Here is a 69,250-nt window from a genome sequence, read left to right as displayed (position 1 = left end):
TCCCTGGGGCAGATACCCCCGCCTCACTGCTCTGCCAGGCCAGGCTTTGGGACCGCGTGGCTGAGTGCTGGGTCTTGGCTGTGCCAAGAGGCCAGTGTGCTCTGAGGCCACTTGGGAACACTGAGGCACAGGGATGGTGACAACCCAGGTGCTTGGCAGCTTTAATCTGCGGACCCCCTGCCACACCACTTTGTCCCATCCATTCCTCACTCAGCCACTTCTGCAGACCTAGAAAGGTCCTCCTTGCCCGTCCTTTCATCTGTCCCCCCCCAATAGGTGCTCTGGGCGTCATTGCAGAGACATCACCCATCCCTGCTGTCCCTGCCCCGTGCCATCGTCACCCCCTGCTTTGGGGAAGGGTTAATCAGCAGCCAGCGAGACAAGGTAATAAATGGCTGTTATCTCGTTAATGAGCTGACATTAATTAGAGCCCAAGGTCCTGGGAGGAGCAGCTGATTTATCCAGTCACCCTGGGAGCAGGTTAGGAGCTGACTCCATGGAAAGCCTATTAGAGGGGAGGAGATGAGGCTGTGCTGGGGGGTCACAGTGTGCTGCACCCACAGCCCAGCCCTGGTTCCCTTCCCTCTGAGTGAGCAGCTCCAGCCCCACAGGATCAAAGCAAAGGATCCTGGAGCTGACAGGATACTTCCCACCTTCCTGAATGATGCCAGGCTGTTAGATACAAAGCCTTCCTCCTAGAAGCCAAATCCTGGGGGACAGCTACCAAGCTGCTGGGGACCCTGAGCTGCCCATGCTAGGGCTCCCACTGCTGCAGGATTGATTAAAAGCTATTATCCCCTTGGTTAACATGCCTAGGCCACCCACAGGTGACTTCTGGTCTGTTCATTTTGTCACAAATCACTGCGGGGATGGCGGTTTGTTTACATTCCCCATCGGCCTCCTGCAGCTTCCCAGAGCCCAGAGATAGGGGCAGTAGTTGATGGCTGGGGCTCCCATGAAACCAAGGGCAACCCAGTCAACCACACAACTCCGCCAGCAGGGCTTGGTGGTCTATGGCTAACCAAAACAGCAGGTTAGGTGCAAATTGAGACACAGTCTTGTCTGTGCCTGGTGTCTGGGATAGACTTGATCCTGGGAAAGTGGGAGTGTGGTCTTCACTGGCAGTTCTTTATCAGGTTGTGGATTTTCCTCGGCTCCCTTGGCTTTGATCTTGCAGAGGGGTGTTATGTTCCTGCCCAAGGTGATGGCAAGGAAATGGCAGGGCTGTAAAACTGAACTACGCTCCTAGATGCTCCCCTGGCCCCCGTGGCTTGCTTCTGAGAGCTACATCACTGCTGATAGATGGTTGGATGTGAGCTGCTCTATGCAACGTTGTGGGTTCCTACAGATTTTAATGCTCATGAGCACCAGAGCTGGGTGTCCATATGGATGTTTGCTCTTCTAATTTTTGTTTTGCTGCTTGGCCTCTATCAGGAGAAAGTTGCATGGAGATGATCTTCTGAACTGGGGCCATTTCCTCTGGCAGTGCTCCTCTGCAGCTCCCTACACACAGAGCGTGAGGTCAAGATGTTTGTGGCTGAGATCCTGGGGTCTGTAACCTGAGCTTTGTGCTCAGGCTGCCACGGCTCCTGTGTGAAGACCCTCCTGCACAGGGAGGGCACGAGGCAGAGGTAAAGGGCCAAGCCACAGCCTTCGTTCTCTTATTGCAATCCTCAGATCTAGTTAGCAACCAGGTGAGCTGTCACCAGAGGAGCTGATGAATGGGGAAGCGAGTTCCCTCCTTCCTGATGCGGGAAATGAAGCTAATCAGAGCTCGGACACCTTAATCCAGCTCTGATCTGATTAATGCCCCTAAAGACTGTGAACTCATCAGCACCCCAGCATCTATCACTGCCTGCATCCCGCCCCTTCTGCTGGGCTCTCCTGGCTCTGCTCTCCTCCCCGTGTGCTGGGTGTCCTCCTGGGAATGTATGTTGTGTAGCTGTTCCCATATAGGGATTTGGGTATGGAGTGATCTTGTGCAACAGAAGGAGGAAGTTGTCCCATCCGTCATGGGACCTTTGGACCTTGGTGGTGTGGGTGCAGGGAGCTCAGTGGGCTCCATTCCAGGCAGGAGGGGCTCAAGAAGAGAAACCCTTGGGGCTGCTGATCAGAGGAGGGTGGGGGAAGTCCCTTGTGCCCCTGTCTTCCTGCTCTATGGAGCCTTAGACACAGGATGCAGAGGTGCAGGCCCATCTCTTGCTCTAAAATCTCAGGAGATTCAGCAGAAAAAAAGGTGAAGGGGAAAGAAACACAGAGATGGGAGCTCCCTTTAGCTGTTAGAATATTTAAGTTGGGCTATAGCAGCCGCCTCTTCTATCTTCCAATGGACCCTTGGCTGGACACAAGCTTGTCCTACTGTATGGGTTTGATGCAAAGGGTGGGACCCAGGGATAGACAGGCACAGATCTGCTCACAGATGTTCTGCCTCTCCCCAAAGGCCAGAGCCAGTGGGTCTGGGCCAGCTCTGCTCCTGCTCACCCACCTGTCCAAGAGCATCCAAGGTTTTCTTCTCCGCTTGTCTCTGGTGCCTTCGTCCGGAGAAGACCAAACTGGGCAAATAAATAAAAATCTGCCCATGGGCGCCTGCTCCATGGGCTTCTTGGGCAGAGAGATGATGCTGGTCGGTGGCCTCTGTGTGCAGCCAGCTCGGGTCCGCTGATGTCCTTGTGTCAAAGAGGTGTAAAGAGGAACGGCACGATGTGTGAAGGGCAGGATCGGGCCCCGGGGTGTGCCGAGGGGCTGCGGAAGCCGGGGGAGGGAGGCCGGGCCGACGGTGGGGGCCGGCGGGGAGCCAATAAGGAGCTGGGGCAGGTGGAGGGGGGGGTTAAAACCCCCCCGTCGGCGGCGGGCAAGCGAGTGCCCGGGAGGAGGAGCGGAGAGGAGGGCTGCCCCTGAGGGCAGCCCCGCGGAGCGCGGCGCGGCGGGACCCCGCGAGTGAATGCCCGCCGGTGCCGGGGTGGTCCGGGGCTGCCCGGCCGGGCGCTGCCCTGGCAGCAGAGCGGCGGGAGGAGGCACGCTGTGTTTCCCCGGGGGGGGCCGGCCGGGCCATGCACAAATCCATGGAGAAGTCCCAAAACTTCCGCATCGAGGCGCTCCTGGCTGAGGAGCCGCCGCGGAGCGCCTCTCCTCCGGGGCTCAGCCCCGCAGGCAGCCCCGGCCCCGCCGGCCGCACCGACACCCCGTCACCTCGAGCTCCCCAGGCTGCCGCTCCCCTCGGCCCAGCCGGCTTCGTCCCCAAACCCGGCTTGCTGCACCTCCCCGGCCCCGGGCTGGGCACCCTGCCGGCCCTCTACCCGCCTGCCGTGTACCCGCTGCCGGCCCTGGGGGGCCAGCACCCCGCTTTCGCCTACACCGCCTTCCCACAGCTGCCGCCGCCCGGCGCCGATCACCTGAAGGCGGCAGTGACCGGTTCCTTCCCGCTGGAGCAGTGGATCCGAGCCGGGATGCTGGTGCCGAGGCTCTCCGACTTCCACGGTGAGTGAGCCGGGAGTGGGGAGAGATCCTCCCGTCGGGCGGGACGGGGCCGGGGGCTGAGGTTCCTCGGAGACACACCAGCGTGGATCGGGAGCACCAGTCCTAGCCCCGGGGCCGTGCCGATCCCGATGCCCGCAGAGCGCGGCAGTTCTTAGGGGAGCTTCGGACGGGGGCTTCCGGGCCGCCGTCCGACAGCCGCAGGCTCGTTGGGCTCCGCCGCTGCGAGATGGAAACGAAAAGACGAAAGCGGGGAGACCAGCCTGCACCGCGAAACGAATAAATGCCACCCGGAGTGGTTGGGAACGAAGCCCCGCTTCCTGGTGCGGTAGTGGTAGGGAGGGATGAGCGGCTGGAAGCGGCCAGAGCGGGCATGGGCAGCACTGGAAGCCGCTGCGTGCTCTGTCCCTCGGCAGAGCGGGGTTCTGTCACTGGCACCACAGCGGGGTCATCCGGTGCTGCCCTGCGCTGGGTGAGTGGGGGCCCGGGCACCCAGATGGCGCAAGGGGACACTTGGCGGTGGGCTGCCAACAGAAAGGCCAGGAGGTTGTCAGGTTCTTAAAAGCCTGGGAGCCGTTTACAGACAGGGAAAAAAGAATGAGAAAAGAAAAGAAAAAAGAAAAAAAAAAAAAAAGTATGGCCAGATAAGTCTGTTAATTAATAAGCTGGCTGGGTGAATAATAGCACAAAAGTGGAGAAATATAATGAATCGACCCATTCTTTGCTGCTTCCTCAAGTTACATCAGGTTGAAGGGAAAAAGACTGTGCCCTTCCTGCAGTGGTTCTCCCTTGCCCCAGGTTCTGCCCCAGGTTCTGTCCCAGGTTCTGCCTCATCCCCAGGCTGTGGGATGGGGCAGACTCTGAAGTGGTCGTGACACTGAGGAGAGCAAAGCTGTGCCTTTGGATCTATGGGCTGCATCCCCTAGGAGTGTCAGTGACAGAAGGAAAAATAATCTGTCATTGCTGGGTGAAGCACCTTCACCTTCCTGCACCTTCCTGCTCCTCTGCAGAGTCCAAATCGGTGCATCTCAGCATCCACATAGTTTCATGTATGGCTGTGTTTCACCAGAGTAGGTTCCCACACTGTCCCTGCACTCTGAGCTCAGCTTCTGCCTGGGATAAAGTGGGCAATTTCCACCCTGAGTGCTTTCAGGGTTTCTTCTGAATTCCTTCCAAGCAGCCCCTCTGTCAGAGCATGGAGACCAAGGCTGGATGCAGATTAGGAGCTGAAGCCTCCTGGTAGGAGAGGGATGAAGCACTGAGTCTGCAGCCAGTCTACATGCCTGTGCCTCCTTCAACATTGCTCCTGACTTGGGACCTGTGCTCATCTTGGGGTTCTGGGTATCCTGCCCCCTTGGTTCCTGTGTCCTGTTCTTTCTGCCATATAGGCACTGTGGCCAGAACCTGGCCCTCATTCTCTACTAGCTCATTCATCTTCTCCTTGTCCCATTCCATTGGAATCATTTAAGATCTCAAGGTTTTTTCCAGCTCTTAAGGGCTTGCTGCAAGTTTCAAAAGGTCTCTTTCCAGCATGCCTTCTCCTGTTCCTGGGTCCTGCCCAAGCACTCAGCCCATGGATGGACAGATGTACTGCCTGGCTGATGCTTCCAGAGGCTGAGCACAGATTTCCATGCTGCTGCTTGTGGCCATGTGTATCTCTCTGGGTAGAAGTGGGCAGACACCTGGGAGAGACCCATCTGGAAGCCTCCTTGGGCTTGTTTTGGGTTACTTCAAGGGAGCTCACTTTGTCCTGTGTTCTTAGGAGATTCCAGGCCTGAACCATGAATGGTTTCCTCCTTTGTCTGCACATGGAGGTGTTGTGCAGGCATGATGTGGTTTGGTCCCTGGAGAAGGAGCAGGACAGTCCCTAAGCTGGAGCAGCTGTGGGATGCATTGCATGTGCTTGCTCCGCTCTCATCTGCATGTGTTGTGGGGTTGGGGTGCAAGGCACTGGGTAGGTGGCTTGAGGCAGTGGGTCCCTGCATGTGGCTACTCAGAGAAGCACTCCTGCCGTTGTATCTGTGGTGCCTTCCCTACCAGCCGCTGCTGCAGGGGCCTCTACTACTGCAATGCAGAGTGAGATGCTGGTGGAAAGCTCTGCATGCAGGAGCAAGAAGGTGTTGGATCCTCTGCTGCCAGCCTGGGTCCCTGTCCCCAGGGCTCAGACCCCCTGTGGCTTCCTGTCCATCCCCCCAAACTGCACAGAGGGAGCGTTAGGTGCCGGTGTGCTGCATGCATCAATGGGAGCTGTGGGTTATTTGCCCTAGCTTGCAGAGTAGTGGGAGCAGAGAGCAGACAGCTGCTCTGGCAGAGATTTGTAGGAGCAGAGTGCAGTGATGCACAGCTACAGGATGGGAGATGCAGGAAGAGCATAGGGCTGCCTGCTGGGACTGGTGCTTGGGTGTGTGCTTGGGGACAGACTGCATAATGGGGCTGTGGGACTGCTCCACTCAAGGCTCTTGTGTCAGCAATGGGGAAACGGGGAGCAGCAGGTTTGGGATGTGCCCTTATGCTGTCCCACAGAAAGCAGGCAGAGCTGCTGGCAGTGGCTGTGATACTGGTGGGACCACCTGTCCTCCCAGCCCTGACATCTGGAGGAACACCTCCGATGCTGGCTGGTGCTCATTTCCTCTCCTTTATCTGCCAGCCCACAAAGCTAAGTGAGGTATAGCTAAACAAAACAAATTAAAACCAAGTGGGTTAATAGCAACCTTGGATTAGCTTTGTTATCAGGTAGATAGAACTGTAACAAATAAACCAATAATTCTTTATAAGCTTTATCTAACTAGCCAGGAGGTAGCTATCTCACAGAACTGGGCTTGGGGACATTGCTCCAGGGCAATCAATTTCTTCACTGATGTTGCAGCCAGATGCTGGACACCCATCAGTGGATTCTGATCCAGCCAAGCTGAAGAGGGATTGAGGCAATCTCTGATCCTTGGGGAGATGTCTGGGCAGAGAGAATCCCTTTTCAAGCAAATGTGTGATGCTGAGGCAGTTGTTGGTCTTTTGGGGGGAGAGCCTCCCTGAAGTGTTCCTTTTCCTATGGGATGGTGGTGGGGATGGAGATATTCACAGCTCAGCTGGCAGAGACCTGGAGGATGCTGTCTGTTCCCTGTGGAGGACATCCCAGAGTGGGCTGAGCTGTGGGCTGGTTGGTGGCTTGGAGTGCATGTCAACAACAGAGGGATTTAGGGTTGCGTTGGGTTTGGTTTTGCCAGCAGCGAGTGGGGTAGGAGGCAGCATGGACTTCTAGGGATGTTACAGTCTGTGATGGTCACCATTGTGCAGAGCATGGACTGGAGACGCTAAGGTGGAGTGACAGACAGAGGGACCATATTCCAGCAGCCAGTCATTTGGGTTACATTCCACTGGTGTTTATGAGCCCCGGCTCTGCTTGTTTGACCCGTCCCACCCTGTGCCCAGGTACCCAGGATCAAACCCAGATGGCGCTCGGTTAATGCCCCTTCATAAATTCCTGCGCTATGCGTCACCACTGTGTTTGTGCAGGGCTCGGGGGGCACTCTGAGATGGGCAGGTCTGGATCAAAGCTGGAATCTGTGGGAGATAACGTTGGTGGGTGCACTGTGCCCTGCAATGAGGGCGAGCCCCTCCGACAGCCCTGCCCTGTGCTGTCCCCAAGTGAGGCATGACTGTGGGGCTCCATCTCACACCACACACTCTGTCTTCCATATGTTCTGGCTGGGGAGCAATTCCCTGCTCAGACGAGCTGGGGAGCAGTGGGACTCTGCAGCTGGAGTGTGGGATGTGGTGGGGGTCTCTCTGTGCCTCTCCAGCCCTTTACTCCCAGCTGCAAACCTGTGTGTTTGGTTGCTGCTGCGGTGCTGGGAGAAGCAGTAAAGCTGAACGCGCTGGGGACAACAAAGCGAGCAGACAGGAGATAAGCAGGGATCAAACACGGCGCAGAGCCACCCCACGCGGGCTGCTCAAAGGCCTCTTTGTTCCTCCTGCTCCGGGCCGGTGATGATAGCAGCCCGGTGAGGGAACCCTCGGCGGTTGGGCAGACACCTGTGCGTCCCTGCAATAAAAAGCAGCGTTAATTTCAGCCACGGGACTGATCCTGCTTGCACACCAAGGGCTGATAACATATCTTGGCGGCAATAAAGCCATAGTTGGGTGGGAGGCGATGGAGGAGGGCAGGCAGAGGGCTGTTCCCTGCTGTCTCCTGACCCTGTGTGTGCGTGTGCCCCGCAGCCACCCCGCAGTCTGCCTTGATGGGGAAGTGCCGCCGGCCCCGCACCGCCTTCACCAGCCAGCAGCTGCTGGAGCTGGAGAACCAGTTCAAGCTCAACAAGTATCTGTCCAGGCCCAAGCGCTTTGAGGTGGCCACGTCGCTGATGCTCACTGAGACGCAGGTACCTCGGGATGGGGGCAGAGGACTGCTGGGGATGTGGGATGGGAAGTCAGGGCAGTGCTGATGTCCCTCCCTTGGCTGCCAGCAGCCCCACTGGCACCCCTTTCCTGGGCAGAGCTGCCTGATGAGATCCAGGCCCTTCCCTTGCTAAGGCCACCCGAGAAACCTTGTTCCACCCACCATTGCATTGCAGAATCTCTCCTCATCTCTCCCTGCACTGTGGGTGAGGTCTTCTCGTGGGGTTAAAAGTCCTCTTTTAATGTCCCTGTGCACGTGTGGTGACATTCTGAGGACTTGGTCCCCTCTGTCTCCTACCCCCCCATGCCAGTGTGGGACAGGGACAGCCCCTGGGACCTTCCAGAGCAAAAGCACTGCAGGATGCTACAGCAAGGGCAGTCCAGGGGTGCTTCGATGCAGGGAAGGCTATGGGGTGAGTGGGGATGGGTTGGGGCGGGAGGAGTGCTGATGGGTACCCATGGCTGTGGTGTGATGGCTGCTCCCTCCTGAGCAGGTGAAGATCTGGTTCCAGAATCGCCGCATGAAGTGGAAGCGGAGCCGCAAAGCCAAGGAGCAGGGGATGGCAGTGGAGCCTGAGAAGCCACGGGGGCTTGGCAAAGCTGACGAGAGCCTGTTGCCCAGCCAGCCCCAGGGACAGGCTGGTGACAGCCCTGAGTTTGTGGGATGCAGCCCCGGATCGGGCTTCCTGCGCCGCAGCGCTGAGCTGGGCTACGGCCCCGACTCTTCCTGTTCAGGGGGAGAGGAGGATGAGGAAGAGGAGGACGATGAGATGGGCACTGCAGAGAGGAAGATGGGCTCTGTGTTGTGAAGAGGGTCCAGGCTGAGGAGTTGGAGGCCTCTTGGCTGGCAGACTGTGCCCATGTACAGCATGGGGCTGAGAGGAGCCTGCCCTCCCTTTAACTTATGTGTGTTTGGAGTCTATTTAATGTATAATTATTCCTGTGTGTATTTGGGGGTTTCCCAACATTCCTCCCCTATAAAGCTGTTATCCGGATGCCTCTGCTTTTCCTTAGGGGGTGGAGCACTGCTTCTCCTGCCCCTGTGCTGCCCTGTCAGTGTCTTGCTTGGGAACAGTGCCAGGGTCTTCTTTAGCTGCAAACTGCCCCTTCCTGATGGCAGGGCCATGACACCCCCCTCCATTCTACCCTTCCCCTGGGTGGTAGAGAAGGATGGTGTACAGCATGCATGCCTGTTGCTTCTCCACTGTGGTCTGTGCTCTGCTGGGCTGCCTGTAGGCAGGGCAGCAGTGGCACCAGCAGCTCTCCAGACACCCAGCCTCCCTGTGTGGCACCGTACTTGTCCCATGGTGATGTCTGATCCACTCTCAGCCCCATTCTATGATTCTCTGAGGACTGTGCTTGTTCTGTCTAGGCTTGGATCAGCTCATGGTAATGGGATGACAACAGCCACCCTCTACTGCCTCCCTAGGAGCCATGGGTTAAGCCATGACACATAAGCAAGCAGGGCTTCCCTTTTCCTTGGGATGCTGAAGGGTTCTGGCAGACCCTATATATAGGAGTGTGTGTGTATACATGTATATACATAATCCTTCCCCTATATACCTGTCAGTGCTTCCTTAGGAGATGCTGTGACAGCAACACAGGTGGAGAACCAGGGGCTGGGGACAGAGGGAAGGGTAAGAGGAGTGCAGGAGTGGACAGCTGTGCTTTGTGGGGGCACAGTGACCCTCAGTGGCTGCTGGCAGCTCAGCAGCTCTCCCTGGGTGCCAGGCATCCTGGGCACCCTGTCCAAAGGTGTGGAGTAGAGAGGGAAAGAAAAGACGGGAGAAGAGGGAGCACCAGGAAGGAGGAGGGGAGCTGGAGGGATGTGACAAGCTTAAAACGTTCACCTTGATGGGCTGTGACAGCTTTAATTTCCAGAGTACAACCATTAAAGTGATGGATGGGAGGCGTCTGTCCCGCGCCTGCCACACACAGGGACTCGGTGGCTGCAGGAGGGGTTGTTTTGCTGCTGTTATTTATGAGATTGTTTTTGCAGGAGCCAGGCACTTATCCAGTGCTGGGGAACTCAGGAGGGGTCGCGGCTGCAGGAGGGGTTGGGGTGCTGATTTACAGCTGCTCACTCGGATGACTCACGGTGTAAACACTGACAAATGCCATTAAAGCTGCATCTCCTCCCTGCCTCTGCCCTAGATCCAGCAGCCCTGCTCTGTGTCGTGCTACACCATGAGGGGTTGTCCAGGTGTTCCTGATGGGGACATGAAGGTCCCCTCCATTCCTTCATTTGCTTTCACCCAATTCCAGAACTGCTTTTGGCAGCGGTCACAGCTTGTTGCTTGGGCCACTGATGTTCCAAGGGTTGGCCTTGCCCCACTGAAGTGCAATCCCATCCCCATGCCAGTGCCCTCCAGCCTATTGCATCCCCCACACATGAGGTACTCCCATTCCTGATCCCCACAGCCCTCTCCCCCACTCCTCCTATGCACCCACACTTCTTCACTGCACCTTTGCGTTCAGCTTCATTTCATCTCTGCCCCTTATCCAGCACCTACCCAGATCTTCTCTTCCCCTTAGGCTCTCTCTGACCCCCCTCCACCCTGCCATCACCTCAGCACCCCTTCATCTATCTGTGCTCCCATCTGCTCCCTGTTCTCCCCATCTGCATTCTGCACCATCTGCACCCCTGTCTGCCACCAAATACATTGTGACCCAATTCATCTCCATCTTCCTATCCTATCTCCTGGTCTCCATCTCCCCTCTGCACCACTTCGACCCCCACATCTGCACGTCCTTATCTGTCCCTGCACACTTTGCATTTCCGTGTATGCCCCCTAAGCCACACGGGCTCCCAGATATGCTCCCTGTGTCCTCCTATCTGCACCCCACCACTTGCCCCCACTGCATCCCCTATCTGCCCCCTGCACCCATGCATCCCGTCTGCGCCCTGAAGCCCTATATCTGCCCCCATACACCCCTACCCGGACCCCCTATATGGATCCCCCTCACCCATCCGACCCCTCCGCACTCCGTACCCTCTCCTTGTCCCACTGCTGCCCCCTGGCGGCCGCAGCCACGCGCAATTTGATCCGGGGCGGCCGCCGTCGTCGCTACGGGAAACGACGCCGCCGCGTCCGGTTGCCATGGCAACGGGAGTGATGCTACGTGGCGCTGAGCCGGAACTGGGAAGCGAGGTGGGCTCAGGCAGAGGGAGCCGAGCTGTGCCCCCGTGCTGTAGGGAGTGGGGCCCTGCTGCGGAGCCCTCGACGGGCTATAAGAGCAGTATAAAACCCTGCTCTCCAAGCTGAGATGGGCCCAGCTGGGAAATGGGGATGCCAGGAATCCCTGAGGAGGGGTGGTTGGGCCCTAGGGACTCCCGGGTGCTGGAGCAAGGAGCCTGGCAGAGGAGTGGTGTGTGTGAGGATGCTCTCCTCTCATTCCTCAGATGCTGGCTGAGGTGCAGGGGGAACCCCCCAACCCGGACCTTCTTCAGAGGCGGTGCTGTGGCTGTGTCAGAAAGGTGAGTGCTGAAACCAAGGGTGCTGTTGCCATGGGTGGATTTACAGGAAGGGCAGGGGAAGGGAGACAGCTACTGTCTCTTTAACCCCTGCTTCTGTAGTTTCTGACATCCAGGAGGACCCCACAGAGCTTTGGGGACTCCTGGGACCCTGGCACGGGGTGGCTCTACATCCCTTGCCAAGGCCACAAGCTTTTAGAGCAAGGCAACAGCTGAGGGGGTGACTTCTCCCAATTTCACAAACTGCTGATGTTCCCGTTGCAAATTCCTAAGCCATCCTCAAGAAAGGCAAAGAAGAAAGGCATATTCTGGGGCATTGAAGTGGCAGAAACACTCCAATGGCGTGGCTGGGAGCTCGGAAAAGAGGTGATCAAACATCTGGTTCTGAAAAATGTTCATGAGAAAATCCAGAAGCTGAGCTACAGGTGTGTGGGAAGTTTCTTCTCCTTTTCCTCCTCACCCTCTCACTGCATCTTCATTCCTCTGCTCCATCCCGCTCTCTGATCCATCTGCCTCTCTTCCCTTGGGCTATGCACTGCAGGCTGTGTGCACGCTGGCGCAGCAGGGCAGAAACCCACTAATTCAGATGCACAGCCCTTGTTCCCAGCAGGAGTATTTAAAATGAAATGCCTTTTTAAAATTCGGTTTTGCTGATACTTCTGTCTGTGAGGCATTTCCAGTCTAGTGAGATTTGAATCGTGGATGTATGCCAGCCAGCCGCTAGTGTGTCCTGAAACCATGGCTCCAGGGAGTTCTGCTGGGTGCCAGCACTCCCTGTGACCCTGCCTGCTCTGAGATTCAAATGTTTCTGCCCTTAGTAAGAGTTTGGCTCGCACTGTGTGGCCTGGGAATGTAAAGTACAGTTTAAGGAAGGGGCAGGTATTTAGAGCTGGGAATGGATTTTCAGGACACCTGGGTTCTGCCTCTATTTGCTGAGTGACTTTGGGGTCAGGTTCCTAAGTCACTTCTAACTGTGGGGCTTTGGAATCTTTTAATACTTCATTCTCTTTTCTGCTACCTAATAGAACAAAAGCTGTATGGCATCAGACAAAATGTCCTGTTTTAATCTCCTTATCCAGATGTCCTTCCACGCGCTTCTTCATCACTGTTTCTCCCCAGCCAATTGCCCTGAGCCCTGGCATGTCCTTAACCCTACCCATCATTTTCCGGCCCACTGAAAAGGTAAAGTGGCAGCATCTAATCTGCTCTCAGTGCCCTGCTTGGCTTTCAGGGAGGGAACCTGTCCTTTTGGGAGGTTCTAGTGTAGGACAGCATAACCCTCCTGCAATCTCCATGCCTCCAACAGCTGGGGGAGCAGTTTGCCTGTGGTTACAGCTGGCAGTTAGGAGAGGTCTCCTTGCATAAAGTATTCCAAATTTGCCCATACTGCCTCTCACCAATGTCAGTAAAATAAGGCATTTGAACTACTTGTCCCTGGCTCGATCCCAGAAATCAATGGGATGAATTCAGTGCAGAACTCAGCTCGAGGGAGCCCATCTGACTGCTGTCTCCCCCCACTTCTCCATGCAGAGGGACTACGAAGACAGCATCTGCTTTCGGAAGGCTGAGGGTGAGTTCTCTGTCGCCCTGCGTGCTGTGCTTCCACGTCCCTGCCTGTCCTTCCCAGCTGCTGTCCAGTTGCCTCTCTGTGCTGTGCACAGCACCGCGGAGACGACATTCACTGTGCGCAATGTGGGGTAAGTGCTGTGTGGCTGAGCTGCCCCTCTTGGTTTGGTCAGATATATGACCACCTTCTTGGGCTTCCCATTCTCTAACAACTCCCCAAAGCGTTTGGCCAGATGCATTAGATGTTCTGATGTTCCCATTGCTTGTTTCACATCCTTACTGAGCAACCCATTGGGAAAGGCCCATCCTATGCACGATTGCACAGGCAGAATGGCTCCATTCATCTTCTCCAAACGTCCTTGCTTCCTAGTGACCTCATCACAGTGTTTGCCTGGGAGACACCCAGCCCCTTCTACATGATTCCTGAACACGGCATGCTGAGCGCAGGTGCTGAGTGCACCATTAAGGTGCTCTTCCAACCCAAGACAGCTGCAGTGTGCAACGTAATAGCAACGTGTTTGTTTGGTGTTGAAGAAAAGCAAAAGAGAACCATGCAGCTTAGAGCCCAGGGTTAGTCATTCTTGTGTTTAATGCTCATTAACATGTATTGTCCCTAACCTTAGGGCAGCATCCCACAGGGATACATGGAGGTGCTGTGCTTGGAGGTGATGCTGTGTGTGATCTTCTTTCACAGCCAAATACCCCTATCTGCAAGTGAATGTGCCAGGGGAACAGCACAAAAGCGGACAGCCTGGCAAGTTACAGGATGTGCTGTGCTTCGGATCTGTGCCAGTAGGCACAAGAGTGGAGAAGTTTGTAGAAATACTCAACATGTCTGTGGTATGTGAAGAGGGAGACTGCTGCTTGTAAGAGGGTGACAAGTTGGCACATGTCCCTGAGAGATGTGGTTTAGGAATCTCCCGTAATGCTGTGAAAATAGCCCAGGTGGGAGTGTGAATAAAATGTGATGAGCCTGTTTCTTCTCTGCTTCCAGGTTGATGCACCATGTACGATAGAAAGAGCAAAAGACCCTCTGCTCCTAGATCACGTCTTCTCCTGCAACGTGTCCCATGCTGTTGTCCCTGCCAAAGGGAAGCTGGCCTTGTGCATACAGTTTCAGCCACAGGCAGTGGGAGAGCACAGCACGGATTATTTCACTGTCACACCCACTGGGTGCCTCCAGCAGACTGTTCTAAAGATGGTTGGCTCATGTAAAGGTGAAAGCTTCCCACGTTTCCACCTTCCTTTCAGCCCTGCAGGGGAAGTGCTAGTGCTTGGGGAAGAACTAGGGACTGTCCCAGCCCTCGAAGATGTACCTTCTATTGCCATCCATGCCGTCCCTGGGGGACTGATTTAAATTTACACTGTCTTGAGATGTGAGATAGTTGGAGGCAAATGTGAAGCTGCTTGCTGGGACTGGTGGGTTTGCTGGTGAAGCCATGCTGGCCGTGAAAGATTGGTTGTGTCTTCTTGTTGTTCTAGGCCCATGTGTATCTCTGCACCGATCCTCTGTAGACTTCAACTGGATCAACCTTGGGGAAAGCTCAATGCAGATGCTGAAAATCAGCAATGTCTCAGATGTCCCTGCATACTACCAGTTTGATATTGATGGCAGAGGGAGCGTCTTCTCTTTGGATCGCCCCTGTGGGGTCTTGGAGGGCACAACAACCCTCGTGCTGAAGGTGATCTTTTGCCCTGCTCACCCCATCAGCTACCACCGCAGAGTGGTGTGCCTCGTTCATCATCAGGTAAGGGAGCAGCGGGTGGTATCACCGCTGCGAGAGCTCAGAAGGTTTTTGCAGTGTAACCCACCAGGGCTGGCCTCTCAAAGCTAGTAGCAAATCTGTATGTCTCTATAATCTCTAAGGTAACTTTCAAGGAAATCATAGAAGGGCAGCTTATTTTGTACAAGAATTTCTGTTGTTTTCCCAGGGACCCCTGTATGTGGACTTCTTTGGTACCTGCCATTCAGACACCACTAAGCCAGCCATCCTGCAGGCGAGACACCTCTCCTGGTACCGAACCAACACAGTGAGGGGGCTGACCTTCTATCCCCCTGATATCCTGAGCATGATGCTGAAGGATGGGAAGTTGCAGATGGATGAGAAGAAGGCCCTCATGCTCCTTCCTGAGGTATGAGCTGCTCTCCCTGAAGTCCAAAGTGCAACATTTACCCTGCACACACCAAGATGCTCCCATCCTGTAGATCCCTCTGGACGAGCCCCCCAAGGAACACACTGAAGCCAGCTCCATGAGTGAATATTTCTGTGATGGCATAAGCAGCGACCTGGCCTTGTTTCCGCCTCACGTTAGCGTCAGCCCCAGGGAGCATGATTTTGGGTGCTGTGTGCCACTCCACAAGGCAGAACCGCTTCCTCTCTGTGTCACCAACCACACCAAAGGAAAGATCACTGTTGCCTGGACTCCAAGCCATGGCAGTGCTTTCCAAGTGACCCCCGAAAGCTGTGACATCCCACCTTTGAAGTCTTCAGCCTTCCGTGTCCTTTTCCAGCCCACCCAGCTCAACAGCCTTTACGCCGCAGAGCTGGAAGGTTTTGCCTTCTACAAGGTTAGTAGGAATGGTCAGGAGGCACCTTGCTATGCTCCCCTCCCTCATGCTCTGTCTCAGCTCTGTCTCCTCCATGCCTGTAGGTTCTGAGACAATACAGCAACATTGAGGAGGATGCCACCATCTGCCCACCCTGGTGCCTGACCATCAGGCTGAGGGCACACACGTATGAAGCAAAACGGGAGCACTTCATCCCACAGTACCTCTTAGATGTCCCCAAGGTGTGTGAACTTAAAGAAATTGGAATTTTGCAGAGATGCTCAGTGTTTACTCGTGAACTTTTGCTTTGCCCCCATTTCAACATACTGAGGCATGTCTTAGGTGATTTACGATGATGGGGAGACTCTTGGTTTGGGAGAAAATTGGAAGCTTTTTGTCCTGTGTTACTTTGCCAAACTTCAATGTGACAGGTTGCATGCAGCATCTCGTCAGCTCAGAGTGGAAAGCTCTTGGAATCTCCTTCTGGCCTTGTTTAAGTGGGTGTAGGCACTGACAAGGGTGCTTAGTCCGCTCTCAGGTGCCTTAGGCACTCCACACACTCTTAGACAAATGGAGAGCAGAGCACAGAATCCACACTTTTGTAAGAGGCTTGCAAGGTGGAGTGGAAGTTTTCCTGCTTCTCCCTGCTGCATTTCTATCACAATAAAGCAGTGATCCCATAAGGTCAAACTATGCTTCTTATTTGTTTCCTCCAGACTTTTCCTCCTGTGGCTTCTGACACGGACACCTACTGCAGTGCTCTGCTCTCAAACACAGGCACCTCAATGATAACCTTCAGCATGAACCAAGCTGCTGGTCCCTCTGTTTTGGTCAAGCCCCACTCAGGACACATCATGCCAGGAGACCACCAGATTTTCTTTCTCTCCACTCGCCCAGTTAACACTATATCACAGCAACACACCCTGTCCTTGCAGCTGAACTCCTATCCAGGGTACACCAAGGTAAGCAGAGGGAAGGATAAGCTTCTGAGAATGATTTCTTCCATTGTACACATCTTCTTCTCAGTTCTCCATGCACACTGCTGATGGAAGATGCTCATGATACCACATACTCTATATCTCGTTTCCTTGTGTCTCTGCCTCTTGGAAAGTATTATATGATGCTCAGAGCTCAGTCCAGGGTCCTTCCCATCCTCCTTCAGCCCATTTGTTCTGGATTCCATCCTGGAAGAAGCAACCCTTTTCAAGTTCCATCCAAAGGTAGGCTGAGACTTCTGGACAACATCTATTGTTTTTCTTTGAACACCACAGGAGATCATGCTCCGGAGTTGTGCAGAGTCCCTTCTCTTGCTCTTAGAAGGTGATGGTAATCTATACTTCAAGCCTGTTTGCATAGGGACCTCCTCAACACAAAGGTATACCATAAAGAACTGCACAAGGCTACCCATGGCCTTCACATGGAAGATCCACCACTCTGACAGCAAGCTCCTGTCTGTCAGACCAGCAGCAGGGCTCCTCCAGCCCTATGAAGCCATGGTAAGCTCAGGTTCTATCAAAATAGCATTGCAATCTCTACAATACAGTTCTGGAGCTCCCATCAATGTTATCCTTCCCTTTGTGATTTCAGGCTCAAGCATGGACTTTTACCCCTGACAACGTGACCAAGTATCTCCTGCGAGCTGCAGTGTTTGTGGGTTGGGAAAGCCCAGCACCTGTGTCACCCCAAAGCATCCATTATAATTTAAGGATTGTTGGAGAGGGGGCACTAGGCACCATCAAGGTAAGGAAATGGGGCCTGTAGTGTGATCTGGGTCTTTGGCTCCTCTGACACTCCCATCTCTCTCCTCCCACTGCCTGCTCTCCTCTATTTGTTCTGCATATGGTCCAACGTGGTGGCTACATTCACTGCTATGCTCTACATGTAATGGTGAGCTTTGCATGACGGATTTGCATTTCAGGCACAAAAGGAACACCTGGACCTTGGAAACATTCTGGTTGGCAATCTGAAAGACTGCAGCATGGTACTTCTGAACGATGGGATCTGTTCTCTGCAGTACATCCTCAGCGTGGAACAGCTAATCACTGGGCTTTGTGACCCTGAGGAAGTCTGCAGTGATCCGATGGGTACTGGGGGAAATTAGCCTGGCATGGGGCCTTGTCCTTCCCCACTTTTCTGCAAAACGGTGCTAGCACATGCTCAGAGGTTGAGCTGCTTGCTGGCTAACTTGCAACCCTTCTCATAAGCTGTGTACAAGATACTTGCGTGTTTTAGGATAGATGCCCAGAGCTCATGCCACCTCCTTTCTCCTACAGCTTTGGAACTGGAACACTCCAGAGGGACAATCCCTGCAAGGTCAAAAGTTTTTGTGCGAGTAACAGTCAGGCCAGCCCGGCAGCTGCACTACACCTGGTCCATCAGCTATGCAATACGCTCCCCTGCAGGTGAGAAATGCGTGTTTGTGGGAAGGGGGAGAAGGTGTTCCCTCCCAACCAAGCAGTCTGTGCCAGAATAGACCAAACTGTGCAGGACTGTAACCATCCTGACAGCAGAAATCACTCTGCTGAGCAGTTCATCCTCTCCTGCATACTTTTTCCCTTTACTTTTGTCTCCCAAGTTCCAGATCTTGCAAGTACAAAAGCAGAGCAGCGACTCCTCTGCTGCATAGAAGCAACAGGCGTCCACCCAACGTTCCACATCACTGACGCCTGCTCAGCAGGGAGTGCCAGCGGCATCAGCAGGCTGCTCCTCTGGAGGCTGCTTTCCCTGGACACACTGAATGAATACCTGCAGCGAGACCCGGCTCCCAGTGAGCTCACCTGCAGTGTTCCCACAAGGCACAGGTGAGGTGAGGGGTAAGCCAAGCAGTAGTCACCGATCCTCCATGTATCCCATACGTAAAAAATCAGAGCAAATCCACAGGCATTCCTTACGCCCAGTATTCTTTCTCCAAAAAGAGCTGAAGGATTAAAGAAGAATTATAAGGAAGATAGATAGCATAGAATCATAGAATTGTTTGTGTTGGAAGGAACCTTAAACCATCTAGTTCCAACCCCTCTGTCTCAATTTAACCTTTTCTTTCTCCCTGCTGATCAGCACGTACTTGATCCCCCCCATATACACACCTCTCCTGCTGGATTTCAACTTTGGAGCTGCCCCCATAGGCTCAGAGCCTGCCCTTGTGATGCTCCTGCTGGTAAACAATGGTGTGGTGCCTGTGGAGTGGTAAGCAGTGCTGGATGGAGCTCATCCTTCCCTTGGGGGTCTGCAGGGGGAGACGGGACTGCTCACAGGGGCCATGAGGTATTAGAGAATGAATGGAGTGGTGTGGTTTGTGTTATGAGGCTGTGAATGAGGCCTGTTAGTGGGTCTGGGTGGGGAAGCCTAGCTGGACTGAACACATTGACCTGGGCAAGCTGTCCATCCCTGCCACTGACTAGCTCGCTGGGTCCCTAGGGCCTTCCTCTTTCCTTCTGATCAGAAGATGGACATGGAGCACTGGGCAGAGGATGCAGATCTCAGCCCGCAGGAGCTGCATCAGATGAGAATTCAGGATAATCAGCTCTTCAGCATTTCCCCTAAGTCAGGGAAGCTTCTTCCAGGACAAGAGGAAGCTGTCCAGCTCTCACACAGGTGATGGCATCATCTTGCATGCCAGGACAGCACCTGCTGGCAGAACGCCCTCCTTCTTTCATGCCAGATCCTTTCCCTTCACATGCCTCTTGCCCAGCAGACACTGGGCAGGTGCAAAGTCCCTGAGCCTGTACTTTCTGCAGTGATGACTACACAGTGATATTCTTGTCTTCGCCAACAGCTAGAGCCTTCTTTGCCTGTAGGAGGTGTGCAGGCAGTTGGCCAGCTCTCTTTCTATAACAGTCCTGATCTGAGAAGGGCTGGTGCTTCATATGGCCTAGAATCTCAGGTCCCTGCACTGGTGTATGATTAAAACCAACACTACACCGCTTGTTCCCACCCGAGCACAACTGTCCCCCTCTCTCTCTCTGAGAGGCCCTTACGCAACAGTGATTCTTTAGCAGGGAAATGAATTGTCTCTAATGTACCGTGTGACCCTGATTCTACCACCCTGGGATCAAGGTTGGTTTCTAACTTTTTTTTTTTCCTCCTCCTCTTGCACTGCTAGACACGATTTCATTGGCACCGATCACCTGCCTGTGTTGCTGAAGGCTTCCTACGGCCATGAGATTCTGGTAAGGCAGCAGGTGTCTGTTGTGTGTGTTTGCAGAACAGCATCAGGTAGGAGCTGGATTATAGGGCATTCCTCCAGGAGCTATGCGGGCCAAGAGCCTGGGGCCTTCTCCTGCAGTCTGCACCAGCCAAAGCAGAGACATAAAGCCAGCATCGAACCCCAGCCCAGCAGGCATTCCCTGCACTCCTGGTTGGCTGTTCCTGCTGCAGTCTCAGCCTTAGTCCACCCACTTCTTCCTCCTTGCCAACAGCTGAGGAGCCTCCTACTCATTCCTCCTGCTTTGCCACTTGCTAAAGTACCCCAGAACTGATCTGCTTTGTGTTATCCCATGGCATTTCCTCAGGCTTGGAATGAGTTTTTCCTCTCTCCCCCATCTCAGACTGTCAGTTAGAGTCAGAGTCACCTTGTGCTCTGCCAGGCACAGCTCATGCCCATCTGAGCCTTCCTGTCTGCCTCTGAAGTTTCCTGTGAGACCATTGTGTTCACACATCTCTTTTATTTTTCTTTTCTCTCAGGACTATTGTCAGCTGAAAATCCAACCCTTTGACCAAGCTGTTCAAACAGTGGCTTAACTGTGCCTTCCCTCAAAGCCTTTGGACAGGCTCCCTGTGCTCTGCCTGCCTGGCACAGAGAGTGGCTATGAGCATTTCACCAGCTGGCCACTGAGCCATTAGGCTTTGGGGAGGACCAGGTGCCTTTAGGTTGGATAGAAGGAAGTTGTTTACAGTCAGGGTGGTGAGGCACTGGCACAGGCTGCCCTGGGTGGGAGCCCAGTCCCTGGAGACACTCAACGTTGGGCTGGAGGAGCTCTGAGCCCCTGATGGAGCTGCGGGTGTCCCTGTTCATTGCAGGGTGGTGGACTAAATGGCCTTTGAGATTCCCTCAAATGATTCTTTAATTCTGTGACAGCAGGACAGACCTGGAACAGTGCAGGTGACTGTAATAAATGAAAAGATGCGCAGTGTCAGTACCGAAGTGCCAATAGCAGAACACGGGAGTGGGAGAGGCTCTTCCTTCTGCAGAGAGAGCAGCTGAGGGGCCGAACACAGAGTGCTCTCCTTCCTTCCATGGATAAAGAGTGTAGAGCCACCACCCCCAGGGCTGAAATCACCATAACCCACTTGTATAATCAATGAGTATACAGAGGTGTACAATCAATAAGTGTACAGAGGTTAGTTTAAGGAGGATTATTGCAGTGGAAAGATAATAAATAGAAAATGCTCACCAACGTTGTAGGCTCACAATAAACTCCACAAGGAGCAACCTCCAGAAAAAGATCCTTCCTTAGTGGCAGTCTGCACTTAAATGGTATCTAGGAGAGCCTAGCCAGACTCCACCTCTTCTGGTAGCAAGGCTGAATTGCCTTCACCTGTGCTCCCATGGCTGACTCATTGCTTGCCTCAGGTGGTCAATCAGAGGTTCAGGCCGTGATCAACAGTTCCCGTACACCCTCTGAAATCACCCTTGCCATTGCTGTGCTGATTCTCACCTGGAACTCAAGAGAATCTTGCAGAATATATGCTAACCTTGAGGGAAGCAAACGCTGTCATATCACCCCAGAAGTTAGGTTTTGGAAATCTGGTATAGCAGCGACGCAGAGGTGGAGACCTTCAGGCTAACATATTGCCTGGTCCTTTGTCAAATTTCAGACTGCTTGGCCTCAGAGTAGTGATGTTCTCCAGCCTTCCAGTAATATAAATGGATGCTTCGCTCCCAAAGCACAGGACATGGTTTCTGATCCATTTCCCCTTTTCAGTTTGGAAACATCAGCTCATGTTCTCCCTTTACTTGCATGGTATCTGGCTTGTTAAGGGCCCAGGGAGGATGAATGCTCATGCAGTGCTTTGAAAAGATGAAATAATGAAATCCCATGCAGGTTTTTGTTAGCTTTGTATTTCTAGTCTTCTCTCCTTACTTACTTTGTTTACAGAACTGAACTGGAAGGGGCTCTTCCAGAAGAATCAGCATTCTCTGCTCTTGTTTAAGCTGCTGATACACACAGCATCTACCTTGGATGTCCATCCAAGGCTTCTACCTATCATCTCTAATGTCTTCCTTACCTTCTGTGCATACACTTGGAAAGTAGCTGTTAGGCTAACAGCAAATTGCAGTGACTTAGCTCCCTTTGTCCATGCAGAGACATTATGAGCTCTGTGATTCCATCTCAGCCCCTCTCCAGGCAGCAGACAGCTTGCGGGTGCTTCGAGGTGGTCCTGCTGGGAACTTTGCACCATGACTCATGTGAGCCTAGCCACAGCTTTCTCAATATGCAGAACCCCATGTCTCTTCCTTTCCATGAACCAACTGTAACTCCGTCTGCTTTGCACAATGTGGTGGCCATTTTACTAACAGGATACTGTTAGTCATTACTCAATCACCTGAAATTCAGCTGGGAACTTCGGCAACCTTTGGGCTCCCTGTTGGTGCCTGACATAAGAAAAAGAAATGTACCATATGTGATACAACCTGCAAGCCTTTCAGAGAAAAGCCATCAGTTGAGCAATCTCTTCAGTTCCTTGCCTTTGCTCACTGTCCTGGTGTTACCAATGTCAGGCTGTGAATGGATTGCCTTCAGCTTGCAAAGTATTTGTGTTGTCATTGCTGATGGGGCCAAAGCTTTGTGAGACAGTGACTGCATTTCTTTCTGCCATAGCTGAACTTCAGAGGTGTGACGGTGGAGAGGGAGCAGCGATATGTTCATTTTGCTTCCTCCAAGCATCTCTTCATGCCCATTGCCATTGGGACATCCCACCCCCCCATACAGGTGAGCATTCTAGGGCCAAACCCAGCAGCAGTTGCCTGGAACTGGGTGCTGAGATGGTCGTAGGGAAGGCATCTCTCCTTACCTCCGGTTCTACGAGATTTGGCATTGGCTCCAACCAGAATGCTTATAGAGTTGGACTCTTTCCCTGTTCTTTTATGTTGGATCTGAGTGATGACTTGCCTAGCTGCTCCAGGCGCTCTGGAAATAAATCCTAATTAGTTTCTTAGTAAATTAATTAAACTTCCTTAAATACTTATTCAGCAAAAAAAAATAAATAAATAAAAATAAAAAATTGGGAGCTTTGATTCTGTTCTGCCTAATTTGTTTGGGAAATGAGGAAGACTGAATTGAATTAAAATCACTTTAGCAAGAGTGTTCTTGCATTTCAAGTAATCCGCTTTACAGCGATTCCTTTAGCTAACTTGCATTAATTTCTTCCTAGACTAAATTCAGAGGGCACCACTTGGAGAGGCATTGTAGTCATCAGCATACACATGCAGTGATAAACCTTCAGCACAGAGCCAATTAGTGTCTCTGTGATAACTCCTGGTGTTATGAAGTCCCTCATTCTTAGGAGACGGGTTGACTAATTAATTACTAATTCTTATCAGAGTCCTCTGGGGAAATGTTAACTGGTTTAACTTGCGCAGGGTCTTCATGAGCATTCCACTCTGTGATTCACATTAGATTTATGAACTTTACAACGGGAGCTCCATAACAGTGATGTTCGAGGTTCAGCTGGACAGCGTCATGAGGGTGCAGAAGGACAATTATCAGCATCCTGTATTTATCTGCTTGACTCCTAGAGGGGAAATCGCCCCTGGCACTACAGGTCATATTGAGTGGATCTTCTCACCACTGGAAGCCAGAACATACTTGGTAAGGCCTTTCTCATAACTGCCAAGTACCCTTTCTGCTGTCCTATGCCTCTCATTCTTTAGATTTTGTATTGATTTTTGGTCCATGCAATGCTACAGCTGAATTGAGTTCCATCCCTCCAAGAAGCAGAATCTGAGAGCAGATAGTCTCATAAGCCTCTACATCCCAAAGAGCACATTTCTTCCACAGCCAGAGGCATCACAATACATATTTTCTCAAGGATCTAACAGTACCCACGGGGTATAAACAATATCTGGTCAGATTTGTGGTTCACTGCTGGCTTCCAATAACTCCCACAAAAGAGACTGAAGCTGAAATATTTCATCCCTGCAGTGTGCGCTACTGAAAAGAAAGCAAAAGAACCTGGATTTCTCTTCACATATGAGTGTGATTTACATGAATCAATTGTAGTCTGTTAGCCAGAGCACTACCTTTTTGCATATCTCTCCCGATCACAGCTATGGACTTCATGCTCTTATTTTGTCCAAGGCAGGTTGACGTTCCCATCCACATCCTGGGGGGTGATTCAGCTCTGATCACCTTCCAGGGAGAAGGCTACGATCCAAAAGCCACAGAAGAGAGCGCCACTTTCAGAGAAGTTTTGTCCCCTTCAGTCATTCTGGGTTCCACCAAACTAACCGTGACTGGGCAGGTAAGTCCAGGTGCTGACATGAGCAATATGGTCAGGCCAAAAATGTGTGAAAGATCCCCTTGTTCCCCAACACCAGCAGAATGTCCTGCTCCTTGCTTCCTCAATCCCACTGCAATAGGGCTGTTTCACCCTGCTTCCTGCAGGCTGCCTCCTTATCACACCACAGGATTTGCATTGGGAATATCCCAAATTGCACCAGAGCCAGCCAACTGGTCTTCCTCAATAATATCTCAGAGAGCAAGGCAGTTGTGTTCACCTGGAGGACAGGCAGTGTGAAAGACAGCGAGGTGAGTCCTTTCTTCTTTTTCCTCTACCCTTCTCTACCCTTCTTTACCCTTCTCTACCCTACCCTACCTAGAATAGCATGAGGAACCCCACAGATCTGAATTTCCTGCAGTGAGAGGGCACATAGCAAGGGCACAGGACAAAGAAACAAATCCTCTGTGGCTTTCTTATTTTTCTCCACAGGTATTGCAGGTTGCCCCAGAGCAGGGAGTTGTGCAGCCCGGAGGGAGCACCCCCTGTTTCATCACTCTGCAGCCTTCAGGGAGAGTGTCCTTCTACAGCATGGACCTGGTGTGTGAGGTGAGAACCAGGAGCCCGTGTGCTCCTGACACCTGAGCTAGCCCAACAGTCCCCACCTTCAGGCTCTGTCATTTGCAGCTCCTTTCCCTGCTCCTCAATCATGGTGTGCTCTGTAGGTGTACATCCAGGAGTCCCTGGTTCAGTACGAAAAGGACCTGCAAGACTGGGAAAGGGAAAAAGAACGGCAGGCAGTGGAGTTCACCATCACAGAGCAGGACCTCAGGGCTGAGAAGAAGCCCAGGCCACCTGTTGGGGTAAGTGTTGCAAAGGGAGGAGCTTGAAAATTGTTTCTCTAAACACGCTGCAAACTCTGCATTTGCTAACAATCATCTGAAATTTGGAGGTGTATGAGCAGCTTTAGGAAAAAAAACAAAACCCGCAGCTCTGGAAATTGGTAGTTGAATTTGTAAACATGGGTAAACAGGAGCATAAAGCACATAACTACCATGAAGAATGTGGCCAGTGCAGAATGGGAGGACTGGTCATTGACTTTCAGGTGGGCAATGCAAAAGAGAATCCTGAAGTCTCGTTCAGCTCCTTATCTTTCCACACACTGTGATTTCTCTCTCTCTCTCTCTCTCTTTCCTTTTTTCTTCTTTTTTCTTTTTAGAAATCATCAGATTCTGCTGAGATAGAAAATCTCCATGAGCCCTTAGCAGTGGTCAGGAAATTCAAGGTAAGTCAGGCCCGCCTCAGCAGCTGCAGAATCAAACTGACTGTGTTAGAGCAGAGGCAGATGCTGGATCTCACAGTGTGGGAGCCCGGGCAGAGAGCACACCGGGATTTGTAGCTTCAAGGCTTTGGGACACAGACTGTTTGGAAGAGCCAGGAGAATCAGACTGTCTGGCTGTGCCCCGTGGGTTGTAACTTTCCAGCTGAGGGGAATGGGAAGTGAACTTGGAGCCCTGTATGCACCCACGACTGCAGCAACCCTTTCTGAATAGATTTGGAAGGTTTTGAATAAGCAGAAAAACTGCATGTGGGCAGGGCAGGCAGCACCTGAACTGCTGTCACATCAGGGCAGCAAGGCCATAAGGTCAGAGCATCCTCTGGAACAAGCATAAGGATGGCTGGGGAGATATGAAAGCGGTTCCACTTAACCCAGTCCCATGGCTGGAGGATCAGTAAGGATCTGCATTTCTTGCTCCCCGACAGACACTGCCCCCCATTAGTAACCACCGTGTGGCCAACCTGCCTGCGGGGCACTTGCAGAGAAGGCTGATGTCAGACAAAGAAGCCAGCCATGTGTGGGTCAAGCCAAAGCCTCCCAGGCCCATCCTTTTACACCTTGATGTGACAGCAAGGTCCCACTCTATTGAGGACTTCTTCAGCAACTTTGCCTCGGAGTTCCCGAAATACTTCTTGCCCTGGTAAGGAACTTGGGTGAGAAGTGGCCCATTGGGAGATACTGTCAAAGCATAGTGCTCCTCTGGGAGAGTGCCTCCCCAGGCACCTCTGCAGCTCCCTGCTTCCTGCGGTGCTGCTGTTCAGGCAGGAGGCTGCAGGTCTGCAGGAGCTCACTGATGGAACATCTCTCCCTGGTTCTCAGCCCCAGCATCCACCAGCTGCCGTTTGTGGATAGGAGTGTGGACAGAGATAGGATGGAGATGGACCACAAATGGTTGTCTCTGGCTACTGCTTCCAAAGAGGAGCTGCAGATAGTGGCGGACATGCTGATAGGTGTCATCAGGTATGTGCCCCTTCATCCTCACCCACTTTGCAGCCCCGATATTCCAGGTTCTCCCTCTGGCTTGCTCTGGCTTACAATGATCCTCTGGGGTCGCTCAGATACGTGATTTTCTGGGACTCATTCTTTTCCTCCCCCAGGGGCCTTTTGGAGAACACCCAGTTCCATGATGCGGTGAGGAAAAGCCTGCAGGAGCCCATCCCATATTTCTCCCAGTTTCAGCATGAAGAAACAGCAAAGATCCAACACAGAGGACAGTGCTCCACCATCCCCTCTGGGCTCTCTGCTTCCCCAGATCTTTTCACCGAGGAGAATAGAGAGAGAAAAGAAATGAGCCAAGAATCCTCTCCTAGCAATGATTTTCTGGGCTCCTGGGAGGGGCTGAGTGAAGTTTTTCGTCATGAGAGGCTGAGGGAGCAGAAGGCGATGATGAAGGGGTGAGGAAGAGCTGCACACACAGAGCAGCTGTTCATTGGACTCAGCATGTAGAAAACAGTGTGCTCTGCTGCTGTGCCTGTTGTGTGCTGGGAGGAGCTGCAACAAGCATCCTTCCTTGTTGACTGTCTAATAATCCCCAGGCAGCCAGCCTTCAGGAGTCTGGTGGAGATGGTGCTGGAAAACACACTGCAGAACATCCTGGTGGAAGCCAGCTGTGGGGAGGTGGTGCTGACAGCCCGGCCCAGGGTCATTGCTCTGCCCCCCAGCCCCTTCCAAAGGTAAAGGACCTGTCCTTAATGCATCAAACTGAGGCAACAACCCGTGTTCTAGATTAGCCAGGTTGAAATTTCAGTGCCAAGGCTGCCTGTGCAGAAGGCAGAATCCAACCCCAAAGCCTCTGCCTCTTGTTCTATCCCAAGCCCTCTGTGAGCCCAGATCTTCCTTGGCAGCATGCTCAAACAGCTCAAGGAGCAGAAAGCAGGCCAAGCTCTCCTGGTCTGAGATGGTGCGGGATCCAGTTAGGTAGAAGGAATGGCCACAGTTGAATAGGCAGATGTGGGGCTGAGGGCAAAGAATGAGGGTTTGTCCAGTTCTGGGCAAACCAGGTCCCAGGGATTTGGGACCAAGGGAAGGTTACTGAATGGAGATGTCATCTCTAAAGCTGCAAAATTCTTGTGCAGATGGAGGTGGGATATTTCCCCTGATCTCCCAGGGATGGATGGTTGCCTGCGGGGAGGTGGCAGCAGACTGCACTCTCCTTAGCCCAAAAGCAATCTCTTCTCTTTCAGAATCGCCAGTCCAGCACTCTAACCTTCAAGAGCATAGCTGTGGCACAGCATGCTGCTTGAGCTCTGCAAGCACATCGCATCTCCACTCTTCATCCCATCCCCATGATGTCCAGAGCTGCTCCAACCTCCCACCCCAAGACTTGATGCCAGCACGCTGCCTGCCTCCAAGGCTGTACATCCTCAACATGTTCCCATCTCTGCTTTGAATCTTCCAGCAACTCTGATGGCTGCACTGCAGCTCCTGCAGACAGTGAAGGGCTGCAGCTGCAGCAGCCCAATAAAAGGAGCTTAGCCTCTGCAGGCACAGACATTGGTGTGCAATAGGATGTAATCAGCGCATCCGGGTTTAGTAGTGCCCTGGACGAGCTCTCTCCATATAAATCTACGAGGTTCTCACTGGGGGAACTGGGTGCCGCTCAGCTTTGGCTTCCCGTACGGCTGTGACTGTCTCTTCCACATATCGCATTGTCACAGCCGGGAGGTGGCACTGTTAGTTCTCAGAAAGCTCCGGTGCCGGCGCAGAATTGGAGCCGCTCCTTCTCCCCTCGCAGCCCCCAGGAAAGCCACGCACTGCGGGGTGCTTCAGCCCTGCTTGGCAGAAGGCAGGTGCCGGCTGTGCCCGGGGGTGCTGCAGCTCTCTCAGAGCTCTGCTCGCTGCAGGAGCCCTGCGTGCGTAACGCGTTACTGAGCCCCAGGGCCAAGCTGTTCCTGCTGTCGGAGATACTGTGCTGCCAGCTCAGAGAGCATACCTCCTCCTCTCTTCCCAGCACGCTGGGTGCCAGATCTTCCACGGCAGCTTCTCTGTTTTCCGGGCCCGTGCCGAGCAGGGGCTGGGTGCCACGTTCTTGCACCCCAACAAGGCAGCAGCAGCTGTTCGGTCCGCTTGTGGTGAATCTGCCAGGTACATGCACCTCACTAGGACCTTCTTAATACAGGTCTCACGCTGGCTTCCCAAATGGGTGGCGTGAGTAGCAGTCTCACCATCCTCTTAAAGCAGATGGGATCCAGCTGCCTGCAGAGCCTCGGTGCTGCCCATAGCAGTGGGGATGGGGTAGGTGACTGTGTAAGTCCCTGGGCCTGCTGCATCATGATGAGGTCTGGGAGCTGTCTACACATCTGCGAGAGAAATGTCTCTTCCCTTTGCAGTGGGTGTGAGATGGTTGTGGGGGGTTGAGTGCCAAGCTGACTGTAAGGATGTGGTCAGAGGGAAAGTTTGGCAAACCATGGGCTCCCCGGTTATCGGGAGTGCTCCATGGGTAGGCAGTTTGTGCAGCATACAACAGTCCTTTTCTTCTTGGCTGCTCATCCTGGGAAGGGTGGAATGGCCTTGGGGCAAGTGGGCGACAGAAGCCATCCTGAATCCCATTAAAACATTTAACACCTGCTGAATCGTGCCTTTGTCTGGGAGATAAAGGGAGGGGAACAAAGCTGCTCTTGGTCTTCTCTGCTATGGTGCCTGTAAGGCACGGTTATCCCATTTGCCTGAATCCCACCTCGTGTGACCCCACATCCAGACAGGAACAGTGCTGGAGAGCAGTCCCCTGTATCCCCTGCCCCTAACATTGAGTATTGGGAACCTGGGTAGGTCCTGCCGTGAGCAGCCTGCACAGCCAGAGAGAAAAGTGGGCACGGTGGTGACAGGTTGACAGCTGGGCTTAAGAGTCATAGAGGTCTTTTCCAACTCTAACGATCCTATGATTCCCTTGGCAAAGCAGGGTAGGGACCCTTCATCTCTGCTTTCACATATTTGAGATACCAGGTTTTGTTGGCTCAGCTCTATCCCCTCAGTCACTGGGGACTTTTTGGTCCATGGTGGGGTCAGGTCAGGACACCGAAGGTGGCTCCTTTGGGACAAGAGACAAGCTGCCATGTAAAAGCCAGTCACTCTGACTCTGGTGGGAGCCCTGCTCACTGCCTTTCCCACACCAAGACAGGAGAAGCAAGCAAGCTCCATACGGTGTTGGGAGGAGAGGGAGCATTGCCTCGCCTCTTAGTATCATACCCAGGGCAGTGATGGTTCTGCATTTCCTTTTCTGGCAAAACTACTGGGAAAGGGGTGAGGGCCACCAATGCCAGTGCTCTGGAATTCCTCCAGCTCCTGGCAGTGCCAGGCTGGGCCGGGCAGAGGGCTGGTCTGGCAGCCTGTGGGATCAGAGCCCCAGGCAGGAGGGATGGATGGAGCCCTCCTTTCAAATCTGGCTGCCAGGGCCAAAGATGAAGACCTGGATGGCAGCGGCTGATAGGGAACTGCTGCTATCCACTTACATGCGAGAATCTATTTACTGCGACCTGCAAGTAACTCTTGCTATGGAAAGGGCGACAATGATAGTTTCTAACACACTGCCAGGAGATAGGATATCTGTGGGTGTCTGTTGTGGGGGTGAAAGCAGCACCCACAAATGCCCCTATCTGCACAAACAGTCCAGTGCACCCACACAATGGAACTTCTTCTTTCATCGCAGCTGCACTTCATGCTCTGTTATCCAGGGAGCTGTGAGTGCCAGAGAAACCCAGAGCTATCCTGGCTCCTGCTGGCTCAGGGTGAGATCAACAGAGGCTGCTGAGGCCAGAGAGCACACCTACTCTGCTCCTGTGGGCTCTGTATGGGGATGTCAGTGCGGGTTCCCCACTGGGGATGCTTTGCAGGCTGGATGGATGCAGGAAGCTAGTGCAGCTCTGGAATGGAGTGACCCCAGCGTAAGGCATGTGCACAGGGAGGGAATGAAACACATCCTGTTTCCAGCGCTGCACCTTGAGGGCTGGCTGCCAGAGCGAGAGAGAAGAGGTGTTGCTGCTGAGCTCTGCCTCCTGTACACGCATTGTATATCGCCCCATCCCAGGGCAGGGTACCCCCACACCTTCCCCTGCCTCTCCTGCTTTGCCAGCCTGCACTCCTCTCACCCCTGGCTGCAAAGTGAGCAGGGCAGGTGGGTGGAAAAGTGACAGCTGGTGTTGTTCCAGTGCAGGTTAATGAATGTCTCCTCCTCTCCCCCCCCACACCTCCTCCTCCCCACCGCCCGCCCCAGCACCCAGGCTCCTGGCTCCTATCAGCCCATCAGGCTCCCATTAACAAAGGCAGCCCTGGAGAGTTTGCATAGAGACCTGCTCTGCCTCTAATCGAGGTGGGCTAATCGCCTCCCTTGCCCAGCCTGCCTTCCCTAGGTCAATATTTGCTCTGAGCAAACACAGAGCCGTGACAGGTGTGCTGGGAGAAGGCTCGCCACGGCCAGCCCAGCCCTCTCGCCTGTCTCTGCTCAACCCCATCTCTCCGGCCCCCCGACCGACAGCCAGCAGCGCTATTTTTATCAGGGCTATAAAAGCCCCATCCTGCCGGCGTCACCCTCATTTTCTGCTTGTGAGCCAGCAGGAGAAGGAGAAGCCACTCACCTGCGAGCTGCCAGCGTGTCACCGGAGCCAGGTGAGAAGCTGCAGCCCAGCACTGGGCCGGGTGCTGCCTGCCTGGCGGGAGAAGGTGCTGGGCATGGGGTCCTGATGGAGACAGCAGGGGACAAGCCCAGAGGAACCCCCCCAAGGGGAGGAGATGGGCTTAGGGGCACTTTCCTGGCTGTCCCTTAACTCATCTCTTCTCTCCCACCTGTATTTTCTATTCCTTTCTGATCCCCTTTCCTCTTCCCTTTACTTTCTTCCTTCCTTTTTTTCTTTCTTTCTTTCTGTTTTTCCACCGTCTCTCCCCACCCTACTGTGCCAGCTTAACCTGCCCCACTCTGTTTGGCTTTCCCAGGCAGCAGGTGTCAAGCATCCATCCACCTCTTGGACTTTACCCTCGAGCAGTGGCTGCAATGAGGACACCAGCTCCCAGCCTAGAGGGACTTGGCCGGGAAGGAAGGATGGGGAAGGGGCACTCTGCCGCCTGCAGCACAGAACCTCCCAGCCCAGAGCGACTCTGCACTTGCCTGGCGTCGAGCCCCACGTGCAAGACCTGACCTGAACGTTTTGTTCGTTCGGCTCGCGTTAGGCAGGTCCAGCCTGTCTGCAACAAGGGCAACTGCAGCCCACCAAAAGTGCGCTCCTGGCAGGCAATATCCATGCAGGATAAATGGGCTGGTTTGCAGCACGCATAGCGTGATGTGCGCACATGGGACAATGTGCATATGACACACAGTCACATGCACAGTGTTCAAGTCATGAATGGAGCTTGCACAAAGCCATCAGTGCACAGAAGGTGCAAGTTGCATGCGTGCATGAGCCCATGCACGTGTGCAGGACACATGCACTGATGGCACTCAGCATTGCAGGCAGTGACATGCAGGAGACACAGTATGTGTGTCTGTGGCACTGTGGCACACAGGCACAGGGCTGGCTGCCCTGCAGCAGTCGGGTGCAGCTGCAGGTAGGTCTCAGCAGTCTGCTGGCACCGAGCAAAGCTGCTGCTGGAAATGGGGAAAGACAATAGGAGCAGGGCAGAGGACTGGGGGATTGCATCTTTTCTCTGCCTGTGCATCTGCACATGCTGCTGCTACTGCAGTCCTTCTGGCCATGTTTTGTGGAAGGTTCTTGGGGGGGAACTGGGATTTCTCTTCCAGGCCAGCGCAGAGCCCAGGGCTGCTCCTTGCCTCATTCAGACAATATGGAGTCCTGGAGAGATGGGAGATGAGACAGTGTGGGAGCCCAGGAAAAGGAGCAAAACCAGACCTCAGAGTTTAACCTGTGCAGCTCCGGAGGGAACGGGAGCAATTGAGATGCCATGATTCCTGCTGCTTCCCCCATCCCCGTGCATATTGGCTCGGCACCCTCTGCTCCAGTGCAAGTCACCTACATCCCTGCACTGGATGGAGCAAAGGCACATACTGGGCTTCTTGAGTGAGTTTGGAAAGTTTTCAGCATGTGGTGTGGGGAAGAACCAAAAGCACAGGGCAAAAAGTCCCCCTGGAGCCAAGTCCCCTACGCTGCTCCGGACCCCCCTGGAGCCAAGTGCCAACCCTGGCCTGAGGACAGCTGCACACAATGTGTGACACTGCACAGAGCCTGGCCAGCACAGCCTGCAGCCCTGTGCTCTGTCTGCTGCTGCCAAATGTAGCCAAGTGCAAAAGCCAAGAAAGCACTACACACAACCCGATGTGCACAGCCCCTTGCAGCCACCCAACCTGGGATCAAACAGGGTATGATTAATGGTGCTGAGCAAAGCCAGACCCTGCTGCCCGCATGCTCCAGCCGCCGCACATGTCCTCTGGTGCAGATGCTATCTGGCACAGTGGAGCACTGCATGCACTGGAGATACTCACCCTGGTGTCTCCATGTACCATAAGGACACGTGCTCCCATAGCACAGTCTGGGGCTATTTGAGCCTGTGAGACCCTCCTTGCACTCTGCATGTGGCTCAGGTGCTACAAAAAGCCTTTGGTTCTGTCCCAGCAAGAGCTGGAGGCAGACCTTGTGCACATGTCCCAGTGGGAAAAGGGGACGCCTGCAGAATCAGCAGGAGCAGCAACCAGATGAGCCCTGGGGTGGACTGCTCCCTGAGCCTCACAGAGCAGGGATCTGGCCTCTGTGCTGTCACCTTGGTTTTGGGTGAATAAAACAGCTCAAGCTGCTTGTGCTCTGTGCCCAGCTCCATGTCCAAGCCAGCAGTGGTGAATCATGCTGGCCGGGGACAAAGCATAAGAGTCCAGTGTCACCACCACTGTCCCACAGCTCCATTTGCATCACGTTGGGCTCCTGGGGCTCTGTGCTGGGGATTTGCATGGTGCAGCTCTGCACAGGGCCAATTTGCATGGGGAGGGAAGGGTGCAGGGGGAGTGCTGGGGAGCAATGTGTACCCCAGTGTGCATTTGCATACAGGTGTGTTTGCATTCAGGTGTGTGTGCATATATGCATTCATGTTCATTTGCATATGCATGAGCATATGCACAGCTCAGTGTGTGTGCATGCATTCTTGCTGACCGAAAGCTGTGGACCTGGTGACTCCCCTGTCACGCTCACTGCTTCAAGTGCCCAGTATGCAGGTGTGGGTGTGTACTGCCACTGTCTCCCCATGGGGTTCTGCCAGCTCACTACGTGTCCTGCCCAGCCCAGATACTTTGTGCCATCCCAAGGCAGGCACCACTTTGCTGCAGGATGTGGCAGCTGGCTGCTGCCCTCTGCATGCCAGTGTGACAAAGGGGGACAAGCCCAAGGACCTGCTGCTTTGTACAAAGCCATCGGGGCTGTGTGGTTCTGCCATGCCTGGAGGAGACACTGGGGCTGAGCAGGGGCTCCCTGATCCATGAAGGTCACCATGCCCCTGAACTGCTGCGGGTACCCAACCAGCTGGCACGAGGGTTGGGCTAAGGAGGCTGAAGCTGTTGTGTCCCTGATATTGGATTAATGTAGGAGGTGGGCACTAAGTACCTTCCTCCAGGACATGTAGCTATGGGGAGCCCTGAGGGTTCCAGGCTGAGGACATACGGGGCAGTGGGCAGGAGGCTGATACCAGTGGGCTCTGCTTCAGGTCAGGCTCTGGACCTGAGGACCACCAGTTCTCCTGCCCCACTGCCTGGCATCCCTATGCAGGCAGGGTGGGATAGGTCTGGGGTACCCCTGTGGCTGGGAGGAACCTGTCACCCTTTTGGAGCTCACCTGGTCGTTTTCATGCTCCCATAGGGCAGAGCTGGTGTGGAGATGCAGCACTTGCCACCTGCTCACACCCAGGCTGTAATCCACAGGCAGGAGGCGAGCAGCTGGCGGAGCCTCTCTGACCTTCAGGTGGGATTAGTCCCCATGGGAACAGCAGGGAGCAGGCAGGTGAGGCCACTGCTCCTGCAGCAGCGTGGGGACCCAGCAAGGCTGTAGGGTGACTGGACATCCCCCACAATGGGCACAACTGGGTCCACCCCCGCTATTGTGGTCTATTACCAGCTCCAGGTGCACCCTTACTATTGGGGTCCATCTCCATTGTGTGCGCACCCCAAGACCCATTTCACACTCAGAGCACTGCAGAGTATCTGGGGGACACACAGGGACCAGCACAACCTGGCAGCACTCCAGGGACCCCAGTGCCTCAGGGTAGTGTGTGTGTGAGCTGTGTGTGGGAGCTAATCCCAGCAACATCTGCCAGACTGCTTGCCATGTTTCCGGCTGTGGGCAGGGAGCAGGATGGCTGTGCAGGGAACACGTGTGTGTGATGGCTCCTGCTGGCAGGGGAGCCTGCAGCACCTACTGGCCAGCCAAGCGTGTGATGGTGCAGGTGCCATCCACAGCCAGCAAGGAGCAGAGAGGCAACAAATGGCACTGGGGCATAATGAGCCTCAGCTATGGGGTCCGGGTGCCTTTGGACCTTGGTTGGAGTTTACCCATCCTTCTTGTTCAGGAAGATGCTTGAGGACAGCAGGATGTTATATGCATCCTTCCCAGAGAAATGAGTCTGTGGGAAAAAGTGAGGAAAACGGAGCAGGGAGGCTGGGTGGGCAGATGATGCGTTGCCCCCGATCTCATCAGCCAGCCCCTGCAAATAAAAGCCACCTGTTTCAGCCCTGGCAGCAGGAAGCCATCTCCAGAACAAACAGAGCACCAGGCAACTGAAAGAAAGGCAAACAGGGGCTGGCACCAGCTCCATCTGCTCCCTCCCAGTTCCAGTCCTGGACCTCCAACCCCAGGTGCGACAGTGCAGCCCCCAGCAATGATGGGGCAAGGGGAGCCTAGGGGAACTGTCCTGGTCCACCAGCCTGGGTTCTTAAAATAACGGTGGGAAAGGCAGTGTGCTGCCATGAGCCTCAGATGTGTGCCAGATGTGGCAGATACCCAGGCAGAGCCATGTCCCCTCCCTCGGCAGACAGCTGATACAGGGCACAGGCTGTGCCCACGCGGATGGGGAGCACAGCAGGGGAGCGACCCCGTGCCGGGGCTGGTCCGGAGAAACCCGATCTGTTTTGCTCCTGCAGGGAACAGGATGAGCCGGGAGGGACACGGGGCCCTTATTAAATTAGCCTATGCAGCAGGCCCTGGACGAGTGTTCATCAGCTCGCAGAACCACTATAGAACTAGCAGCTGCCTTTGAGCAGGCTCACTGTCTGCCCCCGCCTGCCTCCCCCTGCCCGTGTCACCATCCCAATAGATGTTGCAGGTGACCAAATGACACGTGAGGATGCTAGTGGCAGGGACCGCCTAGGGCCACAGGAGATGCTTGGGGGGGGGGAGGGGGGGGAAGACAACAGGCAGTGTCAGAACCCTGGGGTGCAAAGGGGAAGGGCTCTGACCATGGGGATCCCCTCAATCTGCTGTTCCCATTGGGGGCTCACATATGGCTGTCTCAGTGTGCAGGGATGTCGGAGGGGTCAGAGAAGCAGGGATGTGGCACAGCCCCTACCTAGGGGTCAGTTTCTCCCCACTTCTCCCTTCTCCTCCTCCTGGGTGCTTTTGTCCGAGAGGTTGCACCAGGCTTCCTGTTAGGTCTACATGCCCATAAGATCGCATTAGTGCTCAACAGATCCTATAGCACAACATCCATTACCCCCCCCAAACCTCATCCCATATGGGATGTTCAGCCTACATTCCATACACTCCAGTGCAGGGGCAGGGACTCCATCATATACCCCACAGCACTCCGTAGCCCCAGGCTGTCTACAATCCCATCTCATCCCACCCCATCCCAAACAATCAGTGCTCCATTCTGTACCCTGACACACGGCGATGGGGCTGCCCGCACCCATGCTCAGACACTTCGAGGAATGTCCCCAGGCCACCCCAAGCAAGTGGGAGGTGTCACCCCACTGTGCCCTGCACAGAGTCGGCAGTGCTTTATACAACCAAAAGAACTGCTGTATAGCGCTGTCGCTGGGCAGGAGCCGGCTCCAAGCGCTGCCAGGCTGCACCCTCTGCTGGGACCTGAAGGCATCGGCACGGCACGATGGGGACAACGCTATTCACACTCCACGAGGCGGCCGCAGGGGACAACGGGGCTCCACGGGAGCTCCGCACTGCGGAACAGAGCAGCCAGCCAATGCACGGAGGGGAACAAGAAAGGCATGCTGCATGCTGTCACCCCCCAGACCCCAGTTCTTGCCAAGAGGGATGGATGCTGCAAGAACATGGGAGGCCCCATGTTGGCCTCATCCAGTCTCTCCCAGCACGGAAGGCCTTATGCCAGGCTGGGGCCATCGTGAGCAAAGAGCGTGGAGCGCTGTGGGGACATCAGCTGGGGGTGCTGCCCATCTCCCCAGATGGCTGAGCCACAGCCATGCCAACGCTGCTTCTGCCCGCCGCCACCATCCCTGGCACAGGCTGCGGGTGCCCTGGGAAAGGCAGTGCCCCTAATCCCCAGGCCAAGCGGGGACATTGTCCGGGGGCAGAAAGCAAAGCGACGCGTCAGGCCCTTTGCCCATTGTGCCCTGAGCCCCTGTGCAAACACAGCCCAGCGTTTTCATTGTCAGCGGAGGGTGGCGCGGGGGGGCCGCTCTCGCCACACTGCCTGAGTGGAATGGACAGCAGCAGCCTACCCGCTGGGTGCCCCAGCCCCCCCGCTGACACAGCGCATAGCCCCCCTCACAGCCCCGCTTCGCCGCCCGCTATATAGGGCTGGGGAAAGCCAGAACCGTCACCACCACCTTCGCCTCTGTGCCCTGCGACCAAGTAAGTACCAGGCTGTGAGCCTCCGAACCCCAATGCACCGCTGCTGCCTTCGCCCCTCGCGTGAATCCCCCCATAGACAGCAGAAGGGTGTTGGGTTCATCCTTGCAAGAGATGTGCCATCTCACATGGGTCCAACAGGCACCCAGACCCCTCAGCATGCAGGGCAAGGGGCTTGGGAGCAGCCCCACACAATGGGCATATTACATGGAGAGAGAGGGCATTGCAGCTGGAGGGGTCTTGAGGTCCCCAGAGACCCCGCAGCTGTAAGGGAATGGGATGGGAGGTGTCCCCTGACCAGCCTGGAAGGGGCCGGTGACAGAGGATGACACCCGGGTGACACCGGGGCTCTGCCCACAGCTGAGCTCCCCGCATGACCAGCGAAGCCATGGACACTCTGGGGCAATACAAGATCACGGTGTGGGAGGAGGAGAGCTTCCAGGGCAAGCGCTGCGAGTTCCTCATGGAGTGCCCCAGCATCATGGAGCGCGGCTTCCGCAAGATCCGCTCCATCAAGGTGGAGTCCGGCCCGTAAGTGCCCCCCAGAGCCTTCCTCACCATCCCTTTTCAAGGGGCTGCCTGAGAGATGTGACACCCAGGTCCTTCCTCTGCATCCGTTGCGTTGTGCCTCATTTTCCCCATCTGCAAAGCCGAGGTGTTGGTGGGGAGAGGCTTTGCCTGCAGAGGAGATGTTTGATGCTGGCAAGGACCTGCACCCTGAGTATCCCCTCCTCTCACCGCAGCTGGGTGGGTTTTGAGTACCCTGAATACCAGGGGCAGCAGTTCATCCTGGAGAAGGGTGACTATCCACGGTGGGAGGCCTGGAGTGGGAACAGTGGATACCGCACCGAGCACCTCCTCGTCCTTCCGACCTGTCAAGTGCGCGGTGAGTTATGGGGACAGATGTTTGGGCCAGCAAAGGACAGCAGGGATGGAGCGTGGACGTGGGATGCATGGGTGGATGGGTTACATGGGGATGTTGGATGGAGGGGTGGCTCTCACCTCCTTGCAGACATCCTGAGGTGTGCATTTGGGCTCACGTTTAGCCCCAAACTCTACCCCTACTCCTGCGCTATGCATTGCAGAGCCACTCCCAGACTGAGTACCCCAGGACTTATCCCATTAGTCTGGGGTAGGGGAGCAGACTCAGGGAGATGCTCAGGAGTGAGGTTCATCCCCTCCCTGCCAGTACCCAGCCTCAGCACAGCCGCAGCCACTATCACTCCATCGTGGGGCTGCGGGTGCTCGCAGTGCCGGCACGTCTGTGCCTCCATGTGCCCCCCCCCCCCAACTTTTAATAATCACCAGGCAGATATGCTCGGGCTTTAATAAAGAGGACGCGATAAGATCGCTCCTCGCTGGCAGGACCGCTCCACGGTGCAGATGGATGTGCATGGGGGCTGGGCATGGAGGGGGGGACAGTGCCGCATCTCTGTCAGATATTAACCCCTCAGTGCCCAGCATCCAACTGAGCCCCACAGAGATGGAGAGGCACTTCCAGCAGCCCACCTTGCCCTCCAGCCTCAGGGAGGGTGAGGATGCTGAGTGTGGGAACCACAGGGACATGAAAGCAGCATCTTCTGGTCAGCCCCGGTGAGGCTGAAGGATACTTCATGGCTCACATCCCTGCACCAAAGTTGGGCATGGCACCCCCCATGCCACATCCCCTTCTCATGCTAGCTGCTGAACCTAGCCCACTCATCCCGCAGAACCACAATGACAGCAAGGTCATCCTATATGAAGCGGAGAACTTCCAGGGGCACAAGTTCGAGCTGAGCGACGACTACCCCTCATTGCAGGCCATGGGCTGGGGCAACAAGGAGGTGGCATCCATCAAAGTGAACGCTGGAGCGTGAGTCCCACTGCCTGGGGGTGGCAGAGGCACAAAATGGGTGTTGTGGGACATTTCCAGCCCAGATAGGGGCTGGATAGGAAACCCCAAAATACAGGGGACTCCTTCCCTTGGAAATCTGTGCCATTCTTACCATGGGGCCAACAAGAGGAGAGGATGGGAAGCAGGGGTTTGGGCTCTGAGCCAGAGGTGTCCCTGCAGGTGGGTGGCATACCAGTACCCAGGATACCGGGGTTACCAGTACGTGCTGGAGCGGGACAGACAGAACGGCGAGTTCAAGAAGTACAGCGAATACAGCAGCCAGGCCCACACCAACCAGATCCAATCCATCCGCCGCATCCAGCACTGAGCGGGGGCAAAGTGCGTGCCCTCGCAGCCTGCGGGCTGCCGTGCCATAGACCTGTACCTGGTAGCAAATAAAGGCATTTGTCAAAAAATGAGTGCTCCCCTCTCTGCTCCACTCTGCCACAGGGCAAGACACTTGCCTCAGCCCCACTGATCCCCAGCATCACCCAGCCCTAAGTCCTGGGTGGGGTTTCCCATTCCTCTCCCCCCCCAAGTCTGGCCACGCCAGCACATCCGTGCCAGCATCCGGCTCCGGCTCCGCCTGGGCACACCATGAGCCCCACCCTGCCTCTTCCTCCTGCACCCTTTCCAAGCCTCCTCGTCCTCCTGCATCCTGCTCCAGCACCCCAGCTCTCCTGGGGGGACACGCCAAGGTGCTCCCTGCCTGGGGAGCATGCCGAGGTGCTCCCTGCCCGTGGAACGTCCACTGCAAAGCCTCAGAATGGTGGGGCACTGGGTGTTGGGTCCCCAGTGCAGCTGGCCTTGGGGCTGGGAGGCTGGTGGGGAGTCTAGAATGGGGCCACACCTGTCTGTGTGCAAACTCTGCACCCAAAAACCCTAGCCCTGGGGTCTATGTGTGTGCGCATGTGCACTGAACAGGAGCTTGCACATTCAAACCTTACAATTCCACACTCCTCTCATTCCACAGCAGTATGATCCACGTAAATACCCCCTGCACCCATGCAGTCTCCCAGTGCCATGCTGCAGAGCGTCCCCACTGAGCTCTCCCAGCCCTCTTTTGTCCCCACCCCACCACGGCCCCACGGCTGCTCGGCCTCTCCCCCTGCACAAACACATTCCTGCACAGCAGCCGGGCTGCAGGGAACCCAAGGCCACGTCAGCTTGCCACTGCATTCCACGCCACCCCGCCTGCAGGTAAAGACCTCCTGGGCACCGACCCACAGGGCAGTGATGGGGGGAACTGCCACGGAAGACATGGGGACTGCTCTGCCCTAACCTGAAGGGGTGAGATTGCTGGATTGGGGGTGGGGGGTGAGCCATCTGCTGTTGCCAGTGGGGTGCTCCAGGGATCCCAGACCCCTCACCAGGAACCCTATGGACCTGAGCCCCTATCTCCTCTAGACATCCCCCGTCCCCTGATTGTCCCATGAACTTTGGCCCCATCCCCTTTATTTCTCCTCATCCTGTGGATCTGTCCCAGCTCACATTTGTCCCTGCTCCACCATAAACTCAGGACAATGCCTCTTGGGTCCCCAAAGCCTGCCACCCCTTGGCTTCCCAAGGGCACAGAGCTCCCCAAACCCTGGCACCCCAACACCCCTGCCCCTCTGCACACCTCAAGTCTCTCCAGTTCCATCACACCTTCAGCCCCATGCTCACTGTCTTCCCCCATCCCATCTACCTCCCCCCGCACCTCCAGCTCACACAACCCTAACTCTGCCTGCCACATGCCCTTTGTGATGCAGGTTCATGGCTGCAGGATCTTCACCACCAGGGAGGTTGCCAGGAGAGAGAGGCTCATGGCTCTTCCCCCCACCCTGCTGTGTCCCGGGCTTGTTTTCTGTTGCCTGAGGTGTTTTGCAGTGACTCAGGCAGCGAAAGCAAGTCTGGGAGGCTGTGGAGAGGCTGCAGGGCAGGCAGAGGGGCTGTGGTGGGCTGGGGGAACAACCAAAGGTGTTTGGAGATGGAGGCACTTTTTAAGGGCTGTTGCATCCCAGTGGCCCCCTGAGACTGGAGGAATTTGGTGGGTTGTATGGTGGGCTATGCTCTTGTCACTTATGGAGGTGGGCAGTGAGGATGGAGAGATGGCTGAGAATACACAATCCCCATTTCAGCCTGTGCTTTGGGCACCCTCAGCCAGGAGCAGTTATTGGCCACCAGTTGTAGGATGTCCCAGCCTAATCCCACCCTCCCCATGGGCTGCATGGCTGGACTGTGGTGTCTCCTCCTAAATGGCACATTTGGACTGCAGAATGAATAAGAAGCACAAGTCTGGCACCAGCACATCCTGGTTTCCATTTACACCTCATGATGAAGAAATGCCACTGGGTCCAGAGTGAGAGCTTTAATAGACATCAATGCAACAGCAGAGGAGAGGTTGTGGCAGATGAGCAGCTCGCTAGGTGGCTGTGCAATGCTGGGGCAAGATGGACAGCAGCACCTCTGGGTCTGTTGGGAAGGAAGGCCCATTCTTGGCTGAGGGGACAGAGATGGCACTTGGACGCAGCACCTGTGGCTGTGGATGGTGGGGCCGATCTGCCCAGAGGACTCCTTTGGGATTGAAGTTGCCCCAGCTCCTTCCCCTCTTTCAGCCCTTTCCCTCCTTGCCCTGAATCTCCCTCCAGTCTTCACAGTGCTTGCAGAGATTGAAGGCACCTGGAACACCTGTCTCCCAGTGCCAAATTGGGCAGCACCAGCTCTGGGATTCAGCAGCCAGCAGAGCCTCCCACAGGCTGATGGAGACATGGCCATGCAGGTTGGGTGGGTGCACAGAGCCCCCCAACTGCACAGAACCTAATGAAGATGGGAACAGATTCATGCAGCACGGACTGCATAAACAGGGCTCCAGCGGGGTGCCAGAGCCGAGCCACATCCCGGTGCCATGAGTGTCTGGCACTGAGCTCATCCTCCCCAGGGCTCTGGGACCTGCACAAGGGTCCCAATGGGGGGGGGGACACGGTGGGACCCCACTTATCCACACCGCAGGGGCACGGGGTGCTGGGAAGGCAGAGCAGGGGCACGGGGCAGTGGGTAATGCTGAGCGGGGTGATGCGGGGGCACGGCACTGTGCAGCAAGGGGAGCCCGGGGAGGGCCGTGGCCCGGCGGTCTCCAGGCAGTGTCCGAGCCCCACTCGCAGCCGGGATGGCAGCGCCGTGTTTGCGAAGAGTTAAGGAGGCGGAAGAGGCAGGAAGCGGCCCGAGCCTCTCTCCATAGAAACCCGCGGCCGTGATTAAAGTCTGATGCGGGCCCGATAGCGGGCTGGGTTGGGAGGGGGGGGGGGGGGCGGGGGGGGGGGGACAGCGCCCGCTTTAATTACAGTGGAGGAAATTGCTGGAGCCGGGGCCCCGAGCCCCTGCGAGTTGCCTGGAAACTCCCCCTCCTCCCCGCCTCCCTCGGCCCCTGCCCGTCCCCTGCCCGTCCCGCTGCCATTTATTCGCCATCAGCTGCTCCCTGATAAAGTGGAATAATAATAATAATAATAGGGGCAGGAATATTAAAACATGCAGCCCGCGGGCCGCCCCCACAGCTGCCATGAGACACGGCGCCGGAGCGGTGCCACTGCTGCTCAACATGTACCTGCCAGGTACGGGCGGACCCCCCCGCAACACAGCGCACCCCGGCCCCCGCCCTGCCCCGGCCCCTGCGGCACCAACCCTGCCTTCCTCACGTACCGTCCCTTCTGCTCTTCCAGCTTTTCACATCTGCACACCCTTCCTTCCTTCCTTCCTTGCTTTCTTCCTTCCTTTCTTGCTTTCTTCCTTCCTTCCTTCTTTCCTTCCTTCCTTCCTTTCTTCCTTCCTTCCTTCCATCCATCAATCCTTCCTTCCTTTCTTCCTTCCTTCCTTTCTTCCTTCCTTTCTTCCTTCCTTCCATCCATCCTTCCTTCCTTTCTTCCTTCCTTCCTTCCATCCTTCATCACCAACCTGCCATCCCGCTGCCCTTCCATCCATCCAGCCACCCTTCTGTCCTTCCAGCTCATCCTTCCAACCCATCCTTCCATCCACCCACCCACCCCACCCACCCGTCCCTCTTTCTGTTGCCTCTGTCTATCCACCATCCCTTCCATCAGCCCATTTTCTTTCTCTTACCTATTAGCTGTCCCTCCATCTGACTCTCATCTTCCCTTCCCTCCCTCCCTCCCTCCCTCCCTCCATACACCCATCCATCCATCCACTCACCCATTCATCCAACCACTCATCCATTCATTCACCCACCCACCACTTCTTTCCATCCACCTCTCTTTCTTTCCCTTTCCCCACTCCCCAACACCCTTCCTTCACTCCCATCCACCCAACCCTCCGCTACTCCATCCATCCACCAATCCTTCCATCCCATCCCTTTCACTCTCCCCTCTCTCCTTCCCATCTCCCTACCTCAGCCTGTGGGATTTTCTATTCCTATGTAAAAGCTTCCTCAGCTCTGTCAGAAATCGGATTTCCTTTTTCCTGGACGCGTTTCCTGGCTTCACCACAGCGGTGAGGTGGGCGAGGGGGAGCGGCCGGGGGGTCACAGTCCCGCCTGGCCCCAGCCCTCCCCACACTCGCACCCCTTTTTTTTCCCACAGATCCAGTGGGGGAAACTTTATTCAAAGACGGCAAGAGCCAGGCGTGGGGATCCCTCAACCCGGGCGTGCAGAAAGGTAAGAAAACCCAACCCTTTCCCCACTCCTTGTCCCAGAAACCTGCCTCTCTCCCTCCCATCCTCTTGCAACAGGGACTCCTGGGGCACTTTCCCCTCTGCATGTCCTATCCACTGGGGTTTCCCATATGGTACAAGATGCCCTGATGCTTGCTGCCTCAGGTTGGGGCTACTTCACTGGGAGCTGAGCTCCCAATGGCCATCCCAATGCACAGGCGTGGAATCCCAGCTCGGGTCCACACAGCGCTCTGGGGACACCCGATGGGTGTGTGGAGCCCATTCTGGGAGTGGAGAAATAGGGGAACCACCAGGGAGGGAGCTGCTGGGTCTAGGGCATGGGGTGACCAGGAGAGGATGGATGTCATGGGGTCCACCCATCCTTTGGGAAAAGCCATCCAGGGATGTAGGGGAGCAGCCCTAGAGTCACTGGACATAGGGCTGATGTGGAGTGGGCATCAAGTGTTTGGGACATGTTTCACCTGCCTGGCAAGGAGATGGATATCATGGTTTGGAAGGGTGGGAGATCAGTAAAGCTGGGGCTGAGGGTGTCCCTTTGCCTCTGCATTGTGGACTCTGCGCAGCCGTGCTCTCCACACCGCACTGCGTGAGAAGGGACCTTTTGGGGTCACTAGAAGTTTCCTTGGGGAGGCACAGAGGATGAAGCCTTGCCACCCTTCCTGGCTGCTTGTGTGGGGTGGGGTACAGCATGAGGTTCACATATCAGCCTTGCTCAGAAGTCTGCAGAGAGGGCTGTGGGGATGGGGTGAGAAATGTGAATGTGGCACAGAGATGAGAAATCCCCCATTTTATTCTGCTGATGATGGCAGAGGTGTCTGGAACGCCAGCCCCTGCACTGGGCTCTGGCTGTCTGCAGAACTGAGCCAGTGTGTGCACTGTGTGAGGTGTGAGTGCCAGGCTGCAGGGGAAGAAGGAACACAAAGGAGTGCAGAGAGCACAGGTGTGGGATATCTTGTGCCAGAAACACAGCCTTGGAAAAACCTGGGCTTGCTTGCTTGGGTCAGGATGCCTGAGTGGGGTCTGACAGACGAGGGTAGAAGAGGTACAGCTGCTCCCTGGATCTGGAGCAGGAACGTGCAGGGGGAACTGCATGGGTGTGAGTGTGGTGGAAATGGGGTGTGGATCTGCAAGGTGGCTGTTCCTTCTCATCACCCTAGGGCTCTGGGACCCTTTCTGTCCTCCCTCAGTGCAGCTGCCTGTGTGCCTCACTGTGGGCACACCCAGGTGTGCCTGGCTCTTTTGGGCAACAGCATCCAGCCTGGCACAGGGGCATGTTGGGCATCATCAGTGCAGCCAAGAGGTGCAATGTCCTTAGAGAGGAGAGTTTTCACCTGGAAACCAGGAATGTTTGTACCTGACAAACCCACAGTATGTCCTACCCTGTGCTGGGCGCTCTGGTCTCTTTTCATCTGCCAGGGTTCAACTCAGAGTGCTGTTGCACCATGACATCACTCGCCCTGCAGGGATTTCTGTCCCTGGAGATGGGCAGGGCTGAGCTACAACACCAGTCTCATTTTGGGGCAGAGTACAAGTGAGAAATATGGGATGGGTCTAGGTACTACACAAAAACACTGGAGCTGAGTATCCAAGCAAGCAGGTACCCATGGGAAATGGGAAGGGAAAGCAAGGCAGAGGTGAAGGTGGTTGGGACATTTCCTGCTCCCCCTTCTCTGACTGGGAGCTCTGACCTCTCTGGGGCAGGCAGTGGGCAGATCCAGCTGTGGCAATTCCTGCTGGAGCTGCTCTCGGACCGGGCCAACCTCAACTGCATTGCCTGGGAGGGCACCAACGGAGAGTTCAAGCTGATCGACCCTGATGAGGTGGCGCGGCGCTGGGGCGAGCGGAAGAGCAAGCCCAACATGAATTATGACAAGCTGAGCCGGGCGCTGCGCTACTACTACGACAAGAACATCATGACCAAGGTGCACGGCAAGCGCTACGCCTACAAGTTCGACTTCCATGGGCTGGCGCAGGTCTGTCAACCGACTGCCCCTGATCACACCCTCTACAAATTCCAGGGCAATCTGGCCCCACTGCCCTTCTCAGGCATCTCCAAACTCAACCTCATGACCTCCGGGGTGACGCCGGCTGGTTTCTCCTACTGGCCTGGCTCCAGCCCATCTCTCTACCCTGGGCACAGCCTCCAGCCCTCGGCCCCGTTCAGCGCCATGGCAGCCTCCCACCTCAACAACATGAACAACCACTACCATTAAGGCTTGGCAGATCCATCCCGTTGGTGTGGGGCTGGGGAGTTTGGTGGGAAAGGGTGGGGGGTGGGATGCTGCCCTGCTCCAGCTGCCCCTGGTGAGGTTTGGAGATCAGTGATTCCCTGGCATGGGTGGTTGGAGGGCAGAAGGTGTCTACCTACATTTAGATTGAGGAGGGATCCTCCATGAGGGAATGCACAGGGATGCTTAAAGCGGAGATAAATGGGAGGAGAAATCATTCCCCACCCCACAAACTCCCCTCGTGCTCAGCTCAGCCTCTAGCCTACCCATCTCCCAAAACAGAAGGGTCAGAAGCTGGAGACCCCAGAAAGCCTTGCCCAAGGGTGAGGGATCCTCCTTGCAGCTCCTTGCTCCCTGCCTTCATCCTTACCTCCAGGGAACAAGGCTAGGTAAAGTAGGAGTGACAGCAATGCTGGGAGCCCAGGGCACCAAGGGGCAGGCCTGGTGTCCAAGGAAGTATCCCCACCCTCCAGAGCAGGACTTTGGCCTAGTGGATGGAAAAGTGCTGGGCTCTGCCAGCAGGGGAGGGATTTGTCTTCAATAAAATGGAGAGGTGCTGTGAGCTGTGTCTGCTTCTGTGTGCAGGGGGCTGCAACAGGGGGCACTAGCCAGCAGAACACCCCCCCACCCCCCCCATCTGAAACCAGAGCACTGTGGAGCTGAAATACAGCCACCCTGCCTTATCCTGCATTCCTTCCTTTCTTCAATCACCACCTCTGGCTCTTACCTCCAAGAGATAGAGGGAATAACTGGTTTCTTGGGACATCCCTCTGGGGCAGCAGCAGGTGAGGGGAGCCAAACCTGGGGGTCCTCAGTGCCATAAGGGGTCTCTGGGCAGGTTGCAGTGTTCATGGAGCCAGGGCTGAGGCCAGATTGATGCCATGCAAGGACATGGCGGAGTGGCCAGCCCTTCTCCCTGTGCCTCCCAGGTCACAGCAGACACAGGAGGGATGGCTGTGCTGCCCTCTCTGCATTCCTCCAGGGTCCAGTTACTCTCCTGGTCCTTGTGGCATCTGCTCAGCCATGTCCTCTCTGCTCTAATTAGCTTAAGAGAGGGGATCCGACAGCAGCGTGTCTTCCAGGGAGGACTCAGGCTGCAGTGTGGGGGGCCTTGGGGTTGTGATGCAGGAAGCCCATGCCTAGAACAGTGGGGTCAAGGGGAGACCTTCCTTTGCTGTCCCTGAGCTCTGCACAGGCTGGTATAAGGAGGTGAGCAGGGGGAGGAAGAGAAGCTCCCTCTATGCCAGAAGCAAGAACTCATGCTGGAGAACCCCCCCCCCCTCCCCTCCAATTTTGGCCTCCCTATCATTTACGAAAGTAAATGATAGGGAGGGGCAGCTGGATATAGCTGGCTTCATCATAGCCAGGGCAGGGATACGTGTCCTCATCAAGGGAGCGGGCGTCAGGGCTTAGGAAGAGGCATGACGCAGGGGCAGAACAGGGATTAAGGGATGTGGGTCACTAGTAGCTCCTCGCCACAATCTTACTCCTGTCCCTCTGCCAGCGCCCACAGCAGGGAATCCCAAGTGAGCCCAGCTCCTCGCTCATTCCCAGCCCTACAAGGGCAGCTCCCTGCTGGACCTGAGTGTCCTGGGAAACAAAGAAAACACCACCCACCCTATATGACAGGCTGAGGGCATGCTTGGCTCCACTCTGAGGTCACCCAGGATCCCCCTGTTTGGATTCCCCCTAGAAGCAGGGATCATGAGCTGAGGGGGGCAGACAGGAGGCAGGTGGAGTACCCATGCAGGACTCTCCAGCTATGGAGGATACAGTGCTGTCACTATGGCAACCTGGAATGCTCCCATCCACAGACCCCGATGGGAGAAGTTCCCTCCATGTGATGCTCAATGGAGAGGTCCAGAGCATTGCCCCCACCCAGCACAGCGGCCCTTCACCCTGTGTCCCCGTGCCCCAGCCCTGCAATAGCATTGCTCCCTTCTGTCTCCAAAACCACTGGTTCAGAGCAGACTGCAGCAAAATCCTACCAATGGCTGAGCGGGGCTGAGCCCAACACGTGGCACTGACCGTCCCCAGCCCTGACCGGGGGTGCTCAGCCCAGGGGAATGACGTGGAAGCACCATTCCCAGCGATGGGGTGCATGGGCTCAGTATGCTGCAGGCTCCAGACTTACCTGCTGCCTCGGTTGCCATGCTGCTCCTTTCATTCATGCACAGCAGAAGGAGAATGAGTGCTGCCTGCATCCATGAGGATGAAGAGGAGCTGGGGGGGATACACAGTTGCAGCCCATGCTCTGCTGCTCACCAAATGCAGCCCCTACCCTGGGTGCCCTGTGAGGAATGAGGTGGGGAACAGGGTCCCAAAAGGCCTCAGTCTGTGCAGAGCACATGATCTCAGAGCTGTTGGTGCTGCTTCTTCATTAAAGGCAGGAGGAGGGTTTTATTCTGCTTTTTTTTTTTTTTTTTTTTTTTTTTTTGTCTGTTTTTTCTTCCTTCTGCTTAAGCAGCAAGAAGGAAGGACTATGCTACTAAGGGCAGGGCTCAGGATGTAGCCCCCCTCACCCCAGTTCCCCCACATCCTCTCAGCCCCTCTGTAAGTTATGGAGGGCCCCTCTCCCATTTTAGACCCATCTCCACGTATCTCATTTCTCATACTGGGAAGAGCCTTCGCAGCACAGCTAGGTGACGTCTGCCTTCCTGCCCACACCTTCACCCCCTCTAGCTCTCCCTCTTCCCACCTCTTTTCCCCTCTCCACATGCCAACTGCTCTGCCAGCACCCCTGTGCTGAGCTGTTGACTCATGTCCTCCCTCCAGACACAGCCTTCCCTCAGCCTTGCTCCCCGCATGGGCTACATTGCTTCTGTCATTGCTTAGGGGGCTCAAGCCCTGGCAGCAGATCCTGACCAAGCGATATCTCCATGCACCTGTTCTGCAGGCACCCAGAGGAAGGGAAGGAGCCAGCCAGCCCCCAGGTGTCCATGCTAGGAGAGCATCTCCTGCCCAGCTGAGCACTGAGACCTTGGGCCGGATGCTGCAGAGGGCACAGGCTGGGCTGTGGGGAGGACTGGATTAATGCGCTAATGCCAGATTAAGCTGTAATACAGGACTTCTGACGAGAGAGCCCAGCCCTGTGCTCCCCCCACAACCCAGGGTCCTGCCCTGAGACACAGCTGAGCACCCCTGGCTGTGCAGCCAGCAGCTGGAGTGACACAGACAGAGAGGCAGCAGAATCCAGCAGACCCCCTAGATCCCTACAGCTGTGACCAAGCCTCACTCGAACCCATAAACCCTCCCCAGGTCAGTGGAACAGCAGCAATTCAGAACCACAGTGGATCCAGTGTCCAGACAGCTCCCACAGAGGCAGAAGAGATAGATCCCACTTCCATCTGCCTTGAGGAAGACATTATCCATCATCCATCGTTGCAGCCCAAGGCTGCAAGGCAGCAGGTGTTGCAGAGCACTGGTCCCTACCCAGCCACACAGGCTAGAGATGGTTTCTCCCCATAGAGCAGTTCTGAGGAATGCTGCCAGCTCTTAATAGCCAGAGCACATTTCCCCTGCTGTCTGTCCATCAGGAGGCATAGCTCACCAGGCTGGCTGCTGCCACAGTACCCCTCCTCTGTGTCATTGCCATAAGCACATCGAGCACATGGAGCAAGCACCACAGGCAGAGCAGCCAGGCTGGGGGAGCACACAGGGCTGTTGCTTTGCAAGCGCTAGGCAGAAAAAAAACCCCTTTCATTAGTGACTGACACAGCTTGGAGGGGACACGTTGCACATTAGTGGGAAGCAAGAGAAATATGCTGCAGCCTCAGGAGGGGCTGCACCCAGCAGCCTGTCCCTTCCCACTAACACCCCCATGCCAGTCTCACCTCTACTTCAGTGGGAGCAAGGTGGGATCTGCATTCTCTGTTTTCCCAGCAGCCACACAGGTTGCTCTGGGGGAAGGGAAAACCAGACATCTCCTGTCAGCAGGGCTGAGGCTGAGCTGGTGATGCATATTTAAATGCATAGGAGCATCTGAGCTCGTCTCCCATTCCTTGACATTTCCAGAGACTCCAAGCTGTCTTCAATTACCAGTCTGCAATTAGCTCTTCCTAAATCCCCCAATGAGGCCCAGCACTCTTAATCAATGAAACACAAGGGAGGAGGGGAAGGACACAGCCTCTCTGCAGCTGGAAGCATTTTACATGCCAGGACTTGAGGCTGAAAGGACTCTGTTAGTGGCCCTATGGGAGATCTATAGGGTGGGAAACCTTGGTGAGCACTGGCATCTTGTGCAGCTCTGAAGCTCTGCAGTCAGGGGTAGGGGTCCTAGGGTCTGCAAACAGCCCTGGCTGAGGGTAGAGATGGCTGGTACCCTTGGATTGCATCTCCCATGAGGCTGAAAACCCCTCTTGCTAGGCTTCATCACATGCTGCTTCATCACACTGTGCCTCAGTTTCCCTCTCTGTAAAATACTGGTAGAGAAGCATCAGAATTCCCCCAGCAGCCCCATAGGAACTCTAATGGGTCTGATTCCAGCTCAGTTTGAGACAGAGCAGGTCAGAGCTGCCCCCTCCTCAACACAAAAAAGGGGTATAGCCAATTTTGGGGTTAGGTGAGGTTGTGAGAACATTTTGGCCCAGACAGCCCCCCCCACAAGGTCACACAAATGTCAATGTAAAGAAAGGATCAGAGCACATAGTAGGGACAGGGAGAATGGGAGCAGCAGAGGTCTCAGTGGGTGCATGCAACACAGAAAAGCTTTGCACAGCACCCTGCCAGCTCAGACCCCGTCACAGGGACATCTGTGCTGTCTTCCTGGCTGCACAGCTTTGCCTGAATGAGCCAGATTGGGCCTAATTAGCAGCTCTGCTGATGCACACAAAGGTAGGGAATCCAGCTTATCCTCCATGACCTGCAGAGCCAGCACAGCTCTTCCTAGCTGAGGAGAACCCAAGGGTCTGGCTCAGAGGAGCTTCAAAGTGCTAGATGCAGACCCTGATGCGAGGGCACATACAAGGGATCCTGCTTGAGGAGCCCCAGAAAACTGAGCAACTGGAGGCGTAGCAACCAGCTCTGAGAAACTCCTCCCTGCTCCCTGGGGTCTGCAGAAGCACAGAGCTGGTAATCAGGCTAGTAATACAGCTCCCACAACCTGCTGCTGCCAGAGAGAGCAGCCTGGCCCTGCAGAGCACAGGCAGTAAGGAGGGAGGGTGGGGTATCTTTAGGAAAAAAAAAAAAAAAAAAAAAAAAAAAAGGAGGTGACGTGAGCTGTGGGCTCCTGGTTACACTCACTGCAGCAGACAGCAGGCATTCCATCTGCAATGGTGGAGGCCAGGATTGCTCACAGGGAGCCAAGGGCGGACACAGCAAACAGTGGTAAAATTTTGACCCCCCCCCCCCCCCAGATCGATCTGGGGAGGAAGGCTCCCTCTGAGAATCAACCTCCCACATCCCCATGGGGAGGAGAGTGGACACCCCCCAATTCCCCTTTGCATCCCACAGCCCAGCAAGTCCAGGGAGGCAGCACCAGGCCCATCCAGGCCACCTCTTTATTCTCCAGTGAAGCAAAGCAAGAGGAGAGGACCCCCCCCTCCCAAAACCCAGCACCCCCACCCCAGCCCCTAGGCCTCATCTGGCACATACACCATTCCCCACAGCAAGTCGAGGTGGGGAGGGGGATAAGAAGGTTAAAGGGGAACGCTGCTCACCCCACAGTTGCCCTTCTTAGGGGGCTACAAGTTGGGGAGTTGGGGGGAAGGGAGCGGGAAGCGTCCCCTCCCAGCCGCTCAAACAAAGGGACGAGCAGGTGGCCACCCTGAGCTGAAGGGCCCACCACACCCGGGGGACTCCCATTCCCTTGGAGAACCCCCCCCCCCCCCCCGCCCCCATAACCGGGCAGCGAACAGCGCCGGTGACACAAAGGCTCGCGACCCCCCCCGCCCCCAACCCGCCCCTTCCTTCCCCGCCGCCCTTTGTCTGCTCGGCTCTGCCTCGGCGGCGGATTCAGCACCACGGACAGCTCCGGCAGCGCGGGGCCGCGCGCTGCTCGCGGCTGAGGGGGGAGCGCGGGGACACGCAGCGGCTCCGCAGCCCCCACGCCCTCCTCCCTTCCGGGCGGCGTTGTTGTTGTTTTTGTTTTGTTTTTCTTTCCTTTTTTCCCTAAAGAAAACATATCCAAGAGCCTCCGCACCTCAGCAGCCCCTTTCTCCCCCCACCCCCCCCGTCGTGCAGGCGGAAGGCCAACCCCCTCCCCCCGGTCTTCGCCGCCGTCTTGGTGTCCCGGAGGGCAGAAGGGGGGAGGGTGGGGAAGCGGCCGGATCCGGAGCGGGGAGGGTCCAGGCAGCGTCTCCGCGGAGGGGGTTAGGCGAGGAAGATTGGGGTTGGGGGGGATCCAGCAGTCCTTCGCCTCCCCCGCCCCTCGGTGCGCGGCCCCTTCCGTCCCCGGGGGCCCGGTACCTCCCTAGCGGTCCAGGCTGATCGTCCAGTGCTTGGACCCGTCTCCGCCCTCGCCCTCGCTCTTGAGGTCCTGGAAGAGTTGCGTGAAGTAGTGCGGGTCCGCGTTGATTCGCAGCATCTTGGCGCTCAGGCGCTGGATGATGCCCAGGCAGCGCTCCCAGAAGCGGCCCTTGTCGCCCTCCACCAGGAAGGGCTTCAGCGGGTAGGAGATCTCGTTGCCCATGTAGGAGTAGGCGAGATAGAGGCAGGTGAGGAAGGCGGCCTGCAGCTCGGCCTGGCTCCCGATGTCTTCTCCCCGCAGAGCCTCCCGGCACAGCAGGTACACGAACACCAGGTTGGCCGGGGTGATGAAGCCCTGGTCCTGCCAGCCCTGCAGCAGCAGCGAGCGGTCCACGCTGCGGAACCAGGAGATGAGCTCGCCGGGGCTCAGCTCCTTCAGGCGGTAGCAGCGGCGGCACACGAAGTCCCCCAGGCAGCGCAGCAGCTCTCCGGTGGACGCCTGCACGACCACGCGGCGCGGCGAGCCCGGGGCGCGGCTACCGGGGGGCGGCGGCGGTTTTCCCCCACCGGAGCCGGGGTGCAGCTCCTGGGGCGCCGAGGGCACGGTGGGCACCGGCACGGCCAGCGGGCCCTGCTTGGCTCCTTCGGACGGCCCTCCTAGCGATTTGCGCAAGTTCTCGCGGTTGCGCTGCACCACCAGCGGGTCGGGCTGGGGCCCGGGGGGGGGCCCTCCGCCGGGCTTCGGCGTCACCTTCTTGGTGCTCTTCTTCTTCTTGGCCGAGGCGGCCACCAGCCGCTTCCAGGTGAGCGCCGAGATGAGCACCCCGGGCCTCTTCAGCCGGCTCTCGCCCTTTCCCGGCAGCCTGCCCGGAGCCTTGTCGGCCAGCAGCCCCCCGCCGCCGCCGCCCTTGCCCGAGGAGGCGGCGGGGGACAGGGAGAGCACCGTGCCCATGCTAACGCCGAGCGGGACGGGCGTATGGGGGCCGGGACGCCGGCACCGCCCATAGGAGGCCGGGGTGCTGCGGGGGAAGCGGCCCGCACCGGGGCCGCGGTGCCCGAAGGATGCTTCGCCGCGTCCGCTCTGGGCTCCGCGCCCTCCGCTGCAGCCCAGCCGCCGCCCCGCCGCTCCCCGCCTCCCCTCCGACAGCCAATCGGCTCCGCACGGGGCCCCGGTACAGCCCGCCCCCTCCCCGGTGGGCGGTGGCGGGGGGGTCGGCTGGACCGGCGCGGTTTCTCTGGGCGGCGGCCGTCCCGCCGTGACCTTCATCGCCGCCTCGACAGGTCCCGCGGGTTCCAGACTGTGTTCTGGAGCCGTGGGGAGGTGGCTGGGATGCAGGGATGGGAGAACGGCAAGGTGTTGGGAGCCCCTCAGGACGCGGCCGCCCCCGCCCGGGTCCTGTTCCTTGCTCGAGAAGGCAGGATGGACCAACCCAGCCCAGCTGAGCACCCAGAAGTGGTGCTGGGTAGAGATGCAGCTGGCCACAAGAGTGGGGAAGAACGCTGTGCGATGCCAAGGGGAGAGGAAGATGGGAGATGCATGCTTGAGGGCAGCTAGAGAAGGTTTGGGAACGGGAAATGTCTGCCCACATAGAGCCATCATGGAGGGGTTGGGGGGAGAGCCAGCCTGCCCCCTGGGTTTGTCTCTGCAGGGTGCTGCTCCCCACTGCCTGTTCCAGGCTGGCGCGAGCCCCCCAGCACCAGCTGTACAACAGCACAGCGCATCTTCTGTCTGCCTGTCCTATCCCCATTCTGCCTTTTCAGCCACAGAGGGGAGATTTCCAACTGCTCTGACCATCACCAGCATCAGACAAAAGTCAGGGTGCTTAGAGATAGAGGAAGGAGGGGGAGGATGCTGCGCTACTGCATCACTGCAAAATGGTGTGCGATCAACCAGCTGTGTGCACACAGCCTGCTTCCCCCCTTCTAGATCTGAGCATGGCACGGATGCAGCCTGCACCCCCTGCCTCCCTGCCCATCGCGGGAGGATCCTGCTGTGTTTCTCAGGAGCTGGGGGACAGATCCTGCGGCTCTGATGGCTCCAGCTGGTGCCAGGCATCCATTAGGAACAAAATGCCCCAATTGCCTGGACTGCTCCTGCATGTAAATTGCCCGGAAGCGACGGCTGAGAAATGGTTCAGGGAGAATGTATCGATGATGCATTTTGATATAGCATTTTATCCGTGAAATTAACACGTCAGTGGCAGGATGTAGCTCTTGCCAGATAGATCCAGGCTAACAGGCAGTAATGAATTATCAACCAGGAGGAGCTAAAGCAGCTCCCCCTTCCTCCTGCAGTGCTGATGCTGGAGGTGTTTGAAATGGAAGCGCAGGCTCAGAGCTGACTTCATCCTCCCAGCGGGGCCTCCCCATGCCTGGGGCTGTTATGCCACACCTGGGACCCTCTGCCAGAGCAAAAAGCGGGGTTAAGTCCCATTCCTACATATCCCCTGCTGTGGCCAGCCACGTGCCTTGGTGGCCTATGCAAAAACACGCACGTGTACACAGACACACAGATCTGCTTCGGGAGCAGCCAGAACCCAATCGGATCTGGGCCAGCATTGTCTACCCAAGGCCTGCTGAAAACAAACAAACTTGGAGAATTTGGTGTCAAAAAAAGGAATACGGGATACAAATGAGAAGGAACAAAGCCAGGACAAGGTTCCTGAAGATTAAGACTCTCCAGCTTCAGCCTAGCAAGGATGGAAGGGCACCACCCCTAGGGAATCACACACAGAATCACACACAGAACTGTAGGGATTGGAACGGACCTCCAGAGATCATCTAGTCCAACCTCCCTACCAAAGCAGTTTCCCTACACCAGGTCACACATGCAGGCATCCAGGCAGGTCTTGAACATCTCCAGAGAAGGAGACTCCACAACCTCCCTGGGCAGCCTGTTCCAGTGAAGGGATCATTCCTTGTCCTCTTTCCATGCTTGAGGATGGACTGACTTTCCAATTGCACAAACTCATCAGCAACCACAGCTGAATTTGGCAAGTGAAGCAGCAGAGCCCTTCCTGCACGCTGTTCTCTCCTCCTGGAGCAAAATTGCTCCCAGATTGCTTCACCTGAAATACATGAAGCCGCCCCCACCCTCCATGCACTCTCCCAAATTGGCATCCCTGAACTCATTAAGCAGGACTATTTGTATTCAGCAGCCATGAGCCAGGCTCTGCAGCTTCCCACAGAGAAGCATGCAGAGGCTCCCTCAACCAGGTCTGCAGTCATTGGCCCCAAGCAGCAACGCGTGAGCTTCCTGGAGCTGAAATCTGTATAAACTCCAGCCTAGGGCCAGCTGTTTCCCTTGCCTGCAGTTGCAGCATCATGCTGTGGAACCAGAGGAACAGCTCTGAGATGCAGGTGGTTGGTGAGAATTTGTCTTTCTCCATCCCATGTGTCATGCAAACACCAGGGAATTACCCTGCAAGAACAGAGGGACATTTCTTATACAGGTAAAGAAGCGGCTTTGCAGCTTACCTGGGAGGCAGCTGCTCTTCCACGTGAAAGAGGAGGATCCTTTCCCCCCTCTCCAGTTTTATTCTTCAAGCTTCAGGCCTGAGACTGACAAGCGATGATACAACACAAACCACACGCTCAGCACCATAGCAGGTCACCTCCCAGCAGCTTTGGGCAGTAAGGAAGGCATAGAACAGAAATAGAAGGCATTAACAGACCCCCTGCTCCAAAAGGTCACCCCAGTTAGGACAAGACATATATCAGCTACGTGCCTGTGCCAACAAAGGGATGCTTGCTTGCCCAGGCCCCTAATTTTGACTGTGTTAGAAGTACCCCTATTCCAGACCAGGGGTGATCTGGATGGGGAGCTGGAGCACACTGGCAGCCCTACTGTGATGCTAGTCCCCTGTTCCAGGCTGCAGAGCTACCAGGCACGAGCTTTCCTATGCGTCCTGGCAGAAGGCAGTTGGCACGTCCCCCTGCCTGCTTCACAAAGATGAATGAGCAACTGGCTGGCTGGAGCTGGTCTCTAATGGCTCACTTGCTGCGCCGTGGTCTGTCTGCACTGGCAAAGACAGCATTGTACAGTCCAGGGCAGGGAGAGCGGCAGGTACGTGGAGGGCTTCGTGCAGCCCCTGCTCCGAGGTCAGTTCCTGGAATCACAAAGCAGAGCACAGCCCCCAGGGAACAGCTATTTCTGTCCTGCTGTTTGCCAAATAGCAATGGTAGAAAAAATTCAGGGACCCTGAGAAAGACTGCTCTTCCAGATGGAAACCGCAGTAGAGAGGACTGACAGGGAAAAACATCAGAGCATCCAGATTGCTGGGCAGAGAGAGGGGTCCTGGAGCAGCATAGAGTCACACAGGGCAGACACTAGGCTCCTGCTTTGCCGATGCAGAATGAGAATGGGGATTATTGCAGCACCTGTCCTTTTCAGAGCTGCTGCTAAAGCCATCGCTGGGAAAAGGTTTCAGCTGTGTGGGGGACAGCCCAAGCACCACGAGTCGTTCCTCGTTAGGGTATCCATGTAGTCCTGCAACAGCTAAAAACTCGGGAGAGCTTAATGAATGGGCTAATTACCATCAACCCCCGCAGGCAACTATGAAGTGCGAGGCTCCGCGGGCTCGGCCCCCGAGCTGTACCCCGTGCCGGTGCTGCCCTCTGGCGGCCCCGGAGGCTGTACCGTGCGGGGGGCAGATCGCGGAGTCCCGGCGGGGGAAGGGCTGCTGCCAGGCGCTGTGTCCGAGGAGAACCCCGGAGAAGGGCTGCTCACCCGCAGACTGACGCGGGTGACCCAGGCATCCCCAAACACTGGAACAGTTCGAACCCTGGAGTGAGGCCGCCGGCCACTGGCCGCAGTTCCCAGAGATTCCCCAGTGATGGGAAAGGGAGAGCCATTGGCTTCAGTTCTTGGGTCCCGGCGCTGGTGGCCATGGGGACCCAGCGACACTCGCGGGGAGGATCGCTGCCCACCAGGTGGAGCTGCACCCCGCGTTTTGCTGCTGTTGTGGTGGCTCCGGACCAGCTCTGCTCTCCTGATGTTTTTCCCTACCGTGGCCTTCCCCAGCCCTCTGGGTAGAGCGTGGATGAAGGACATGAGTGTCCTGTACGGATGTTCTGGAGACAAGCCTCCAGTGCGAACCTCATAATCTCCACCAGCTGAGCAGAGCAGTGAAGTTGTCCACTTCCAATGGCTCAGTATTATGGGAACCTTCTCCCCAGCAACCTGGACAAGGGAAGTGAGCAGCAAGAGAACGGCCTTGGTGCTTTTCTGGCCTTTAATTTTCCCAGTACCTAGGGGGCTTCCTGCTGCCCCATATCGCTCTGGTAACATGCTGCTTCCTCAAGCCTGCATCACATCTGTTTGGGGTCAGAGCTGGGTTTGGAGGAAGCAGAAGTAGCAATTGGCACCTGGTGGGTCCCACATTACCAATGTAACCTCCAGGATTTGGCAGAACCCCATGAAGCTGGGTCTTGGAAAGCCCCCTGGTTGAGCAACCCAATGCCTTCTCCAGTTTTTTTTCTTCCCTGATATCTGCCATCCCCAGTCAGGGGTCCTGTCATAAGGGGCAATGGCTCCAGGCAGTGCAGGATCTGCTGAAGCTCCCTTGGTCCCAGCCAGCCTGCAGATCTGCTCCCTGCCTGGTGCAATGCTGTCAGGCCAGGCCTTTAGTGCGAGGGAGGCAGCTGTACAGGAAATAATCACGGCTTGTTCAAGATTAAATCACTGGCGGGAGCGTGCGAGGGGATAAAAGGAACCGTCTGTCGTTAGAGGGAATATTAACCTGGCAGCAAGCTGGGAGGGGGAAGAATTTTATTCCCTATGCTTGCTGCCTGCCAACCCCACAGTGTGCGCTGACAGCAGCTCTCAGCAGGACACACGGCTCAGCCCCGGCACTGGGATGAGGGAGGAGTGGAGATGCTGCAGGGGAGGGTTGTGGGAACAGCGGGGAAACTGAGGCAGCACGTGGCACAAGTGCACCATATGCCTTGGAGACACTGAGATCCTGCTTTGCCCATGTCAGGCTTTTGCCCAGCTCCTCCAAATGAGCCCAATGTGGCACAAAAGGTTCTTGTTTGGTCTGGCCCTTATCAGGGATCCTTGGGATCCTTCAGCATGGGAGACGTGCTGGGGCTGCAGCAGGTGGGGCTGGGAAGAGAGGCAGCGGACAGGGAGAAAGTAAGAGACCAGCTGCAAGGGGGTGAGCCGGCAGGGAGATAAGATAGAGGGAGAAATGCAAAATATGACGGGTGGCGGGCGGGAGGGAACGTGGGAAACTGCAGGGCACCTTGGGTCAGAGACACATCAGGGATGCCAGCTGTGGTGACAGCTCCCAGCACCGCTCCTTGTCCTTGGGCTGGGACCTACTTTGGGGCCTGAAGTGGCTGAGACCCCAGTACCAAGCTGTCCTCCTCCCCTTTAGGCATGCTGTGTAAGTTCCGAGTGGGTTTGTGAGAAGCACCTGCAGATGTGTGCACGGGGACATCTTCCCTGCAGTCCTGTGACCAGGCCTGGGAGCCCCACTCCCCTCCTTACAGGCTGTCCCAGCCCTGCTGCCGGGGCAGCAGTGGAGAAAAGCCGCACTCTGCAGGCTGGCTCAGGACTGCAGTTTATGGACTCATCCGTGCCAGGATAAACAGACCCATGGGGGCCGGGTTTGCAGTGAGCGGCTCATGAAAGCCTGCAGCCCTTCTCCTAGGGCTTCCTTCCCTTTGATGGAAAAGCCCCGGCACTTTCCCAAGCATGAATATCCCAGCTCGTTCCCCCTCACCTCCTTTCTTCCCCGCACCAGCCCACTCCCCTCCAGCTGAGGCTGAAATGGGAACATCAGCCATCCTTGGCTGCCTCTCCTCTTCCAGCCTTGAGGTACTCAACAGAGCTGAGCCTCAGACTGTGCAGCCCATGCTGGCAGCACCAATAGTTGCTGGTGACTGCCCCCAGCCTTTCTGCCCCTCTCCTCCAGGCAGGGTTCCTGAGATGAGTGGAAATCCTAAAAACTCTCCCAGTGTCTCCCACAGCACCTAGGGAAGGTCTGGCCCCACTGCACACACACCCCAGGACGCAGCCGTTGCCAGGATGCTGTAATTTCCAAGCTAACATCAAAAAGCAGCTGGGGATTGGCTTGTGAGTGCTCCCACACAGCACATCCTGTGTGCTTTATGAGCGATGTTTTACAACATAAATGCTGCTATATTAAGCCATACATTCAACTGGAAGAACAGGAGACAGTGAGGCGAGCATGGCAACCTCTCTGCATGCTTCTGTAGTGCTGCATGAGCAGTCCTTTCCTTGCTCTGCTCTGCTCTGCCTCATGCAAAATGGGGACTGTCCCCATCCTTTAGGGCGAACTCCTGCCTGGCAACAAGATGTCACAGCCGTTGGGCGGGGATTTGGCTTCAGCTGGGTTCTGAGTAAGGATGGGCGCAGGAGGGAGAAGGGGCTCTCTTCCCCCAGGAGAGGGTGCTCTGCGCCCACAGCATCCCAGCATTTCGGGGTGCCCAGCATTTTGGGGTGCCCTGGCCTGGCAGGAGGGAAAAATTGGGCTAAAATACCCTCCTTTTGCTTTGATTCCATGCTACCCCCCTGGGCAAAGAGGTTTGCAGACAGAGGTTTGAATTTTGGGAGCTCCTGTTACCATACATTGGGATGGTAATGCATTCATGGGGGGATAGATGTGAGGCCATGCTGCGCCCTCCCCAGCAAAGACCTGTCCCTGCCTCACACCCCCTGGTGAGCCGGGACCCTTGTGAGAGCGGTGGAGGTGATTTATGCTCCTGACATTTCTCTCCCGGTTGAGCAGGGCTTTTAATAAAGAGTGAGTGATTTATGACTCCTTTTAAGTGGGAAGGAATGTTACCTAAGGCAGTCCACCCCCTGACACCCCCGCCTCACCGTCTCACTGAAACCCCAGCATCTGGGCTAGTGGGAAGAGACAATCTGCCCCTATCTTCTCATGGAGACCTCCTACAGCATCCTGCCCCATCCCTGCCCCAGGACGCCCTTCTACCCTTTGGGGAGTGGCACTGCTCCCACCCCAAGGCCCAGCAGCAGCATTATGGGGTGTACAACAATGATTCAAAGAGCGATGCTGGCCCAAGACCCCTTCACCAGGACCCCTGTGGTGGCTGGCCTGGGGACAGGATGAGAGCTCCGCTCCAGTTGTCATGGTTACTGGGTATTAAGGGATGCAGGCATGAATGCTCTGCAGTGATGAGCAGCCCCAGAAGGGAGAAGCTGCCCCTCCCAGGGGGCTCGTCCATGGGGCTGCCTTCATCCCCCTCCCCAAAACCAAAGCCTGCTCTGAACCCAGTTGCATCATCAACTTGCCTCTCAGCGGGCTTCTCAGGGCATTAAAATGACTTTGAGGCCTTCCAGAGGGAATAAAGAGAGGGACTTGTCCTGTCCTCTCCCAGCCATGGAGACAGGGACACAGAGGCAGCGGGCCTGGGGACGTGGTAGAGGTACAGGACACCACCAGCCAGCCCCCTTCCCTTCCCCTCTCCAAAGAGCTAATGAGTGAGGACAGGGGATAAGAGCAGGGGCGGAGGAAGCTTCGCCCAGACAAAAGCCGCCCCAAGAGGCTCCCAGCTGCTAATGAAGATAAAGTGCCCAGTTCCTTTTTCTTCTCCAAGTGAAATCTGGTGGCTAAGGGGAAAAAAATGCTTTCAAGTGTATTCATCTATAACACGGCCTGGGAGGCAGGGATTCCAGCTGAGACATTGATCTCACCATGCACACACGTGCACGCATGCATGTGCACAGACACACACACACACACACACACGCACACGCACACAGATGCAGCGTGCGTGAAATACCTGCAGAGCCCAGCATGCACCCGCGTGCACGCAGACATCAAAAGCACGGCCTTTCTCTGAATCAAAACCGCAGCTGCAGATGAAGGCATGTGTTGAGCAAAACACGCCCAGCCCACGCGGAGCACACGCACCGCACTGGGCCGCCAGCTCGCACACGTGCCCTGCCATGCACATGGCAAGCACAATGCAAACACAGGTGCACGGAGCGCCAAGGGTGCCGGCACAGCTGCGTGCATGCATGCACGCATGCACACACATCTGTGCTCTGTCCTTTGTGCAAACGCAGCCCCCAAAGCAGCGCGGCCGTGTCTGCAGTGCGTGTTGCCGGCTGCTCTGCAGGATGCTCCAGGCACAAAAGCTATCGCAGTACAACGAATGAGATGATCCCAGCGCGGCCCTCTGACCCTGAGGACCTGTGCCACGGAGCAGAGCAGACCCCCTCCAGGCTGTTAGACACATCCTGCAAATGGGGGGGGCTGTGTGCTAAGCTCTGCTGGCACTGTCCCTGACCTAGGCTAGCTCCCAAACCAGGAGCAAAATCTTGCCCACACAGAAATGACACAAGGCAGTGCTAACAATCCCACATGGACAGTCATGTTGCCGTGCCTGGGAATGCCCTGGGACTGTTTGCTTTACAAGCGCAGACGTAACCAGAGACTCCCCCCTCCTTCCTTCCAGAGGCTCTGAATTAAGCAGCCCATTTACAGTCTGGCCATGAGGGAGTAGAATAAAAGACATGGTGGGGATAGGGAGCTCCTCCCCAGCATATCTGGATGTATCTCAGACCCTGTGGAGCGTCCATGGGGAGCACTTGCTCACAGCTCTGGGTGGACAGCAATGCTGCAGAGAGGCTGGACCCAACTGCAGAGGCACACTGCTACCCTGTGCCTGTCTCTGCAGCATCCTGTTCCCAGCACGTGGGGCCATGCCTGTCTGCAGGGATGTGGGGACAGAAGACAGCTGGGGTGTATCAGTACCCCACGTGGGATAGATGGCACAGTGAAAGGAGGCAATGATGGAGCCTGGGCCAGAGGGAGGCAGAGCACCAATGGGGGCTGAGCTGCCAGGGCAAACTCAGCAGAGGGCAGTGAATGCACACACACATGCACATATATTTGTGCACACCCTTGAACACTTGTACACTCCTGCACCTGTGTGTGCATGCAGGCACACAGGACCCTCATATGATTTGTCACACATGCAGCCACATCTTGTGCCATGCCACCAGCACAGTGACATTCTGTTCTGCAGCCACCCTGCAGCCACAGCAGGAAGATTAGGATGGGACCCCCTCCCTATCAGTGCCAGGGGGCGACAAGGAAAGGGGAAAGAAGAAGCAGGGAGTCCCCTCACAGTCAGAGAGCTGACAGGCTTCAGGCACTTTATCCCCCTTGGGGGCAGTTCTTCAGGACTGTGACCACCCTGCACACCCTGCATGACTATAGGCACCTGGTGCTTTGTATGCTGCCTGCATGAGGGTGCACAGTGCCCTGGGACCCCCAGCCCTGCACTCAACCTCCCCCCCAACAGCCCCAGCATCCTGGCCCAGATGTACTGGGGAGAGGGAGGGGACAGCCCTGGCAGCTGTGGAGCATCCAACCCAGATGTGCCAGGCACACTTTGCAATGCAGAGACCACCGAGCCCAAGAGCTGTACTTATCCAGCCGCAACATGGCACGGGAAGAAAGGACATTCCTCCCTTAGGAACAGCTTGCATGCATGGCGTCATTCCCTCCTTACTGAGAGGGAAGCCACAGGGAGGGTGTTCCCAGCCCCCCTCCTTGGGCCAGGGATGCTGCCTGTGCCATCCCATCCTTGACAGCCTCTCTGCTGACTGTGAGGGCAGGAGCCACCCTTTCCCAATTCAGCTGACTCAGCACTTAGGGCTGTCACTAAGCCCAGGCAGGCGGAGTGCACCGGAGCCATGCCAGATGCTGGCTGTGCACGCCTGCACTGGCTGCACTGTGCTGGTGGCTCTTTGGCAATGGGCATGAGCCTCCAAGATTGATTTTTTTCAGCTAAGGGACGATCACGCAGGGAAGAAAGCTGCCCCCCAGCTGGGCTTGGGGGACTGCTTGGAGCTGTATGGAGATAGTGCATTTGCCCTGCATGGGATGTGAGAGATGGGACAGAGCTGCACTCAGTGATTCAGAGCACCAATGAGGAAGGGAAACTTGGCTATGCGACAGGATGGCCTACAGCCAAAAGATGCTACGGAGCTGTGGGACAGAGAAGGGCAGAGCATCGCTGCTCTCCTGGAGCCGGTTTGGTCCTGTATGAATCAAAGCTGCCTCGGTGCTCTTTGTGAAAGCTCCACATGTTTGGTGTTTCACCCTGTGAAGGGCAAACCCTTACACCAGTCCCGCAGGTGGACACAGCTCCCAGCTGGCGTGCGGGGAGGAACAAAGCCAGCCCCTGCCCAGAGACCGCAACCAGCAGCAGTGCCGGGTGTCGGGAAACATCAGAGCACGTGTCTCCTGTCCGCACAGGCGAGAGCGGTGTGTGGGTGGTGGGGCACGCCTGGCCAGAAGAATCCCAGCAAATTGCTTCTCCTTGATGTCTGCCAGCTCTTCACTGTACAAGAAGTCAGAGCCGGGGCTGCTGCCAACTCACCTGTCTCTGCCCGTGCGCCCCAGGGCTGGTGAGATGGGGGAGGCAGATGGATGAAGCTGGCCACAGCCAGGCTCTGCTCCTGCAGATGCTGCTGGGCCTCAGAAAGTGCAAGATGCTTCCATTCTCACATGCATTTTGGGTTCCTCCCCCCCCCCCCGTACTTTCCCCCATGGGAGATTCACTGTGTTGGAGATGGGGAAGTTGTCTCAAATCAGAAAGAAATTGCAGTGGATGAGTACAAGAGGCTGCACCACAGGAGCAGAGTTGGTCACAGACCCCAGGGTGCAAGGCATACAGATGCCATGAGATGCTATACAAACCTCTTGCTACTTGAGAGGACATTGCATAACATAGGCCACCCCTTTCTGCTTCTCTATTCCATGTGAGCTAGCAACGCCATGGATCAGGGGGACTCAGAGGAGCTTCTGTGCTGCTCTGCAGCCATACAAGGAGCCGGGCTTACACCAACACTGAGCACAGAGCCCACAGCATCTTCCCTGCACCAGAACCTCCCCTATGCAGCCACAGCTGAGGAGCAGATGGGGACTGTGCTGGCAAGAAGGTCCTATGATGAAAGATGTGTCCCAGCCTGGCTTGGCGGGGGTAACTGTGTGAGGTGGCCCCTTCCTTGCCCTTTTTTCTTTTTTTTCTTTTTTTTTTTTTTTTTTGCAGGGTTTTAACACAGAGCATTGTGTCTGGTTCATGGCAGGGGTGTGCTGGGGATGTGACTGCAGCTTGCAGTGGGAGGTCAGCAAGGGCAGGGCATGGACCCCTTGCTAGTGTATCCCAGGGACACATATGAGCTTGCATGCAGGAAGGTGACAGCCAAGTCAAGTAGGTGACGTGCAGACTGGCAGCTGCTGGCAGTGAGTAACAGTGAACAGACAAGCATGGCGTGTGTGCATCAGTGCTGAGGGGGTGAGGATGAGGGCAGGTTCTACCTGCGGGACAGGAGGTTCTGCCTTATGGTGTGGGGCTCTGGGTGCCCAGGAACCAGCGCACTGCTGTGGGTCTGCCTGTGGACAGTGTTGTCGGAAAGGTGAGGGCTTCCCCTGGGGTCACCTGTGCACTTGTACACAGCCTGGGTATCTGCTGGCTGAGATCCGATGCAGGAACCTTCTCTTTTTGGCAGCGGTGAGGATGCTCTGAGCCCTCAGGAGCCCTGTGTGGGGAGCCAGTGTAGACCAAAACTTCTGCCCTAGGTGATGTTCATGCTGCAGCCAGGACAGTAACCAAGGCGACATCTTACAGCCTGGTACTTCTGCCCCCAGGAGAAAGCAGCCCAGGACATACCAGGCTGTGACTGGCAGCTGCACCTGGCTGTGGCTCTTCCCCTGACACTGTGTTTGACTGAGGCAAGAGCACTGCAGAAGATTTTGCAAGGCCCTGCACAGCACCCTGTAATCAGAGCAGCATAGGCTGTTAACTCATTGCCACAAAAGCCTGGGGAGATAATGAACAAAGCCCAGCTTGTGTAAACCACGCCAGCCCTGGTGAGGTGTCTGCCACCTTCCTGGCCTTCTGCCCTCTGCACTCAGCCTATCTCAGCCTGCATTTAACAATTACCTCCTCTCTGCGCAGCTCCCAAGTGCTCCCAGTTCTGCAGGCCAATTCCCTGCTGGCAGCTCCCAGCACTGACGTCAGTGGGGTGCCGGGCATATCCTCCCCACAGCACCTGGTGGTGGCACCCAGATACAGCCAGCACCTCCCCAGTGTGCATGGGTGAGCATCCCTGGGGGGCTCCAGCTTTCCTTCTCTCCCTAGCTGATGAATAGCAAGGAAGGGATTCTGACAGGTGCAGGTGCCCAAGCTGGATGTGGTCCTGAGCTGTGGACTTAACACTGATGGATACATGAGAGCAGTATCACGGGGTGCCTGTGGCTGTATTATCTCTTGGTCTCTGCTGGCATCACAGGAGAATCAACCCTATTCCTAGCCAGGCAGGATTCGTGTCACCTCCTTCCCCAGATGGAACGTCTTACCCCTCCACTGATACCCAAGGGACATCCAGGTAGAGTTGGAATGGGAGCAGAGGACAGGATAGGGGACACGGTATCATGCCTTTGGGAGGGGTAAGACATTTTGAATGTGATGGTCTGGGCTTTCTCTGCAAGAGGTGACACCAGTGAGGACCTTCTGGTCACCTTACATGGGCAACCAGACTTTTCCAGTTGGTTCCAAAGGGTGCCCAGCACAGAGGTATGTGAGCTCTTGCTCCTGATTCTCTAGCTTTACAGCAGCCGCAGCATTGGAAGGGATGGTGCAAGGTCACCCCTGGAGCTCCAACCTTCACCATCTTTTGCCGCACCTTCACCCATCTCAGCTAGGGAGAGGGAGCCAGAGGCTGGCATAGGGGCTGGGAAGGGCAGAGAGGCTCCACTCCCCACTGAGGGGTTGGAATATGGAGCGGTGTGTTGCTGCCAGCTGCCATCTTCTACCCTGCCCTGCATCAAAAGACTGAGATGAAAGGTTCTGGCCACAGCCCTTACTACAACAATGCGGACCCCCTCCCAAAATTACTGCTCCCCTGAAGGAGGTTGTTTCTGCCCCAGCGGTGGAGGAGAGTGCCATGTTTACATGGCATGGCTAACCAGCTGCCTCACTGTAATTATTGCCGTGAGGAGGGGATGAGTTGCTGCGGCTCGGTGCTTGGGTGGTGGTTTGTTTGTTTGCAGCCTGACGCAGGCAGCTGGTGAGGGAGCCCACTGAGCCAGCAGCTGGAGCTGGGCTCACTCATGCAGCGTGCTGCTTGGCTGAGGGATGCTGTGGTCCATGATCAGCGCCAACAAGCCATCCTGGGGCTTCACAGAGGCTGTGACTGCAAAGAGAGGTGACACATGGAAAGGGCATCACCTCAGAGGGACGGGGAGGAGCTGAGTCACAAAACCCTAAGGAGTTCCGACTGCTGACTGGTGGCATCCCAGCATGGGTACCCAGTGTGGGCAAGGATATGTCAGGAGGACATGGCTGGAGTCAGGCACTGGGAGGAAAGCAGTACTGGCACAGAGTAACTGGAAGGGCTGGGACTGTCTCCTGAAAGGCTGTCACCTCCATTGACTCAAATCCCACTACTACTGCAAGCTCCCCAGTTGCTGGCTGAATGCACTCCGTTCTCATTGCTGGGAACATGCCTTTAGGATGCCTCCAGGGATATATTCCTGGACTGAAGCTGCAAGTGAGCAGAGAGCCTGGGGCCTCTTGGGACAATATGCTCAATGGTATGAATGAACAGTGGCAGAGGGCTGCAGACTGTCACATCCAGCAGGATCCTGCAACAGCAGTGAGCTGTGGGTGGGCAGCAGGAATGCAGGTTGCAGGGGCGTGTGTCGCATAGATGTGTCCCCATGCCTGTGACAAGCATGCTGTCCATGGTGCCCGGATGCTTTTATATGCAGCAAGCAGAGGCAAGTTACCCAGCACTGCTATTTGTGCTGCTGTGTCCTAGTGCTGCCACACACACTTGCTTTCTCCTCCTGTCTCAGTGGCCCCATGGCAATTAATTCAAGCAGAGATGCTAAGTCTGGAGGAACCCAGTGAAGCCACCCAGCCCAGCCTGCTGCTTTGTGCCAGGCCAGTGACACCCATTTGCTGGGGAGAAAAGGAGCATTCCTCCAGTGAGGCCACGCATTATGTGCAGGGTGTGATGAGGAATGGGGCTGTGGGCTGGGGGAGCTCACCATTCCCAGCAGGGGTGGGAGGGTGAAATGGGATGAGCTCTGCTGCAGCACCACTGCCCAGGCTTGATGGGGCGTGTGCTCCCGCGCCACCCGAACACGCCTTGGGTGCCTCCAACCGCCTGGGACAGGTATTCGTGGTCCAGTGGAGCATGCCCTATCATGCCTCTGTGCCATGGCACTCCAAGCACCTCCCCTCCCTGCAGCTGCAGAGCATTGAAGTGGAGAGGGCTGGCTACCCATGGCCACCCCCTGCTCCATGGGTGCTGTGCTCATCCCTACCATGGCATACCTCTTCCCACTACGGGGGCTGGCATTTCACCACTGACAGCTGGCAGCGATATCGGGACTCCTATTCAAGTATAGGGAGTGCCCAGGAAGATGCACACCTCCTTTCATGTGCATGGAGCCAATGGTTGTGTGAGACTCCATGACAGGTGCAGAGCATGTAGGGATGGTGTATTAGGGTCAGGCAGGACCTCGGTGCCCCACAGCATGTCCCTTTTTTTGCTGGAGGATGGAGATTCTGCAGAAAGCCAGCGCACTTCCAGAGGTACTCAAATAGATGGGGGTTGTTGGGATGTCCATGGAGAGGTGATACCCATGGAGCTGAGATGACAGAGCTCTGTGAGAGGCTTTGGAAGGAAATGGTCCTACTGAGAGTGCAATTCTCTCAAGGGACTCAGGGAAGATATGCTGCCAGGCATCCATCTGCTTCTGTCTTGAAGAAGGGAAGAGTGCAGAGGTAGGAGGGCAGAGGTGGGTTCTGGTGCTCCCCATGCCCAAGGTCCCCTCTAGATGAGTCCACTCAAGTCACACTGACACACGAAGAGGGTTGGCACAGCAAACCTTAGACAAAGGGAACGGACTGCCATGGGAATTAACTCTGTTGCCCTGGATGCCCCAAACTGGAGAGCTTGTCATCTCTAAGGAGGCGTACATCCTCATCGGCTGCAGCATTCAATGGGAGGCTGTCCAGCAGCACCATCCCTTCATACAACTAAGTTCCCCACTCCAGTGGCCTGAACTGGGCACAGAGAATGGAGATATCCCAGGTCATGAATTTACTGGGAGGGCTGCTTCCACAGAATAAGGGACCCAGTGGGATGGGTGCTTGCTTTGTCTGTTAAGTCCTGCTGCACACTTGGTACCCCCATGACAAGCCTGGTGGCCAGGAGGTGCAAACCAGCACTCGATCAAGAGAGAGGGACAAGAGCACATGTGGCCCCAAATCCACATCTGTGCCCTAGGATGCCTCTGTGGGTCCTCTATGGGGCCATGAGTGATGCTTGATCCAGGCGCATCCCACCTGCTTGACATGTGCGTAACCACCTTGGAGCACTGCCTGTCAGGATGCTCCCTAGGGCAGAAGACAACACCCCTGCGGCTGGCCCCAAACCCAGTGGGATGCACGCTGGGGTGCCCTCAGACCCTGCATGTGCCAAACTTCGCAGGCGATGGTTAAGTCATGTGTTTTGTGTTGGTTTCTCCCCCTCTTGGAAAGTCCCTCTGTGCGGAGCAGCGGGGCTGAGCCGACCGCACACAGCTGCGGGCCACCACATGAGAGGAGGCAGCTCCCCGGGGATTACAGAGCCCCGGGAGCCCCAGGGAGTAGGCAGGAGCACCCGTGCCGTCGCTCTTTCATCTCTCCCCTGCCTCACTCCTCCTTTCATGTCTGCCTCTCTGGACATGCTCTCTTTTTCTCCACCGCCTTTGCTCTCTTTGCACTTGGCCTCTTTTCCCTGCCTTCCCCCCACTCCTTCCCTGTTCACCTGGCTGTGCTGGCTGCCTCTGCACCTCTTCCGTGTCCTCCCCCCTGGACCTCGTACTTTCATCCCCCAGCTGCAGCCACCTGCTCCCACTTCCCCAGCACTAGCTGCCCGCTCCTGTGCCAGTTCTGCCCCGTGTGATCTCCATCTCCATCTCCATCTCCATCCCCAAACTCTCTCACCTTACCATGGTGGGAAGCATGGCAGTGGCACAAGTGGAGTCTCCGCTGGTGTTCTCCATCTGTATCAGAAGAGCTTTTCTCCTTTCTCCCATCT

General features: G+C 56.0%; 5 protein-coding genes across 5 annotated transcripts; 4 read left to right on the top strand and 1 right to left on the bottom strand.

Annotated features, from left to right (window-relative positions):
• Nucleotides 1-3,050: 3,050 nt before the first annotated feature.
• Nucleotides 3,051-8,675, top strand: LOC306949327 (uncharacterized protein; the record flags this gene model as incomplete). The annotated part of the gene is made up of 3 exons (XM_079539188.1): nt 3,051-3,477; nt 7,690-7,850; nt 8,361-8,675. The coding sequence occupies 3 exons, from the start codon at nt 3,051-3,053 to the stop codon at nt 8,673-8,675; spliced, it is 903 nt and encodes a 300-aa protein (XP_079395314.1).
• A 2,292-nt stretch (nt 8,676-10,967) lies between these two features.
• Nucleotides 10,968-27,667, top strand: CFAP65 (cilia and flagella associated protein 65; the record flags this gene model as incomplete). The annotated part of the gene is given in 37 exon segments (XM_079539277.1): nt 10,968-11,018; nt 11,270-11,344; nt 11,615-11,766; nt 12,421-12,523; nt 12,872-13,038; nt 13,278-13,477; nt 13,602-13,747; nt 13,902-14,124; nt 14,390-14,655; nt 14,840-15,040; nt 15,114-15,476; nt 15,560-15,697; nt 16,172-16,417; nt 16,727-16,951; nt 17,043-17,195; nt 17,374-17,539; nt 17,729-17,857; nt 18,031-18,256; nt 18,510-18,638; nt 18,870-19,046; nt 19,555-19,621; nt 22,274-22,384; nt 23,072-23,263; nt 23,757-23,915; nt 24,059-24,202; nt 24,384-24,500; nt 24,617-24,754; nt 25,111-25,176; nt 25,656-25,870; nt 26,050-26,190; nt 26,328-26,624; nt 26,770-26,854; nt 26,858-26,903; nt 27,414-27,532; nt 27,538-27,604; nt 27,607-27,632; nt 27,638-27,667. Coding segments are annotated over 37 exon segments (5,556 nt in total).
• A 9,666-nt stretch (nt 27,668-37,333) lies between these two features.
• Nucleotides 37,334-39,175, top strand: CRYBA2 (crystallin beta A2; the record flags this gene model as incomplete). Its single annotated transcript, XM_079538805.1, is given in 5 exon segments — nt 37,334-37,505; nt 37,718-37,835; nt 37,837-37,860; nt 38,684-38,826; nt 39,028-39,175. Coding segments are annotated over 5 exon segments (591 nt in total). The 5' UTR covers nt 37,334-37,347.
• Nucleotides 39,176-42,385: 3,210 nt separating this feature from the next.
• FEV (FEV transcription factor, ETS family member) lies at nt 42,386-45,723 on the top strand (the record flags this gene model as incomplete). Its single annotated transcript, XM_079539372.1, has 3 exons — nt 42,386-42,437; nt 43,419-43,493; nt 45,212-45,723. The coding sequence occupies 3 exons, from the start codon at nt 42,386-42,388 to the stop codon at nt 45,721-45,723; spliced, it is 639 nt and encodes a 212-aa protein (XP_079395498.1).
• A 6,424-nt stretch (nt 45,724-52,147) lies between these two features.
• Nucleotides 52,148-53,095, bottom strand: CDK5R2 (cyclin dependent kinase 5 regulatory subunit 2; the record flags this gene model as incomplete). Its single annotated transcript, XM_079539175.1, has 1 exon — nt 52,148-53,095. The coding sequence occupies one exon, from the start codon at nt 53,093-53,095 to the stop codon at nt 52,148-52,150; it is 948 nt and encodes a 315-aa protein (XP_079395301.1).
• Nucleotides 53,096-69,250: the final 16,155 nt, after the last annotated feature.

This window comes from Tetrao urogallus (assembly GCF_951394365.1).
Source record: "Tetrao urogallus genome assembly, chromosome: 8".
NCBI lineage: Eukaryota > Metazoa > Chordata > Aves > Galliformes > Phasianidae > Tetrao > Tetrao urogallus.
This window is presented reverse-complemented; position numbering and strand designations above follow the sequence as displayed.